The 72,089-nt window shown below is 40.7% G+C and overlaps 1 protein-coding gene across 3 annotated transcripts; it reads right to left on the bottom strand.

The window, feature by feature from the left end:
• Positions 1–1,064: 1,064 nt before the first annotated feature.
• Positions 1,065–56,958, bottom strand: LOC132821937 (protein IWS1 homolog). Of its 3 annotated transcripts, none has more exons than XM_060834929.1 (16): positions 56,798–56,958; positions 42,061–42,176; positions 39,794–40,157; positions 38,333–38,392; positions 37,248–37,869; positions 33,035–33,101; positions 27,113–27,225; positions 26,406–26,556; positions 23,866–23,948; positions 21,040–21,169; positions 17,833–17,950; positions 16,952–17,063; positions 13,478–13,549; positions 7,424–7,480; positions 7,047–7,158; positions 1,065–1,870 (listed from the first exon to the last, which is right to left on the bottom strand). In XM_060834929.1, the coding sequence occupies exons 1-16, from the start codon at positions 56,832–56,834 to the stop codon at positions 1,745–1,747; spliced, it is 2,340 nt and encodes a 779-aa protein (XP_060690912.1). In that variant the 5' UTR covers positions 56,835–56,958; the 3' UTR covers positions 1,065–1,744. The 3 variants fall into 3 exon arrangements, with proteins under 3 accessions (XP_060690912.1, XP_060690911.1, XP_060690913.1); XM_060834928.1 differs by having other exon boundaries at positions 37,248–37,872; XM_060834930.1 differs by lacking the exon at positions 13,478–13,549 and having other exon boundaries at positions 37,248–37,872.
• Between the last annotated feature and the right edge of the window lie 15,131 nt (positions 56,959–72,089).

Raw genomic sequence — 72,089 nt, forward strand, 5'->3', positions numbered from 1 at the left:
ATGGCAGGAAAGTGAACATGAGTGATGTTCAATCAGTCACAATCTTGTTGAATGGCTTACTCTTGATCCTATTTCTTATGATCTTATTCTGACTTTATGAGATAAATCTTGAACCAGTTTTAATGAAGCATCTGATCCATTATTCCCTTCCAATTGCTAGTGCAAATACAATCTCCATTATCTAGATTCCAAGCTTCAGGATTTCTTTAATCTCAGATGCCAGTTGCATGAGAATTCTGGATGTTTGGAATCTGGATAACAGGAACTTTACTATATTTGTTTTATTTGCATTTTGAAGGCTGAGAGCTCAGATTCTTTCTGTTCATCACACTGAGTGACCAAAGTATCTCTCAAAACTATCCTTCCAATTTGGAAATGATTTCTACCTCAAGCAAGCATTTCTTAAAAATGCATACACTGTATAAATGTAACATTGAATACAATTCTAATTCTTAGTGGTGCAGCAGTAGTAACCCTTTAGGGGGAAGATGATGGAGGAGTGCTGCTGGGAACACTGAAATCAGACACGTTATGCAACTAAGGAAAAATCAGAAGTGTAAAGAAAGCATGAATGCAGAATGTTACAATCAGATCACTATGGAAACACGTAATGAATCTTTGAGTAACAAACTATCTGTGGAAATAATGTTCAGTGTGGCTCAGTCAGCAGAGATTTACAGTCTTAGTACCTTGTTATATCCCTCCCTCCAGGGTCTCTGTCCACACAGTGAATCCAAACAAATGTCCCACATGCGGAACGCCTTGCTTTTTCTTCCTTTCTCATGCCAATCTGTGCAAATACAGAGAGACCCCAGCTTTGATTTCCTCATATTGGATAGTAGCTTGCCTTGATGATCCCAACTTTGTCTCTGGTTGCTTTATCATCACATTAAATTTATTTTCCACATTTGGTTTTCTTTTGGTGAACTCCTTAATATTAGCTCACATACAGCTATGAGACCACAAACTAATTGAGAACCTCTGGACTACGCAACGACTTTCCTTGAAAGTTGCTTACTCAAAATCTGAAATGAGCAGGAAGTGCATGACTAAGGACAAGTACAAACCTTCACAAAGAGGGGTTTATTTGTTTTAAAAAATGTGGCAGGTGCCTACAATCACATTGCATTTCATCACAATTTGGCTGACCAAGGTGATCAGCTCAATCTTTAGCCAAGATATTAACCTACAGACTCATCCAGTTAATGAGAGTTTACTGAAAGACTTAACAACCATAACGATGTGATAGGTGTGCTAGTCAGGTAGAGACCAGAGACATTTCAAACAATACAACCAAACAGAGCACATGTCTATATTTAATGCAAGTCATTTTCTTCTGCGCCTCCCCCAACCTACTCCACTTAATTGGGCAGCAACTTGGTTCCATGCCAGATGGCCATCTTCCTCCAACACTGGACACCAGTTTGCTTAGAAATAAAATGTCTATCCAACCTCTATACATGCAGTGTGCAGATAAGTAAAACTCATCTGATGTGTAGAGAGGGCTCACCAAATGTACTGTAGTCAGGACAGGTAATGTTATCCAGGGCTCGGATGCTACAGCTAGCTGTAGTTCAACATTCCAAGACTTCCAACAAACCACTGTCAAAAATGCCTGAATACAGAAGAAAACAGAGGAGGTATATTGATTCCACTGAGCCGGATGGATAGAAGTACACAATCTTGTATGTACATGGTTGCACTACATTCACCAGCTCCAAGTAGAGTTATTGATAAATAATGATCACAGTGGCATGCGATTGCCTTCAATGCTGATCTTTACTGCCCTCGACGACTTGGTCATTTTCTTGATATCTTGAAATCGACGCATTTGTTTGTCAAGACGATTCAATGTCTTCTTAACTGATCCCTGGCACAAAAGGAATGAGAACACAAAAGTCAATAATAGCTGTCATCATTGGATGAGCACATGAATAATAATTGAGTATTTTTTTACATGTACAAACATACAGCCGTTCAAATTCTGTCCTGTATTCCTAGCTGACTTGCAGAATTATTATATAATCTAATTTCAATGATTTATTCTGTTGATATGTGCATGCCTCATTGATTTTGAATGAGGGTCATGTTTTCAAAATCATGAATAGGATAAGGAGAAACTATTCCCACTCGTAAAAGGAAGAACAACAAGAGGAAATAGGTTTAAAGCGATCTGCAAAATGAGCAAAGCTGAAGAGGAAAAAACTTTTTCATTCAATGAATAGTTAGGTATGGACTGCATTGCCTGGGAGTTTGGTGGAAGGCTTAATTGAAGCATTAAAGAGGGCATTGCATTATTATTTGGACAAAACTAATGTGCAAGTTTATGTGGAGAAAGCAGGAGATTGGCACTAGGTAATGATATTCATTTAACAAGTGTGGGCACAGTGGGCTGAATGGCCTCCTTTTGCACCATAATATTTCTGAGCAGGTTAAAACTTTCCTTCTCCAGTGATGCAACTGATGTTCTTGGGCCAAAAGATGCTCGGACAATACTTCATCATGCTTACAAAATGAGTTGATGTTTGAGGATTTTCCAAAATGTCAACATGACGCAGAAATAATGACTCATTTCAAAATGACTGAATCGGGACATTAAAAACAGATTCGCCAAAACAGAACTCTGATCAGCCCATTATACACAATCGTAAACCTTTGCCTATCACAATATACGGTCTCTCCACCTCATCCCAATAAAATTAACATCTCCTAGAAGAGGTGAAGAAAAAATGTAAAATCCCAGAACAATTTGGGAGAATAAAATCTGGGTAATGTCTCACTGATGACTCTTCAGACACAACGAAAGCCAGTCCAGAAGCTCAATCTGATTTTTTCAAAGATGTGATTTTTGCCACACTTAGAAAAATGGTCTAGTTGCCATTCACAAGAATTCAGTGAATGATCATCCAGTGCTCAAGGCGGCAACTTACTCCATAATCCTGCCATTCTCAGATATGATGATGTTAGAATCATCTTTTTTCAAACAACATCTAACATAAATCAGAACACATACATCTAAGAATTGAGCTCTTTCATCTTCCAAAATCCAAATGGAAAGATCATGTGGGGGAACTGTGGATTGCTCATGAGGCAGAGTGTGCTATGAATAGCAGCTTAGAGAGGTGTTCACTGGGATGGCATGGTGGCTCAGTGGTTAGCACTGCTGCCTCATAACAACACAGATCCAGGTTCAATTCCAGCCTTGGGCACTGTCTGTATGGAGTTTTCACATTCTCCCCTTGTCTGCATAAGTTTCCTCTGGGTGTTCCAGTTTCCTCCCACAATCCAAAGCTTAGGTAATGCTAAATTGCCCATAGTGTTCAGGAATGTTTAGGTTAGGTGAATTAATCAGGGATAAATATAGGATCATAGAATAGGAGAATGGGTTTGGGTGGATACTCTTAGGAGGGATGGTGTGGACTTGTTGGGCCGAAGGGCCTGCTTCCACACTTGTGGGGATGCTATGATTCTATTCTATAAATGGCAATTAAAACAACGTGTTTCTTTTAACTTTTGAAAACAAATTTTGTTCAGATGACGCTGAAGCCTACGTTGCTCTAAAGCATAGTACATCAAATTTTTAAAATGTATCTTGATGACTCAGATGTTTTAAACTGACAGTTAGAGCTCAAGTAGTTCCACTGCTGTATCAAGGACTAAATGCATCATCTACTGTGTAGCTGAAGAGAACAGGAAATATCTCAGATCAAACTGTGAGCTGCACGAGTTGACAAATCTCAGCTTGGGGCAGCAATACAATTGTCTTTAGTGCTCCTTGACAGGCAAAGAGATGGGACCTCAGTCAAAGCTCCTGGTAGTTAGGTAGTGATTCCTGCAATAAACTGCATACTAGCACCCGATCAGGAGAAGATTCATTTGGTTGTGATTTTCCCACCTCACAAAGTTCAATAGCTTTCCAGTATTCTGAAAGTAACAAGATGATTGATGCTTGAAGAATCCAATGACAGCCTAAGTGATCGTCCTTAAGAAAAATAGTCAAGTGAGTCAAATGGAGAAGAAAGTTGTGAAGAAATAATAAAAAATAATAAAGCTGAACTCAACAGAAGACTGCGATGCAAAGTTTGTGTTAAATAAAATTGAACTTAACAGGAGGTGGGGGAGAAAAGTCCACTGCTGGATGTATAACTAATAGAAACGGAGGTTGTTGGGAAGCCAATCAGGTTAGTCCCTGGATATCACTCCTCGATGTAAATATTTTCTAATCAACCTATTCAGAGATGTTATTTGGGACTCTTGGTCCAGAGGTAGATACACTATCACTGCACCACAAGAAACTGTTACTTCACAGAGTGGGTATTTAACCTGGATTTCTTAGCTCAGCTATAGGTACATTATCACCATGTTACAAGAGCCCTTTACTCTGCAGGGTATTGAACCAGGCCTAAACATTTACAGCTGCTTCAATGATGGGTGGAAATGTTTGGACAATGTTCAGAACCATTCACAACTTCTCAGATATTGAAGTAATCCATGTCGATGTGCAGCAAGATTCATGTCACCTAAGTGCCAGTCAATTTTCATATCTCACAAGAGAGGATCTTAGCAGCTGCTGACTCCCACTTGACATTTAATGGCATTCCATCACTGAATCCCATACCATCAATACCTGGGGGCTCATCCGTATCAGAAATTGAACTGAATCAACCACATAAATATGTTGCATACAGAAGGTCAGAACTTGGTCCTCTGCAGTGAGTATCTCAACTTCTGACCCTCCATAGTCCGCTATCTATAATTCTCAAGTCAAGAGTGTGAATACCTTTCACTTTCCTGGATTACTTTCACACCAACAACACTCAAGAAAGCTCAATATAATCCAAGGAAAAGCACCTTGTTTGACACCTCATCAACCAGCTTGAATATTCAGGTCCTCCACCAATGATACATCCAGGCTACTGTGTGCATACAGGATAGTATTGGAAGATGTCAAGGCTTTGTGTGTTCAAAATTGGTCCTCAGAGAACAGTTTACACCCAATAATTTTATTCAGCTTGACAACTAAATGCTCAATCTTTCGACAGGACGTGTATCATCTTACTGGTCAGCAAGTCCAAGTGATTTCAATTCCTGACTTGGTGATGCATCTGTTTACGTTTACCCAATTCCTACATAACAAAATTAAAAGTGGAACGGATTTTCCTCACATTCAGCATCTAATTCAACTTGATTATTGGTCAAACTGGGATATGACTGTGTGTAGGCAGGTGGGATTATTTTGGAATGGAATCACTACTAGTGCAGACATGGTGGGCGGAAGGACCTCCTCCTGTGCTGTACTGCTCTACGTTCTACAATGGGGAGATCATAAGAAGCAGCCCCATTTGTATTCAGGCACAGCAGAAGCCTTCTTGCAACCTTATTACACTGTGTAGATTTTTGAAAAATTCATTTGTGGGATGTTAGTATTACTGGCTGGCCCAACATTTCGAGAAGGCAAAAGGGAGCTGTTTTTTCGAATTGCTGCAGTCCACTGATGCAAGAATGCCCACAATGCCTTTAGGGAAAAAGTTCAAGGTTTTTGACCCAGTGACACTGTAGGAATGAACGATTTACTTCCAAGTCAGGATGGAGCGTGGCTTGGAGGGGAACATGCAGGTATTGATGTTCCAAGGATGAAAGGGATAAAATATTGCTTGTGACTAAAGCAGAGATCGAAAATATTAAAAGAAAAGGTTTCACATTTCCCACTACGTCATTAGTACTTACAATCAGCAATGTCACTAAATGACCAAAGGAAAGAGTATGAATATACCTTGCATAGTACACACTTAAAAAGCCACATCAAATCCATTAGTTATGCACAGACATAAAGTCTACCCACTTAAGTTTTAGCAGTAAAAGGGATAAAAACAAGTCAGAACAGATCATGAAGCGAGAAGCAAATGTGCTGCCATTCAGGGCCCAATGTTAGTGACATCATGCAAGAGCAGCATGTGCCAAAAAAAGAGATATCAAGCCACACATCCCTAACAGATACCATACAGTCAAAACTTCCATGATGACCATCTACAGTGGCATCCTATTCCCCTCAATGCTGAATTTGACAGCCCTTTGCATCTTGTTTAGCCTCCTCCTTTCTTCAAACAACCTCTTGTGTTTTTCCAAGCGGCTTAACTCTTTCCTTGATGGCTAATAGGAAAGAAAGGGTGGTAACATTCAAATGTGGATAAATCGTCACTCTTACTTTGAAACACATTTGCAACAGGGTCTGATGGGTATGTCTAGGACATGGTTATGGTAGGAGATCAGAGGTTATTAGGAATATAAGAACCGGAGCAAGCCATTCAGCCACTTCAATCTATTCCATCATTCAATGAGACCTTGCTGAATTTGTGGACTAAATCTTTGGCCTATAGCCCTTAATGCCTTTGCATTTCAAAAAAAGTATCTTAGATTTAGAATGAACAACTCAACCTGCATCCAGTGCCTTTTGTAAAGCACTTTCTGTGTAGAGGGGGAGGGGCAGGGTGGTGTGGCTGGGTGGGATGCTTTTCAGAGGCTCAGTGTGGACACAATGGGCCAAATAGCCTGCTTTCACAGGGATTTATGAAACATTTATGTTCCTTTTCCTTGCTCAATCCCAGTTGAGAAGAGTCAAATAAAAATGTTAGCCCATTTCCCGCTTCCTCTTTTGGCCCAGACAACCCAACTCTAGACTATCCAGTAGTAAAATCGGTTTCCTCAAGCTCCCATCTCTAGTTTGAACATGGTGAAACACCGAACAGAGCTTAGCATCCCCTCACTCAATATGGGTGAGATGGGGGAAAATCAAATTTAGATGAATCCACACTAGTCATAGGAAATAAAAGCAGAATTAGATTGACCCATCACCACCATTAAATTCAATCATGGATGAACTTATGCATGATGTCATTTTCTCACATTATTCCCACAATCCTTTGATATTTTTACTACTTAGGCAGTAGAGTAACTGTGATTCACTGTATTGCTTGAAAGTTTATTCCTTTCAGAATTGACATTTTCTGGAAGACAGTTCACCAAACTTCAAACCATTTATCACTCACCCTGCTTGCTTCAATCTCTACATTCCACTTTGGTCTAACAACATAATCACGGTTTGATGGTAATGGCACTCTGGCTCGTGCACAGAATCCTGGGTCACCAGGCCTTAGTGCTCTGAAATGCAAAGAAAAAAATGCACTCTATGCTCGAAGATCAGACCCAATATATGCAGATTGAGCCACAATTATCTGTGTGTCTGAAGACTGCAAAATAAACTAACTCCCACCGCCTTCTCCTTTCCCATTGTTTAAAAAGGAACATTTGCAAAGGAGTGATGAATATACAGTCTCAAAGTCCTGGTTTTATATCCAATTATTTAAATTGTCAGTGATTATAATTTCTCCAGTTTTCTCCTTCACTCAATCTGCCTATCACTTACTTTTCCTCTCCTGTTAACACCTTCTCCAGGTCTCTGCGAGGAGTCTGCCCACCAGAACTAAGGAAAAACAAAACCAGTGTTATTTCATTCCTCCAACAACTTATAGACACTTAGAGACACATTTAGATAAAGGCACTGACAGGAGATTGCTTATCAAGGGAAAACAACACAAAATAGCAGCTCCCTTTTCCTCTTTTCTAAATGTGTAGGAATTCAAGCTTTGTTACTTAACTAAACAGTGCACTTAGCCATCTTCTGCAGAAGGACCAGTCAGGAGTAACATACAAGAATGCATTACTTTTCAGGTAAAATTACAAATTCTGGATAAATGATAACTGCCCAAGGAAAAAATGTATGCTTCTATTTTCTGATCTCTGAATTGATGTTTTCTTCACCAAAAAATATTTTGCTTATTCAAAATTAGCGATTCTATTCCAATTGCTTGACCTCCTACACATAGAACTTCCTACTTGATGTATTTGATTACAAACTGCAGCTACCCTATAGAAAGGATACACAAGTTATTTTTCAGCTAACTGGGAGTTGACATTTGTGCGTCACTTAACTAGCATGGAGAGGAAGAGAGAATAAACATGTATCTGTACAGCACATGTGACATCGGCAGGATGTTGCAAAGTGCATTATGGCCAAGTTAATACTTTAGAAGCACAATGCAATAAGTGCACAGCTATGTGCATCATAAATTAGCAGATGACTAGTTAACTTGTTCATGGTGGTATTGGCTGAAGGAGCAACGTTGGCTAAGAAAACAGCTCCTATTGCTCCACGGAATGCTTTGTAACAACCTGAAAAACCTGAAATGGAGTCTATGTCACAGAATAAAGGGTTGGCCAATGAGAACTGAGATGAGAAATGCCTTCATCCCAAGGTTGTGAATTGTTGCAATTCTCTCCTCAAAGAGTTGTGGATGACCAGTTGTTGAATACATCCAGCACAGAAGTTTACAGATTCTTGAAAGATAAAGGATAAGGGGATAGTACAGGAAGACAGAGAGTTGAGGTAGAAGATCAGCCAAGATGAATGTCCAGAAAGCTTGAAGCATCAAGTAGTTTGCACCAACACCTTTTCAAGTTCGTTTTAAGTAAGCACATTGAAAATGCAGAAACTCCTTCTTACTATAGAGTACTGAAGTAGCATTCTAGATGATAAGGCTTGAAAAGATGACTCTACAATTCAGGGTTAAAGAGGGTTACCTACAGACGCGAAACACGAGAAAGTCGCTCAATCTTCATTCATTTAATTTTTATACTTAGATTAGATTCCCTACAATATGGAAACAGGCCCTTCAGCCCAACAAGTCCACACCAACCATCCGAAGAGTAAACCACCCAGACAAATTCCACTACCCTATATTTACTCCTGACTAATGCACCTAACACAATGAGCAATTTAGCATGTCCAATTCACCTTACCTGCATATCTTTGGATTGTAGGAGGAAATTGGAGCACCCGGAGGAAACCCAAGCAGACACGGGGAGAATGTGCAAACTCCACACAGTCACCCGAGGTGGGAATTGAACCCTAGTCCCTGGTGCTGTGAGGCAGCAGTGCTAACCACTGAGCCACGTGCCACCCTATGTTATTGGCAGCCACGTCAGAAAACTGACTACCTATCCACCTGGTAGCCAATGGTACATGATGAATGTGAAGAAATGGGGAGAAATGTCTTCTATATAGCTGGAGTGGAGATTTCAAACAACCAAATGCGCTCTCCACCCACAGCTATGCAGTAATTGATACAGATGTCCCCTGTCCTATTCTTAGATTAATTAGTCTTAATAGAGAATTCATATTGACCTCTTAGATTTTCTAATTAAAAGCCATTAGATGATGTTGAACAGTAAAGAACATAGATGTACTGTTTCACAGTCAAACAAAGTCATTTGTGATTCCTTTTTAAATTACAATCTTGCTCCCCAAATCAACAGCATTTCTTTCCAAAATAGGGTTTTATCAAGTCACAGAGTCATAGAGACATACGGCACAAAAACAAACCCTTTTGTCCAATTAGTCCATGCCGACCAGATATCCTAACCTTGTCTAGTCCCACTTGCCAGCATGTGGCCAAGATCCCTCTTAACTCTTCTTATTCATCCAGCAACCTTTTAAATATTGTAATTGTCTCAGCCTCCATCACTTCCTCTGGTAGCTCATTCCACACGCATTACCCTCTGCATGAAAAAGCTGCCCCTTAAGTCCCTTTTAAACCTTTCCCCTCTCACCCTAAACCTATGCCCTCTAGTTCTGGATTCCCACACTCCAAGGAAAACGTCTTGACTATTTATCCTATCCATGCCCTTCATGATTTTATAAAACTCTATAAGTCACGCCTCAGCCTCCGACACTCCAGGGAAAACTGCCCCAGCCTATTCAGCCTCTCCCTTTAGCTCAGATCCTCTAACCCTGGCAACATCCTTGTAAATCTTTTCGGAACCCTTTCAAGTTTCACAACATCCTGCCAATAGGAAGGAGACCAGAACTGCACGCAATATTCCAAAATTGGTCAACCAATGTCCTGTACAGCTGCAACATGAATCCCCAACTTCTATACTCAATGCTCTGTGCAATGAAGGAAGGCATACTAAACGCCTTCTTCACTATCCTATCTACCTGCAACTCCACTTTCAAGAAACTATAAACCTGCACTCCCAGGTCCCTTTGTTCAGCAACACTCCCCAGGACCTTACCATTAAGTGTTTCGTCCTGCTCTGATTTGCTTTTCCAAAATTTAGCCCCTCACATTTATCGAAATTAAAGCCTTCTACCACTCCTTAGCCGACTGGCCCATATGTTCAAGATCAAATTGTATTCTGAGGTAACCTTCTTCACTGGGAGAAAGTGAGGACTACAGACTGTGGGGCAGTGGACAGGAAAGTGACATCACCATTCACCACGACGGTGGTGGCTGGAGCAGCCGCATAGCTATTGGCATCTGAGCAGTTGCAGAGGCCAAGAGAAGCTTCTGGAATGGGTGAGAAATGCTGAATATTGAACTAAGTATGTGAAAGTTTGTTTAACTTATGTTCTTTTATGTCCAATATGGTGGAGAAAAAGTGTTTGTTGAGTGTATGAATTCTTCTGAGGATGTAAAACAGCAGAGGTCCTTTGCAGGTCTGGGAGACTGGCCCTGAGCTGTGACAGGGCTAATTACAAGGAGAGTAGGTGGTGGCACACGGCTGCAAGTGTGCAGTGCAGGATCCGGAAGGAGAACCATTTCTGCAGGTTTTGGATTTTGGTAGATACTGGTTGTCCTGTTCAGGCCCGAATTGTGATGGTCTGAATGTAGTCCGGAGTCCATGTGTGATCAGTCGGTCCCATATGGCAGTCACTGAGGAAGGAGATGTGACTGAGATAGCAAGTCTGCTTCAGGACGTGGCTGAAGAACTTCAGGGCAGAGGGGATGACCTGAGGGAGTGCAGTGAGAAAGACTTACAGAGATCCTTGTAGTGAGACAAAGAGAACTTCTTCAAGATAGGCATCCTTGGAAGAGGCTTCGTGTTAAGGTTAAAATCAACTAGGAGTAAGTGAGATCTTCTTCGCTGTCCACCACACCTCCAATTTTGATGTCATCTGCAAACTTACTAACTATACCTCTGATATTCACATCCAAATCATTTATATATATGAGAAGTAGTGGACCCAGCATCAATCCTTGTGGAACACCACTGGTCACTGGCCTCCATGTCTGAAAAGCAACCCTCCATCACCACCTTCTGTTTATTACCTTTGAGCCAGGTCTGTATCCAAATAGTTTGTTCTCCCTGTATTCCATGAGATCTAAACTTGCTAACCAGTCTTCCATGGGGAACCTTGTTGAACGCCTTACTGAAGTCCATTTTGATCACCGCTCTGCCCTCAACAATTCTCTGTTACTTTTTCAAAAAACTCAATCAAGTTTGTGAGACATAACTGCCCATGCACAAAGCCATGCTGACTATCCATAATCAGGCCTTGCCTTTCCAAGTACATGTAAATCACGTCCCTCAGGATTTCCTCCAACTACTTGCCTACCACCAATGTCAGGCTCACCAGTCTTTAGTTCCTTGGCTTTTCCTTACCACATTTCTTAAACAGTGGCATCACGTTAGCCAACTTCCAGTCTTCTGACACTTCATCTGTGACTATCAATGATATAAATATCTCAATAAGGGGCCCAGTAATCACTTCCCTACCTACCCAGAGTTTTAGGGTACACTTGATCAGGTTCTGGGGACTTATCCATTTTTATGCTTTTCAAGACCTCCAGCACCCCCTCCTCTGTAATATGGACATTTTTCAAGATGTCACCATCTATTTCCCCACATTCTATATCTTCCATGTCTTTCTCCACAGTGGACACTAATGCAAAATACTTGTTGAGTATCTCTCCCATCTCCTGCAGCTCCCAAATATCGGCTGCCTTGCTGATTTTTGAGGGGACCTATTCCCTTTTGTCCTTAGTGTATTTATAAAATCCCTTTGGATTCACCTTAACCCTATTTGCCGAAGTTATCTCATGTCCTCTTTTTGCCCTCCTTACTTCCCTCTTAAGTATACTCCTACTGCCTTTATACTCTAAGGATTCACTCGATCTATCCTGTCTATACCTTACATATGCTTCCATCTTTTTCTTAACCAAACTCTCAATTTCTCTAGTCATCCAGCATTCCCTATACCTATCAGCTTTTCCTTTCACCCTAACAGGAATATACTGTCTCTGGACTCTTGTTATCTCATTTCTGAAGGCTTGCCATTTTACAGTTGTCCCTTTTACCTGTGAACATCTACCCCCAATCAGCTTTTGAAAGGTCTTGCCTAATACTATCAAAATTGACCTTCTTTAAATTTAGAACTTCAACTTTTAGATCCAGTGTATCATTTTTAACCACTGCTCCCCCACTGACATCTCAGTCACCTGCACGGTGTTATTTCCCAAGAGTAGGTCAAGTTTTGCACCTTCTCTGATAGGTATAGCCACATACTGAATCAGAAAAGTTTCTTGTACACATTTAAATTCCTCTCCATCTAAACCCTTAATACTATGGTAGTCCCAGTCTATATTTGTAATATTTAAATTCCCTACCACAATCACTCCATTATTCTTACAGATAACTGAAATCTCCTTACAAAGTTTCTCAACTTCCCGATTACTATTAAGGGGGTCTATAATACAATCCCAATAAGTTGATCATTCCTTTCTTATTTCTCAATTCCACCCAAATAACTCCCCTGAATGCATTCCCAGGAATATCCTAAGTACAGCAAAAAATGCTTATCAAAAACGCCACTCCACCTCCTCTCTTGCATCCCTTTCTATCCTTCCTATAGCATTTATATCCTGGAGCATTAAGCTGTCAGTATTGCCTATTCCTGAGTCACGTTTCTGTAATTGCTTTGATATCCCAGTCCCATGTTCCTCACCATCCTGGAGTTCATTTGCCTTCCCTGTTGAACGTCTTGCATTGAAATAAATGCAGGTTAATTTATCAGACCTACTTTGTTCTCTGCTTTGCTCCTGCCTGTTTGACCCGCTCCTTTCCCCAAATGTATCAGTCTCAGATTGATCTCTTTCCCCATTATTTCCCTGGGTCCCACTCCCACCCAACCCTCACCTTACCAGTTTAACTCCTCCCAAGCAGCTCTGGCAAATTTCCCTGCCAGTATATTAGTCCCCTTCCAATTCAGGTGCTTGGCTTTAGGGAATTGATAAGATATCCCCAAACAAGCAACTTGCTTTCAATCCACAATCAAGGAAGTATTTTTTCTGGCCAGGCAGAGTTCACCATTTCATCAGTTTCAAAGTAATTTACGCAGCTTGATTTCACAGTGACCTGAAGCAAGACCAAGGTCAATGAAAGAATTTAGACTGAGCATTCACGTAAGACCAGTGAAGCTGGAACCCATGGCTGCCTAGTGAGGCTTCCTCCCCCAATGGTTCAAACATAGTCAGAAGGGAACAGTTGTACAGGAAACTTTGATCAATCTTTACTGCTAAGCACTGAAATAAATGATAAAATTAAATTAAAAAAAGAACAAAATCATTGAATCGAAAACCTGTAGTCGCGTCCTTGATCTGAAGAGACGACATCAGCTGCATTATCATCGCTGTCTTCATCCCTAGGGTCTCTTTATAAATGAATGAAGCAAAGTTTAAGGCAGCTGTTGTGGACAGCCATGTTGCGAATTGACAAATAGATTGTAGGTGTTATGGGAACTCCGCAACATGATCGTTTATACAGAATAATAAAGACAATGTAAAGCCCGGTGGAGAAAATAAATTAATCTAAAACAGAAACTCAAGTGACAGAAACAGAGTGCACAAAGTGACAAACTCAATAAAACTAGGAGAGCCATGGTTGATTAAAAGGAAAAGGGTGGAAATGATGTGTGTATATTTTGAAGTCTGGACTTGTCCCATCGAATACTCCTGTGGGACTAATGGGCTCTTCAGATCTCTTTTAAATGCTTGTGAATGGGAACTTCCAACCCATTTTAACAAACAAATTGGTGGGGTTATGCTCTCAGGAAACAAATTGGCAAAAACTTTTAGACGTTTAAAATGTAATGCTATCAACAAGAGAAAAATGATCACACATTTTCCAATGATATAGATAGATTACTGTGCTCCCCATTCACATGTGCCCAACACCAGTACCCCTGTGCAACATGCTTCCCTTAACTTGTGAAGAAACGTTTAGAGTTAACAGTGTATATTTAATAGAGGCAGGCCTGACAATAAATTCAAAAAAGCTGTTTACGACTAGGCATGTGAATATTTGTAACAAAATAAATATGATAATCAGACTAATCACCGATATCTCAGCATTTCAACTGAAACCATAACCAAGACAGTGGTTTTTACCTACCAAGGTAAAATCTGGCAAAATGCTGCATTGTCCTGCAGTCGAACCTTCTCGATTCTTGGAAAGACATTCAACTTCCATATATTAATAAAATTGCTGACATGGAGGAGGCAGGGAAATACCAGGCAATATGTCTCCACTGGGGAGTGGGAAGGATCATGAAAGGATATGTCCCTTATTGGAGGGATCACTGGCAGCTGACACGCAGCCTTTATGAAATTGCCAGATTAAAAAATTCGGGTGATTTTTTTTTTCCCCAGTATGAAAACTTTATTCCAACTTCTGTCTGCAATTTATAGTGTTATTATTGGAACATCCTAAAGGAAAACTGAATCAATGTGGCAGGTTTCAAGCCAACCCACTCGAACGAGAGGAAGGTCAAGCAAACACCCATCTTCTGATATGAACTGATATTAAGCCAGGTTCTGAATAATCTGATTCATTTAATTGTAACATCATATTAGAACTTACCAGATCTCAATTATAATCTTTCAATATTTGTTCAAGGCAATATACAGAGGGGGACTGAGACAGTGGGATGAGTTTCAGACTGTTCTAGCAATTAGCTAGCACCAAATGACCTGCTTCAGCTTCTATGGCTGCAATACGTTTTAGCATTCATGAAACAGCTGATAAAGCTTTATAGATGGCCATGTTTCTGCCATCTAAACTTTCAATGATTGAAGGCAGGGACTTACAGTGACTAACTCAGATGGCCAATGAAATGTGTCTCCGTTGTGAGAGAAATGCAGCCGATGAGTAGTAAACAACAGTTGTTGCAGAATGGGAAAGGCAATTCAACCAACTGTTGAGGATAATCTTTCCTCAAGGTGGTTGTAGTATTTCCCCATTTATATGTTAATCCTGAACAAGTGAGAAACAGATTATATAATAAGCCAACAATTAAAGGCAATTCACCATAGTGTGAACCCCACTCAGTCTGAGCCATGGCCACCGTGCAAACCCAGCATAAGTCTGAGGTGGCTCTCCATCTGTTATTCAATGATTTGTAAATTTTTTAAGCTTTGAATACTGATAACCATTCAGCAATGTTACAGCAAATGTTTGCAATACAGCTTGAAAAAGTCTCTCTTGTAATATTCGCTACCAGACCACTGAACATTGTACTGGTTTTGTCAATGTAGTCCCCAGCCTGCAGTTAGGTGCATTATAAATTTAATGGGAAAGTTGAGTTTAATTACTATGTGAGGGAAGTAGATGTGAAATATATCAGTATTCAATACAATTCAATAATCAGGCATGAACTGATCTTTGACAATAGCAAAAATATGATCCTTGAAAATTCTCTTATTAGTATGTTTTAAGAACCAAGTTTAGATCCCTTTACACTGATTACATCCAATAAAACATCAGTTTGCATGATGTGCCTTAACAGACCATGCACTCTTGCTGCAATGGAATCAGTGCATCAAAATGTAGATCACACAAGTGAATTGAAGTCACTCACTGATGTGCAATACACACACTATTTTAAAGGTGCGCCACCTGAATACAGTAATACCCGCTAGAATGTGGATGACCTTTAGCTTGAATAACACACACCAACAAGAAAAACTGGAAACTGGAAAACCAACATCATGAACTGTAGGCCATAACACTATCAACTGTCCTATTATCTGTACTTCAAATGATGCTTCATCCCTTTGAATCTGCTGAATTCACCAATCACTTTATGCATTTGTTGAGACTGAAATCAGTTTTGCAAAGTAGTGGAAGACGTTTAATCTCCAGGCAAGACTTCCGAGACTGAACTTTATGACCACAAATTGGGCGTTCCCCAGACTAACTAAGCATGATGATATCGTGTTGACAACCTCACGGCATCACGCGATTCTCCAATATTAAAGACGACCAATGGGCATGGAAATTGCAGGCCTGGTGGTCATTTTGAAATAGCTTGCTCAATCAGTTATTGGGCTTTGCTGGAGAGTCAACTGTATGCAATTTCTTTTCTATATATTCCATTTTCTGGTGTCAGATGAGAAAAAAATTTGGAATGCTTTACAACAGGTACAAGAAAGCAGCACAAGAGCCAAAGTTAATGTGATGATTAACTTGCAATGTGGTCATGGCTGCATATAACAGTAGTCAGCTGGTAAAGCCCACATGTTTTGACTTCATTTATTCACTGTTTTGTGCCTGCCTCAAGAACTAAGGAAAGATTGAGGGGCTATTGAACTGTTACACAATAGCTATAACCTACTTCCTGTTCACAGAACAACTGCTCTTCCACCTGTTGTTCTGGCCAGATGCCCAATTGAAGCCTCCTTAGCCCAGGGCTAAATGATGACACCGTACTAACACGATAATGGTGGGAGTGGGTGCACACTTACTTCAGCCCTGCTTCTCTCAACCTGTCAAAACCGTGAAATCTAATCCTTCCTCCCTCTCTCCCAAGAAACTTCCCCAAAAGTGAATTTGTTAAATTTTCAATTTAACAAGGACAGTCTCAAAAACAATTATTTTGGTTGAATTCAGTATTTTCCAAGATAGGACTGAAGACAGAATGAGGAATTCTCAAATTCATTTGATCTTTAAATTGTCGATAAGAAATTACAAGATTAGAGTTGATAGAGGTATGGTCCACTCTTTGAGCCGATTTCTAGTACTACACCTTTAACACTGTGCTTCTGTTGTCAAGTACCTGCTCAGGCGCCGCCGCATTGGCATCTGGTCAAGGTCTCTTTGCTCTCGTTCCTCCCGGGTCATACCTTTGTAATTTGATGTCAGGCCAAAGATTGGTCTTGACCACTCATCTGAATTAAAAACAAAGTACAATACTATGAGAATCAAAACAGCCTGCAACACTTAATTCCATCTTTCAGTAGGCTTCTACTGTTCCTACTATATTTAGGCAAAACTATCATCCTCACCAATCTCCCCCAATCTACTCAAACAACTTAAGTTGTTTAACTTTGTCACTGCAAGCCCAAGCTGCCATCCTGGATGAAGAAATTAGCCAGGACTTTGCTCTTGATTCTTTTTCTGTGTTGCCTGCTGACCAATATACATGGCCACAATGAGGAGAATTGCAGGCTCTGCTGTGATACTCTACATGATCAGATAGCCTGCTTGCACTCAGCCTCTACTAGGGATAGAAGATTGGAAACCAACCACGGGAGTACATGTCAGCAACCTCTGCAAGCTACTTCAGAATGATCTTTCCTTTATGTGATACATGGGTTCCAATGCTGGTGTCAGCATTCAAAGTAACAGAATTATAGCATCCCTTCAGTTTCAGCAACTAGACAATCCCAATACATCTGTTCCACTCAGAAAATCCAAAATGGCAATTCCATCACTTCAATATATGTGTAGAAAATGTACACATGCACAGTGTTTTCTGAATTATCTCTATATAGTGCATGAATTTCTCATGGGAACAGGATCTGCTGGAATGATTCCCTAATCGCATAATCGTCCAGAGTATTGGGATCAAGGGCACGAGTGGAAACCAGCAAGAGTTAAAATTCAAAGGAAAAGAAACTCAAGAGGAAAGTACAGATTCAGTAAAAGTGAACATACTGATAAGCTTTCCAGCCAGTTCCTTGTTGCTCCGGTTCTCTTTTGGATGTTTATACAAGTACATCACACAACGTCCAATCCCACTATGCTTCAGAGTCTCCTGACTCACACTGGGCAACTGTAAAATTAATCAGTGACATTTTAAGGTTCCAAGGAAAGGCAGCATAGCAACACAGCGAATAACTTGGCAAGAATGAACAGTAAAGCCACCAGGGGGCTTTGGTGTACTGACTGGGAGGTTTGAGAACAAAATGGTATAGAGTAGTGTTGTGGTTAGTAGAGTCACAGGTAGACAGGGCGGTGAAGAAGGCTTTTGGCACACTGGCCTTCATCAGCCAAGGTATTGAGTATAGAAGTTGGGAAGTTATGTTGCAGTGGGGTATTGAGTACAAGAGCTGGCAGGTCACATTAAAATTGTACAGGACTTGGTTCAGCCACATTTAGAATACTGTGTACTGTTCTGGTTGCCACATTACCAAAAGGATGTGTACACTTTGGAGAGGGTGCAGAGAAGGTTCATGAGGATATTGCCTGGTATGGAAGGTGCTAGCTATGAAGAGAGGTTGAGTAGGTTAGGATTGTTTTCATTAGAAAAAAGGAGATTGAGGGGAGACCTGATTGAGGTCTACAAATTCATGAAGAGTATAGACAGGGTTGATAGAAGCAAGCTTTTTCCCAGGGTGAGGGATTCAATAACGAGAGGTCATGCGTTCAAGATGAGAGGAGAAAAGTTTAAAGGGGATACACATGGAAAATACTTTATACAAAGGGTGGTAGGTGCCTGGACTGTGTTGCCAGCAGAAGTAGAAGAGGCAGGCACGGTAGATTCATTTAAGGTGCGTCTGGACAGATGCATGAGCAGATGGGATGCAAGTGTTACAGATCCTTAGGAATTGGACAACAGATTTAGACAGTGGATTTGGATTGGCACAGGCTTGGAGGGCTGAAGGCCCTGTTCTTGGGCTGTAAACTTTCTTTGCTCTCTTAGTTGTACAGGATGTTGGTGAGGTCACACATGGAGTATTATGTTCAGATTTGGTCACCTTGCTAAAGGAAAAATGTTATTAAACTAGGTAGGATGTTATTAAACTGGAAAGAGTGCAGTTGCCAGGACTCAACGATCTGAGTTACAGGGAGAAGTTGGACAAGCTAGAATTTCTTTTCTTTATAGCGTTGGAGATTGAGGGGGGATCTTACAGAAATGTACAAAATCATGGAGACAGGGATAGGGTGAATGCACTCAGTCTTTTTCTCAGGTTTGAGGAATCACAGAGGAGTGGGCATCAGTTTAAGGTTAGAGGGAGAGAGTAAAAGGGAACGTGAGGGGTAACCTTTTTACACAGAGGGTGGTATGCAAATGGAATGAGCTGCCAGCAGACTGAAGTGGCTGTTGACTCAGGTACTTTCACAACATTTAAAAGGCATTTGGACAAATACATGGATAGCAAAGGATTGGAAGGCTATGGGCCAAGTGCAAGGAAATGAGATTAGCATGGATGGACATTTTGGTCGACATGGACCAGTCCGGTCCAAAAGGCCTGTCTCTGCTCTAGGACTCGATGATTTGTAATCCAGATGTCTGGACTACTGACCTGAGACATCAGCTTAAATCCAACCGTGGCTTCTGGAACATTTAAATGCAAGTATTTATATAACACACGGAATAAAAAACAACTTCATCAATAGTCATGACCATGGAATTTTTGGATAGACACAAAAACTCATCTGATTCTCCAATTCTCTTCAGGAAGGGAATTCTTACTGGTGTATATTAACTCTGAACCCACAGCAGTCTGGATAACTTTTAACTACTCTCTGAAACAGTCTAGCAAGGCTCTGTAACTATTTAAGAGTAATTAGGGATAATGACTTACTAGCATTAACATCTCTATTATTGCCTGTGTTTCTCTCAAGTTCCTTAAACTTAATTGGTCTAATTCATAAACACTGACTACAACAGCAGGCCACAAAATGGATGAGCTTCTCTCCCTTAAGGCCTTTCCATATCAGGGAGGCACAAATTAAGAATATGATGAAACACTTCCCACTTGCCATCACTTGAGAAGCTGGCACCTATCTATCATTATTTTGGATTAGTGGTGCTGGAAGAGCACAGCAGTACAGGCAACATCTGTGGAACAGCAAAATCGACGTTTCGGGCAAAAGCCCTTCATCAGGAATAAAGGCAGAGAGCCTGAAGAATGGAGAGATAAGCTAGAGGAGGGTGGGGGTGGGGAAAAAGTAGCATGGAGTATGATAGGTGAGTGGGGGAGGGGATGAAGGTGATAGGTCAGGGAGGAGGGTGGAGTGGATAGGTGGAAAAGAAGATAGGCAGGTAGGACAAGTCATGGGGACAGTGCTGAGCTGGAAGTCTGGAACTAGGCTGAGGTGGGGGGGGGGGAAGGGGAAATGAGGAAACTGTTGAAGTCCACATTGATGCCCTGGGGTTGAACTGTTCCCAGGCGGAAGATGAAGCGTTCTTCTTCCAGGCGTCTGGTGGTGAGGGAGCGGTGGTGAAGGAGGCCCAGGACCTCCGTGTCCTCGGCAGAGTGGGAGGGGGAGTTGAAATGTTGGGCCACTGGGCAGTGTGGTTGATTGGTGAGGGTGTCCCGGAGATGTTCCCTAAAGCGCTCTGCTGGACAACATAGCAGCTGGTTAAGTGTTCAATAGCACCTCCCAAATCTATGAACTCCATCATCCAGAAAAGTAAGGACAGCAGACCCATGAAAACCCTACCTGGAAATTCCCCTTAAGCCAGACTGGAAAAGTATGGCTGTTTCTTTATTCTCAGGGGGTCAAATTCTCAACCACCTTTCCTAACAGTACCAGAACATACCTAGAAAATATGAATTGACGTCTTCAAGGCTCACCACAATATTGCCAAAGGATAGGCAACACATGTTGGCCTTGCTACTGTGCTAAACAGTCATGATCAAATTTAACAGCACAAATTAAATATCAAAGCTTGTCTGAAGTAATTCTGGAGAAGTCATCCTACATTATTTGTGAGGAATGCTCTCATGCCAAGACACCAACAGACAACTGTCATTCTTGCCAAATATAAGTGGGAAGAAATCCAGACTAAGAGGAGGGGTGTGAGCAGGGGGTAGAAAGGTTACTTAAAAATAAAAACAGGGATTTGAAGCTGACAAGCAGATAATGACAAAGTTATGCTATTCAGGTACACAGCTATGAACCCTCACTCACCTCCTGCAGAATCTTCAGCAGTTCCTCACGAATCTTCAGATGTGGCAGACTCTTGTCAGGTAATGGAGTGAGCCATTCCTTGATAGCAGACATGACTCCACTGTCAATAAATGTTTCCTTTAAATCCTGTCTGCAGAAGTGCATTACCAAGAGGAAACAGAAATAAGCCACTTAATTGCAATATTCCTCAAAGATTTCTATTCAAGGAGATGTATTATGACAGATTCTTGTCAATATGAAGATTACTAAATCTATTTCAGGTGTTCTGATGACCTAAGTAATTGTTTGAGTGTTTTCTTTCGCACATGTGACATTAAACCTGTTACTGTTTTAACAATTCACATAAAACAGTTAGCTTTTTTAGTCACACGCCATCTTGGATATTGTTGCCTTTTTGATCTTATTTTTCCATAGCCTAATAAGTGCCAGTATTTAAAATAATAGGAAAATAGTCACTGTCTGGAATTCCTTCACATTGCAGCAGCAACCAATAGTCTTGGGGTAAGGCCTACCTTCAGCTCTGCATAGCAACCAAAGTTGGGCAATAAGTCCATCTCATCAGCATCATGCACATAGATTGTGTTTTGCACCAAAATCTCAAGTTAGAATGTGTGCACACAAAATATAGATTGTTGCAGTACTTGAGAGGCATCTAAAAGGTCTTGCTAAAAAAAAATCTGCAGGTTGGGTTTTACAATCTTTCATTATTACCAAAAATTATTTGCTTAGATGTTATTATTTCACATTGGAATGCAGGTGTTAGAGAGCTTGTCTCTATGTAAGATAACCAGCAGTGCACATAGCATTAGGACTGAAAATATTAATTCCAATCTGCAATGATTGGAACCATTTATACTTTGAATTATTTTGTCAGACAGCCTCAACATCTTGCATTAGTAAATAATCCACTAATGAAAAGTCACTAAAACAAAAACTGAAATTACAGGAAAAACTCAGCAAGTCTGGCAGCATCTGTGGAGAGAAAGCACGGTGGCACAGTGGTTAGCACTGCTGCCTCACAGCGCCAGAGACCCGGGTTCAATTCCCGCCTCAGGTGACTGTGTGTGTGGAGTTTACACATTCTCGCCGTGTCTGCATGGGTTTCCTCCGGGTGTTCCGGTTTCCTCCCACAATCCAAAAACGTGCAGGTCAGGTGAATTGCCATGCTAAATAGCTCGTAGTGTTAGGTGAAGGGGTAAATGTAGGGGAATGGGTCTGGGTGGGTTGCGCTTCGGCGGGTCGGTTGGGCTTGTTGGGCCGAAGGGCCTGTTTCCACACTGTAAGTAATCTAAACTAATCTAATCTAATGTTGCGAGTCCAGTGACCTTTCTGGTAAGACTGATTGTGGCTAGGAAAAGGCAGCATTTATGCTGATGAAGGGGGTGCAGGGATAAGGAGTGAGTGGATAGGTGGAGACTGAGCCTGGAGAGAAACAAAGAAAGTTAGGCAGACAAAGGAATGGATCATAAGCTGCTATTTCCACAAACTCCAATGGGACATCACCACTCTCTTCCCAGCATTTTGCAGGGGTTGTTTCCTGCAGGACACTCAGGTCTATTCCTCCTCCATGCCACCTACTATGTAATTGTAGAAGGTGCAACATCTTCCCATTTACCTCTCCTATCCTCACTATCTTAAGGCGCCAGAAACATACCTGCACTTCACTCAATCTAGTCTACTGTATTCATGCTCACAACATGGTCTCCTCTACACTTGGAATGCAAATCTTGGTGAGCACTTTGATAGGCACCTATAATCTGTCCATAAAAGTGACCCGGAGCTTCTAGTTGTCAACCACTTCAACATAGCACTCTTTCCCTGGCCAACATTTTTGTCTTGGGCTGGCTGCAGTGCTGCAGCGAAATTCAACACAAGCTGGAAGAACAGCATTTTATTTCCTGCTTGTGGACTGTGCAGCCTTCATGACTCAATATCGAATTCAATAATTTTAGAACCTGAACACCACCTTCCATATTCATTACTCATGCCCAGCCCCTAGGAACAAAGGCTGCTTTCAGAATAGCAACCTGTTTCCACATTTTCATCTTTCCTAGCTTACTAACACCCATGTCTTTTCTGCCTAACTTTATTTTGCTCTCTCGCAGTGGATGGTAGAAATATGAAACATGCTGCCTGAGAGTGTGGAGGAAGCAAGTACTCTCACAAAATCTGCATGGGCACTTAGAATAGTGAGCCATTGCCGGCTATGGACCAAGCGCAGGTAAATGGTATTCGTGCAATTCAGTGTTTGGCCAGCATGTACATGATGCGCCAAAGACCATGCTTCTGTGCCATACGACTCTGGACTCCGTCTCCAAATATCTGCTCACTCCTTTTCCCCACTTCCATCATCAGCATACTACTTTTTCCTATCTATGACCAGTTGTGAAGAGGAGTGACTAGACTCGAAACATTGGCTCCGCCTTCTCTCCACAGATGCTGCCAGAGCTGCTGAGCTTCTCTGACAATTTCTGCTTTTGTTTCAGATCTTCAGCATCTGCTTTGCTTTATTGAAAGTTACTGGTTTCAAGTTGTCATCTTGTAAGACTACTTTCTGCTTGAAGCGCTAGCTCTTGATCGTGCTGATCTTCATGGACTACAGAGGCCTTCTGATCTCCAAACCAAGTGACCTTTTCAGATGTGCGAGGTCAGTGAACTTATGTGGTCAATTCAACTGCACAGGATATCAAAGCCGAAGATCGATATTCCTTACGTATGGTACAATTCTGTTAGCAATGGATGTCCTACTCACAGGATTATAAATGGAAACTTAGCTCTATATGATACTAAACACTAAAGCAGGAGTAGGAGTAAATCATGCCTTACTTTTTCAAATGCATCACAACGGTGGGGAGAAGCGTAAGCTTCTTCAAGGCGGGCTTCTTCTGTCCATTGAGCTGTCTGTCTTCCTGCAGAAAGTAAATTATCAAAAGGTACTTAATACTAATGAGTCGATTTTCTACTGACATCACCAAGACACCCAGAAGATGGAGGCTGTCAAAACCAAAACTAGGTGTCCATCCACATTAAATAAATACATATTTTCTGGGTAACTTGACCCCTCACTTAAGGCATCTCTCCTTTTCAATCAACTATTCGCACATTCTTTCCACCCTGTTATACATTCATATACTCTGATCTTCTCCTCATGCTATTTCTTCAGTGTGTATTCTCTTGCTTTTCTGACCCTTTCTCCTTCTGTATGCTTTTTATTATCCTTGCATTCTGTCACTCTTTCAGATGAAATCTTACCCCAGCTTTATTTAACCTATCGCGCTAATTGCGCTTTCTTCGTTAAATTTTGAATGCCTTTGAAAGAGTTTCCCACATCCCTGAAAATTTTAACAATGAATCAAGCATCTGAATGACTCCCACTTAAACCATCTACTCAGTCATGCATTGAATTACCCAGTTCATTTCTCTCTAAAAGGTCAAGTACATGGCAGAAATTATTTTGACATTATTATCACTAATTCCTACCAAGTGATGACCTAGTGAGTGGCATTATCATTAGACTTTTAATTCAAAGACCTCAGGAGTGTTCTGGGTTTGAATCTCATCTAACACGCAGAATGGGAGAATGATGAACTGATTGGCTCGATATTGTAAAAAAATTGTGTTTGGCCAAAATAGCTCAGTTGGGAGAATGTTAGACTGAAGATCTAAAGGTCCTGGCTCAATCACTGGTTTAAAGGCCTTTTGTTTTGCAGTAATTGTGTCTCCACCTCTGGACCAGGAAGCTTGGGTGAGTCCCACCTGCTCCAGAGGTACGTAATCACAACAGGTCAATTGCAAACCACACACAAAAAAAAGACCACGTGAGTCTGTCAGAAAATCCCCTTCAAATTCAGCTGGGAAATTTTAGGCACTCCCGGCTAAAAGCACTATTACAGCTTGTCAAATGTTGCAGGTATTAAGATCCCCTGGTGGAAAAGAATCCCTAAACAATAACAAATGGAGAATTCCAATAAACAGAAAATAGAATACACTCCAAACATGGCAGGTGGGTCTCTAGGTTTCAGCACAACTCAAGTTGATGGTAAAAGCAGAGGCAATAGCTTGAGCCAAACTTTGGGTTCTTCCATTATAGTGCACAAGTACAGACCAGTTTTTAAAGACCTATGGAAAAAGGACGGATGATGCAATTGTGACTGAGAAGTAAGCAATAAGATTTCTGCATGGCTATTGGATTAGAACCATTGCTTTATTTGTGTCATTACTAAGTAAACACAATTAAATTTGAAGTTTTAAATTATACAAACTTGCCAATTTAATAAAAAGTGGGATAATAACAGACTTCAGAAGGATATCAAGGGACTGGTGAAGTAAGCAGCCATTTTCCAGAAGCAATTTAATGCAGAAAGAATGAAATGATGCTTGTTAAGTGGAAAAATATGAAGATGCAGAATAGTTTACATATTAGTTTTGTGAGAGATGTAGAAGAGCAGAGGGACTTGTGCATTCACAACTCTTTGCAGGTGGCAAGGCAAATTGAGATGATTAAAAAAGCATAGGGACTATTTGGTTTTATAAATTATGCGATCGACTATCATGCACACACATGAGTTACTACTTAAGCCTCAGCTACAGTATTGTGCACAATTCTGGATAACATATTTCAGGAATGGTGTCAGAGGCAGTTTACTTGAATAATACAGGAATGAGAGAGTTCAATTACATGAAGAAAATTGAGAAGCAAAAGTAGGTGAACAGCAGGTTGAATAAAGATGTTCAAAGTTATGAGGAACTCTGAGAAAGTAAGTTGGAAGTAACTGATTCCTCTTGAAATTAAGTTGATAATCAGAGACCTTAGATTTAAAATCTGTAAAAGAACTAGACAGAAAGTAAGGAAAAGTACATTCAAATGGACAATTATGATCTAGAATTCACGACTTAAAAAGTCGAAGAAAATGCCATATAAATTGTTAACGATATCTGGATATATATTTGAAGGGGACTAATTTGCAAGCTTATAGGGAAAAGATGAAACATGGGACCAAACTGCAAATTCTGTGAAAGAACATGCACAGAAATATTTACTGAAGGACCCTCTTTTGTGCTGTAAGATTCTACAATTTTAAGTGTGTTAGGTGCCTCCAATTTATAGGTTTCACTGCATGTTCATCTGTTGACTTAACTATTCCCAGTCCCAATTCCTTTACTTCCCTTTACTCAGCCAAAACCTTCAGAGTAGAATTATTGTCAGATCACAGTCAGTGCCCAACCATTTTGGACTTACCTCCACTGTTTTGCCTCATTACTGCAGCGTCAGGCTGAATGCGCTTCCCAAAATCCCTTTGACTGACACCCAAAGTCTCTGTGGTCCCACTCTCAGTAAAGTCTGAAGAAGCACTGTTGTTACTCACCTCTGCAGCTTCATTCATTTTGGTGATCATGGCGCTAACTACATCATCTGCATCACTAATGAAAGTGCCGCCATCCCGATTTCGCCGTCGCTTCCGATTTTGATCTTTCTTCTTCTGCAGCATCATCTCAAAATCAGACACAAAATCAGAGCTGCAATAGATAGAAACTCATGAATATGCTCAGGATTTTATTCCAGTCAGTGCTGGGAAAACAAAGTGACATTCCTACATTTGTCAACTTTTATTTTGAAGACATACATGACTGGTCTAGTAATACACAAAGGGGCCTAAATCCTTCCTGACTGTGTCGACCTTCTCAAGACAGTGGACTGCAATACTACTGCTTTACATCATATTTCCATGATAAAATGATTAAGCCATTGAAGCTGTGGCTCTTTCTCAGGCAAGGCATAGTCATTGCTGCATGTGCAATAGTGCAAATTACAGACTGGGCTTCTCCATTGAAGTTACTGTCAATTCACCACTTTCTGAAGGGCTGTGCTCTGAACTCCCCCTGGGATTTCTGAAGCTAAGTTTCATTTCTGGGACACCTTCTACCAGCAGAAAGATTTAAAAATAAAAAAAAGATAACTTGAAAATGCTAGAACACTAATGCTCCTTCACACAGGGCTCCAGAATTACAGCCCAGCATCCACAGCACGAGATGCAGATCATATTTATGCTGTACTAATTTAATTTTTACTTACTCTCGTCCTTTCCCTCGAACTTCATTGTCAGAGTCAGACTCTTCAGCAACCATTTTCTTTCTCTCTGTCTCAAGAGCAGCCTTTTCACCATCAAGGTCCTCTTGGTTAAAGCCCTAAGGAAAGAAGATATTGTTTAGGGATACAGACCACACTCTGACAGCACAGCCTGAAAGACAATAGCTGGAAAGAGCATGCTTTAATCAAAGTACCCTTCCAATAAATGCATTTTACACTAAAGGCCTTGTACAGCCAAGAGAGTTACTGCGAGGCATTATGAAGTTTATAGAGCAGTGAAGTTATCACTTTGCAGTCCTCTGGCAATAGGTTGAAAGCTGCCAAGGATAAAGATAGAATTCATAACCTGGCTCTTGAAAATCCATTAGAGAAATCCGTTGTAGTACACTGCAACATGCACAGTCACTAAACCAACATCTGATTTTCTCAGAACTGCAAGTCTCATTAGTTGGATACTGAATAAAATATTTGGCGGCAGATAGAAAGAAAACTACTGGAAGCGAAAAAAAGGAATGAAGTACACTTCAGCACAAAGTAAGGCAGGATAGTCCGAGGGGTTCAGTTTTTGGATTATTTTGATTTGTTTTAATTGCTGATAGTTCACTTACCCATAGAATGGTTTATGCTTAATTTCATAATATTTACATAATGATAATATCAAAACTCCCTGGTCAATGCTTTATTGCTGAGTAAAAGCTCCCTCTACACCACCCAGTAGGCATTTCCAAGTCAGATAAAGCATGGGCTACATTCAGTAAAGTTATCTTTACGCGGTTTCATTAAACATCTCCATGTAGGGTTTACAACATAACATTTCATTTAGCCCACTGTACTGATGCTAAACTTACAAAAGGAGCCAGTAAATGGTTTCATTATATTTATTTTTTCATCTTTATGACATAGGTCACAAGACCTGTCAAATCCGGTGCCAAGATTTAGTTACAAGGCTTTCTTGTGTAAAAACCATTTGGATGGCACTTTAACAATTGCCTTCTGGAATTCCAGAACACAACATCTACCAGTTCTCCAGGATTAATCCTGCATTTTATAACCTCAAAGAATGCTGGCAAAGTTGTCAAAAATGATTTCCTTTCCAAAAACAATATTGACAGTGTTTGCTTATGTTAAAGCTTTTCTGAAAAAGCGGTCCTGCTATTTCTTCCTTAATAACGGACTCTAGCAGTTTCCCTGTGACAGATGTCAGGCTAACTGGTCAATAGTTTCTTGTTTTCTATCTCCTTCCCTTCCTGAACAGAGGTGTCACATTAGCAGGTTCCAATCTCCAAAACCCTTTCGGAATCCAGGGAGTTCCAGAAAATTTAGATCAATAATGCCTCCACTGTCTTTGCAGCTACTTCCTTTAAAATCCTTGGATACAGGCCTTAAGTCTCACTAGTGTATCAAATGCTTTGTCCCACGTGGTGGAGACTGTTTCAAGATGTGCCCTCCAATTAGCACCTTCAGTTTCTATTTCCTTTGGGATGTTTGTAGTGCCCTCCACCTTAATGACTCTTGCAAATTGTTGGCTTAATTGTCTACCATTTCCCTATTCCCTTTATTAATTCGTCCAGTTGCACCCTCCATGAATCTAATACTGACTTTAGCGATTCGCTTTATATTTATCCAAAGCAGCTTATAAAGTTCCTGTATTTGTTGCTAATTTACTTTCATTATCAATTTTCTTCCTCTTTATTAGCTTTTTAGTAATCCACTGCTAGTTTCTAAAAAAAACCCCACCATCTTTCTGGCCCACCATTAATTTTCACCACTTTGTATGTGTTAATTTTTACCTAATAATCTTCACAACTACCTATGTTAAGCAGAGGTGGTTCATCCTCCTCATTAATTCCTTTTTGACCAGAATAATTTGTTGCTGAGCATTATCAAATATACGCTTTAATATATGCCATTGTTCATCCACTGACTTTACCTTTAGTCTATTTTCCCAGCCTGTTTTAGCCAATTCTTTCTTCGTTCTTCTGTAATCGACCCTATTTAAGTTTGAGACCCAAGTGGCTCACCCTCAAACTGAAATTCAAATCCTATGTTATGATCACTATTTCTGCAAGGATCCTTAACGTCGAGATCATTTATTAATCATACCTTATTACTCATTACTAGATCCAAAATAGCCGGATCCATTAGGTTCTTCAATGTATTGCTCTAAGAAATAATGTTTTGATTTAAATAATCATCCAAATGTCTCTGGAATGCCTAAATTTACTTTGCCTCCATCTTAGTTCCAGGCAGCACAATGCAAATTTTAACCACTTACGAATATAAAAGTCTTTTCTCATATTTGCTTCTTTTGCAAAGCACTTTAAAACTAGGCCACGTAGTTCTCAATCTGTTCATGAGCAGGAACAGTTTCTCCCTAAATACTCTGTCCTGAACTCTCATGACTTTGAAAACTACTATCAAATCTCCTTGGAGCCTTTTCATCTCCCAGGACAACAACCGTAAATTATCCTCATACTGAAGTGTCTCATTCCTGCAACCATTCCCACAAATCCACTCTGCACTTTTTCCAGTGCATTCCAATACTTCGCAAAGTGTGGCATCCTTACCTGTACACAATATTCCAGTTGAAATCCAGTCAATGTCCTCTAAAACTTTATCAGAACCTCCCTGTTCTTGTACTCTGTACCCGTTTTGATGAAACCTAGAAAACTGATGCTTTATAATCAGCTCTCTCTATTTGTTCTGCTGAGCTTCATGACTTATGTACATGCCTTCTAATCTGCAATCACTACTTCTCTCCTCAACAAAATCAATGCTTAACCCTTTTATCTTTGCAATCTACTTTCCATTCCAAAATACCAAACAAGTTGCAAACTCTGAAATGCATGCTCATCTTTCCTTGAATTTCCTGTTTGAATCTTTCCAACAGCTTTCCACACTTCACAGAAACAAAACAGTTTTTTTAGATTAGATTAGATTACTTACAGTGTGGAAACAGGCCCTTCGGCCCAACAAGTCCACACCGACCCGCCGAAGCGTAACCCACCCATACCCCTACATTTACCCCTTGCCTAATACTACAGACAATTTAGCATGGCCAATTCACCTGACCCGCACATCTTTGGAATGTGGGAGGAAACCGGAGCACCCGGAGGAAACCCACGCAGACACGGGGAGAATGTGCAAACTCCACACAGTCAGTCGCCTGAGGCGGGAATTGAACCCGGATCTCTGGCGCTGTGAGGCAGCAGTGCTAACCACTGTGCCACCGTGCCGCCCAAACTTTTTATTAAAAGTTGACTGTGTGTCCATGGCAAAGGTAAACCATCTCACTTCATGCTTAACTGTCTGCAGTTCCTCTTCCAGCTATTCTCCAGACCAAACTGTATGGTTCCATTTTGATCCATTCAACTGTAACTAATGAATCACATGTAATGGTTTCTTTTCCCTCAAAAGCTTAATTACCCACATTATCCCACAAAATCTATACAGCATTCTCAGAGCTTTTTTAATCCCAAGACTGGATTATTTCAATCCAATACTGGGTGGGTTTCCATGTTTTACTCTCAGTAACATAGATTATTCAAATTTCTTCTGCCTGCAGCTTTACTTGCATACATCATATGGCTTGCACGTTCTGGCATCACACAAATCAGTTCTGTAATTTTTACATTACATCAGTGCCTCCACTTTAATACTACTTAATTGGCTTCAAAGTTCTTTGGAATACTCTGAGGTTGTGAAAGGCACCATATAAATTCAAATCTTTCCTTTCTTTTACTGAACAAAATGAATAAACCGAGATTGTGCACAAATACGTTTGCCACTGTTTCAGAAGTCACAAGCATGGCACTCAGTCATGTAAGCATCCATCAGGGAGTACAGGACAGGGTATAATATTGTTTGGATTAACCCGATAATACAGGACCTTTTTACCTTAGTAAACACCTCAATTATTTTGGCATCAAATCTATAATCTCAATTCTCTCTGGCTTCACTTTTAACCAATTATAAAATGGTATAAAATACTGGAACCTTGGCAAATGCAGCAGGAATAAACCAGTTACCAAGTCTGTTAGCACTACTCTGAAGCAGTTACTTGCAGCTTCCCAAAGGCAGGCAAATACTCAGTCCTTGCCTCCAAATCCCAGCTTTACACAGGTATGATTCCAAGTGTACTAGCTGAAGCTGGGGAATTGCAGAATGGGGATAATGACAAGGTCAGCACGTACATGGAAACTATTGTCATATTTAACTCAGGCTGTAAAGGAACAAAGACTCACTTACTGGAATGGTATTTGGTGTTTAAATCTAGATTTGACACTTTACTGCAAAACTGAGATGGTTTTTGTAAGGTTTGTGAAGGTTTGTAGCTCAGGTTGAGGTTTAGGGTGTAGGTTTGCTCGCTGAGCTGTAGGTTTGATATCCAGACGTTTCATTACCTGGCTAGGTAACATCATCAGTGGCGACCTCCAAGTGAAGCAAAGCTGTTGTCTCCTGCTTTCTATTTATATCTTTCTCCTGGATGGGGTTTGTGGTGATGACATTTCCTGTTCATTTTCTGAGGGGTTGATAGGTGGCATCTAGATCTATGTGTTTGTTTATGGCGTTGTGGTTGGAGTGCCAGGCCTCTCGGAATTCTCTGGCATGTCTTTGCTCAGCCTGTCCCAGGATAGATGTGTTGTCCCAGTCGAAATGGTGGTTTTTCTCACCCATGTGTTGAGGGAGAGAGGGTCGTGTCTTTTTGTGGCTAGCTGGTTTTCGTGTATCCTGGTGGCTAACTTTCTTCCTGTTTGTCCTACGTAGTGTTTGTAGCAGTCCTTGCATGGAATTTTGTAGATGACGTTGGTTTTGTCCATGGGTTGTATTGGGTCTTTTAAGTTTGTTAGTTTTTGTTTCAGAGTGTTAGTGGGTTTGTGTGCTACTAGGATTCCGAGGGGTCTCAGTAGTCTGGCTGTCATTTCTGAAACTTCTTTGATATATGGTTCTACATCATTACAAAAGGTGCTGTCTTTCTGTCAAGACTTGAACCTCATAGATTCTCCTAATATACTAGCAATTATCTGTTCCTCAATCAACTCCACTAAAACATGTTACTAGATGTTAGGTTATTCCTGACCCTTTTCTGTTGTGAGTGCTTACTCTGTACAAACGTCATGACCACAGTTTAATAGATAGGGTTGAGATTATAGATTCACTGGCTCAGAATATAAAGATGCCAAAACAATTGAGAAGTTTATTCAAGTATAAAGGGTTCTGGGATTCACAGATTTAAAAGGCCAGGTTTTTTTTTCTGAGTTGTAAGGATCCAATGGAACTGAATTAAGTCTCATTTAGACAGACATGAAGGTGGTTGGATCCTGAGATAATAGTAACTAATAATAGGAAAAGGACTCAATACAAAACAATGACAGGTTGAAAGCATGACCACCAATGCCTCCCAATTTCACAGTAGGCCCTAAATTCCTGACAAACTATGCCAGCAGTGCCTAATCATGGACACTGCACAGGCATTCAGCTACCAGTACTGTCCAAGTTCCCTGCTGTCCTTCGTCAAGGGCAAATTGTGCAGCAATACCTGGCTGCTGGAACTGGCAAAAGAATACAACAACCTAACCACTAGTATCTGGAAGATGTTTAATCTTCCTGATGTAAATTAGGGGCAATTTGGGTTACAAGGACAGACAATATATCAGATTGAAAATATCATAAAAAACTATGGAGCTGATAACTTTGCAAATAAAAGAATGACAGGATTAATTTGTATAGGAAGTCTTCCTAAAGCCTTTTGCCTATCAACTTTCTAAGTTTTCACATTCAGAACAACAATAACTTTATTGAAGAACCAAACAAACATTTTTTGGGAGGGCTGATTATTCCAACAGCAAGTTTTTGCTTGCAAGAATAAATCAGGTGAATCACAGTATAGAAATCAACTATACGTACTGTAAACTCTTCCCCTTCATCATCCGATTCACCAAAAATGTCAGCTATCAAGTTTCCAACACCAGTCCTGTTTAGAGGAAGCAGAGGAAAAGGTTACCAGGTTACTCAGACATTAGTCCCACCAAAAGGAAGTGCTATCTATATTGAGGGACATTTCTCACAGACCATCTCCAATGCTTCTCAATGAGCTGTCAGATCACTGCACATTTGGAAGCTATTCGCCACTGAAAGTAATTACTGGAGTATGGATGCCATGGAATTAAGCTGCACAGGAGAATCTAGAACAGCTGATATGGCCATATATTTGCACCACTGGATGGAAACATTTTAATGCCTGCACATATCAAATTATACATTATACAGGAAAATCAGAACCAAGAATTTAGGAAAGACAGACGCAGGACAACAGATTGGCTGTCCATCATACTGCCACCAGAAACAAAGATCCATAAAGTGATCTTGGTAACAGCTTCACTCAGCATTTTCATTCCCTTGAACCATATGGTTTCAAGCCTTTCACCCCAGTAGAAGCACAGAATCTAAGCTGATAGCTCTCACTCCGTACTTATTGAATTTAGCTGCTGCTTTTGGATGAAATTTTAAACTGACGCATGGTATGACATCTCAAGCAAACATTAAATATCTTATGGCACAATTTGAAGAGGGATAAATCCTGGTGAATCTGTCACCATTTATCCATTTACCAGAGATTAACTGATGATCTGCAGATGTCTCAGGAACTGTGTTGTGTGTCTAAATTGGTTGTCCACAAAACAATGACTGCATTACAGAATAATCTATTTCTGAATGTTATAAAAACCGACGTTCATTATTTTTAGGTAGGTTTCCGCTTCCATATTAATACTCAAGCAAATAATAGTGTTGGAAACATTGCAAAAAGTAATTTTGAGTCAATAATATATGCTGTGGAAATGCAGGAACATTGAACCTACTCGAGCAGTACATAAAGCAACAACCAAGTGAACAGCATTACTGACTGACACCAACAGATTTACTTTCGTTCATCTTCAATCAACTTGTAGTAATTGAACTTACAGTTCATGTAGATGAAGCCAATCTCAAACAGCATTTTACAATTCAGTAAAAACTTAAAATCTGTGGAAATATGTATGGGATCACCAGCTATAACTTTGAAGTACTTCTGAGATATCCCGAGTACCTAAATAATACTATTTAAATACAAAATTATTTATATTACTCAAACACTTATTCAGTCATCTTGTAAATGTTTCCACATTAAATATGATTATCTTCCTGTCCATTTCATTGCTTAGAAATTAGATCCAGCTAGGTTTCTTTTACAGGTGTACAATGGACGTCTGAAAGTTCGTATAGGGCAGCACATGCGTACTCATCCACAATGAAAGTGCACCATTCAGGCTTGGATTCGTCTGTTGGTATCAGGAATATTGAGCATGAAACTTCAATTAGGCCCTTTGCATTTGCCAATCACGTTTAGTCCATCTAGTTTGCATCCCCATAATTTATTTCTTTGCTCTTTTTGACTTCAGCCCATCTGTCCAGATTTCTTGTGTTTGTTTCAACTGTCCCTCATTTTTTGGGCCACTTCTGAGTTTATATCATCCAGTTCTAAATCATCTATGGGCACTGTGAACAATACTGACTGTATCATTGGCCTGTAAATTGGCCTATGAGTGAGTTTGTCAGTATGACTCAATTCACAATTATCCTTAGCTTTCTCTGGTTTAGTTCATTTCCAACTTGTCTGAGCACTTGCCTCCACTTTAACACCTCCCAATCTTGGGGCTTAATCACAGTATGATATCAAATGGTTTGAAGACCTCTATTTTAGCAGCAAGTTGCATCATTTTCAGAAAGAACTCCAGTAAATTTGTTGCTCAAAGTTCCCTGCCCATAAATTACAGAACCACAAACAATTACATTACAGAAACAACCTATTTGGCCCATTAATTTATCACCAGTATTTATCTGCATGAACCACCTAGACTGATCTCATTCTGTGAGCTTTTCCACACTTTTTCATTTTCCTTTTCTTTTAGATACTGATTCATACGTAATAACAATCAAATTTTTGCTCTCTATTCCAACAGTCCATTGCAAATGACTACACCTTAGGCTTTCCTCTATAATCAAAGCAATTTAGTCCTCTTTTGTCTAACGCACAGTGAAGGGATCTAACTTTCATGACTAGTACATCTGCATAAAGAACATATCAAATGCTCATAACTCTAATTTACCATTATTAGTGAGTTAACTTTCCCATCTGGTGATACTTGACCAGTCCCACAAATAGAGCAAGCAATATTTTAAGTAGCATTTTATTAAGCTAACAAATTTACCTAATGCCTAGACATAAACTAATTAAAATTTTAAAAATGCTGAATAAAAACATAATTTCGAGAAGACCAGCCAAATGTTTGCGAAAATTTAACAGATCAGAGACAAGTACACTTCCTCTGGACAAATACAGTTTAATTGTGCACTTCTGGTTAAGGTAGGAATATTCATCATATGGTCTTTGACCATAATTCAACTGCCATAAATAACTGAGCAGCCAACAATGAGGAATAGAGCAACTAACATTTCAAAGTTCAGCAATGGACAGGTTACTGACTAATGAAAGCTAAACTACAGTGAATGAAAGCCAAGAATTGTGATCAGAAATAGAAAAGAAGTGAAGCAATGAAAACTAGAGGAACATCTAAAAGACGGAATTAAAAATCTGCAAATGACAGCAAGGTATAACATATTTCTTCAAGGCAGAAGTCCAAAAAATGTTCTTGGAATGCAGAAATCAACAAACATAGCTACCGACATCAAGCCCAACTGGACAGATATACAGTATAGAGCCAAAAAACATGATTAGAGGTACAAGATAATTGCAAAAGAAATGATCTGCCAGCTTTCCTGTTTGGATGAGGGCTTGGTTTCAAAAATGCACAGTAAAAGAACTAACTTGCAATACTAACAGATAGCTAAGGAGTGAGCTACACTTCCAAATCTATGTAATGGTTAAGATGGCTTATAAATAGAATAACAGGCACCTAGAAGTTTGTCACAGCTAATTGGTATTTAGCGAAAATTGGAACTATAAAAGATCTGCACCGCATGCCCAAAGCAGAGGGTTTCAAATCATGCAATACTTCCGTTTAGAGGTCAATAGTTTTCTTCAATTAAAAAATGCTATAAATTGAACACTCAAATGTGATTCTTTTCCTTGCTGTTTGGTTCTAACAGAATAAAATTAGCACATCATAGTGAGATACTAAGCGTAGAAGAGTGGAAATTTTGGAGTGCATGTCCATAAGATCCTTGAACATAGCAAGGTTGAGAAAGTGGTTAACAGACCACATTGGACATTTTTCTTTGTTAGCTGAGGAAGAAAGTACGGAGGACAGGGGTCACTAAGACAAGTATTCCATGTAGCTCTGGTTACTACATTTCAGAAAATATATGTTTGCGCCCAGGTACTATGTAAAGATGCTGCCAAGAATGGGGAATTCCAGCTTTGGTGAAAAATTGAATAGGCTGGGGCTGTTTGGAATAGAAGAGATACAAAATTATGAGGAACCTTAATTGAGTGGATAGGAAGAACTTATTTCCTTGAGCAAAGAAAGGTGACAGATTTCAATTACCTTGTATTGGAGAAATTGAGGAGAAATCTTTCTGTGTGGGAAGTTAAGGGTGTGGAGAACACAATCTGAAATGGTGGCAGTGGTAGGATCACTGGTCACAGTTAAATAAGCGCTGTAGGATCACAGATTAAGAGCTTGAAGTGGGACCAATTGGACATTATTTGTTTTGGCTAGCACAGACATGAACCAAATGTTCTCCTTCTAAGTTGTAACCTTTTTACTTTACTAAATTTCTCAAATACCCAGTGCCAGGTCTGTAATAACTCAGGAAATTAGCCCAGATTATAAAGTGACAGCTCTACTACCATACCCTGGTGGCATACAGGGATTGATCTGTAACGTGATGATGCTTATCACCACTTCAGCCTAGTGTTATATAGTCTATGTTCTGGAGGACTGAAGACAGAATTGCACTGCTGGGTATTCTCTATCATTTAACTGAACATATTATGAAACTTCCATTTGTCCACTTGGTTTTAATGAGATTATGAAATAACTGGGGTGAATCAGCAGGGAAATGTAGCCTTGAATCTACAATACTCAGATCATTGTCTTTAGAAGCATTTTTCACTTACTCATCCTCAGAGTCGCTGTCACTGCCAAAGAGACCAGATTCAGCTTTTTGAGAGGGTTCCTTATTCTCCTCATCTTCCTCACTGTCAGTTAAAACGCCATTAGATTCTCGTTTTTCTGGTTCTGCATCACTGTCAGAATCTTCGCCAGCAGAAAGAATATGCTTTTTCTTAGCAGGGGCATCACTGCCCGAGTTGGAGTCCTCATCCTCTGATACAACACGTTTTTTCTTAAGTATAGTGTCGCTCTCTGAATCGTCATCATTGGAGAAGGTCTGATTTTTCCTAATATTTGTGTTATTATCAGAATCCTCAGCATCAGAAACAATCTGCTTTTTTGCACGGGTGTTGGAGTCACTGTCTGAGTCATCAACATCAGAGACTACTCGTTTGGTTCTCGACACATCGGCATCATCGTCCGATTCATCGTCTGAAACAATGCGCTTTGCTATAGCAACGTCAGGTTCATTGTCTGAATCTTCGCCACCCGAGGTAGCTCGTTTTCTCTTTAAATCACTAGCATCGCTGTCCGATTCCTCCCCACCCGAAACACCGAGCTTTTTCTTAGTGGGAGAAAAGTCACTGTCTGAGTCCTCACTGTCTGACATCAAGCGACTTTTCTTAGCTGCTGCGACAAAGAAAGGGAACACATTTAACCTGTGTGCTGAATCAGGTTCATTGATTGCAGGATATGGAAATAACACAATCACATAACTGCTCCCACTACTATTCTAAAAATACAGCATCTCAAGAATGGAAGGGCAGCTTATTCACCCTCAGATGTAGATATCACTGGTTCCAATTGCACCTTCTGATACAAACTAAAAATGAAAGTTGGATGCCAATTAGTATCACTTTCAGGAATAATGATTTCTCAGCTGAAAACTGGCACATCTGAACAGGGCAATGAACACAGATCAAAGCAAGGGTTTGGATGAATCCAGTGGACAATGTATTCATTAGCAGAGATCTCCATTTGAAAGGCAAATATTTTTGGGACAATGGGAGCCAGCCTATAATTCCTGCATTACCAACCTTGCATCACACAAACTCATTGAAGCTAATTTGATTCACTGTTGAATACTCACATTTATTCTGTTCTTCTTTTTCATCTTCACTATCAGACAGAACTGGTTTCTTCCTCTTCACTGAAATAGAGTACCTAGGTGTTAGGAACTTCACAAAAGGACATTAAATGTCATTCATGAAATCTGACAGTATAGAAGGAGACCATCCATCAGTCCATCATGTCTATGGATATTCTCTGAAAGATGCATCCACACAGACCCTCCCCCAATATCTTATTCCCATATCAATTCTTTCAGCTGAAGCTTCAATGATGCCTATGTAATTAGAGACATAACTTGGTCAGCAGCTGCCTAGATCCATCAGTTGTTCACTGGTGGTTTGTGCTTGGTTAGTGAATCTTGACTGGGGAGATAGTTGGCCATTGCAATCAGTCTGAGAGGGGATGAAAAAGTTCTGCAAGGTTTCTCAATCCACATCTCCATTCTGTGATCTTTGCTGGAAATTATAAATCAAGCAATAACAGAATTATATCCTGCAAAAATGGCTTCTCAATATGATTGTCATAAGTTCTGGAGGGCAGAAAATGTCTGAGATACCTGAAGGATAACGGATCTTTGATTTTATCATGGTTTTTAACATTGTTGAATGTTTACTAAGAGCTATTCCCCATTGTAATCTTAAATATTTATTCCCCCAGCATTCATCACAGATACAAAACCACAGTGGGCTCATCAACTACTCACGAATAGTTCCTTGATGCTGAAAACTGAGTCATTTAATTATTAAAACATGGCCACTGTTAATTCGATAGAGGTGTAAGTTTAAATCTGAACTTGGCAATCAAACAAGTTTAAAATAAAACAATTTCTAATGTCAAGTAAAAAGCCAAAGAACTGAGGATGCTGGAAATCAGAAACAAAAACATAAACAGAATTGTTGGAATAGCACAGGTCTGATAGCATCTGTGGAGAGAAAACAGAATTAATGTTTGGGGTCCAGTGACCCTTCTTCTGAGCTGTTGAGTTGTTCTAGTAATTTCTGTAGTGATGTAAAGTCCCTGGCAGGTTTTACTCACTAACTGTGGATTTTAGTGTCAATAAGTATCACACTGATTGTTGCATTCATAATTGCACTAATATTGTGAGTTTGAACAAGGCCAATCAATGTCAATGTCATCAACCTGAGATGTTAACTTTGATTCTCTAGCCACAGATCCTGCCTGATCTATTGAGCCATTCAGCCTTTTCTGGTATCATTTCAGATTTCCATCATCCACAGCATTTCACCTTTATAATTGGTTAGAATATGAAATGGACATATGGAACAGGACTGACCTGGTCAAGAGAGTTGGATTAGTGTGCAGAGGAAACTGCATTGGGGAACACATGAAAGTAACCGTGGAATGTGATATTCATTTGACACTTGAACCAGAACACATGGAATACAGAAGTCATTTTCTAATCCTCTTTATTTCTAAGAACTCTTGAAAGCAGGCAGATTTCCTTTAAATCAGTACATACCAGTTTCCTCCGCTTCTTCCTCATCCTGCTCATCATCGCTGTTAGATGCCCTGTGAGGCGCAGGGCCATCATCATCACTGACTCCTCGGCTCTCATTATGCTCCGGTGATACTCTCACATCCTTTTCACTGTCCGTGTCATTCATTCTTTCGTGGCTCCCTTCTAACTCTCCACCACTGTCTTCGTTTATGGAGTGATTCTCCTTATCACTACCTGCTTCATCATCTGATTGCTCAATGCTGTGAGCTTTCTTGGGTTCTTCTCCCTCTGAATCACTGCTAACATGGTTGTCCTCCCTGCTTTGTGGCCGGCTGAGGCGGTCAACGTCTTCCGCGTCACTCTGATCTTCTTTATGGCTTTCATCCTGAGACAGAAGCAATATGAAAAGTTTCAGAGACTGAGCTTTGAAAATTTACTTTTTTTTTCAAAACAAACTTCTTTTAAACAGTGAAGTTATATCCAGTAAGAGAAATTGAGAAACAAAACCATAAGTCAGTAAAGGTGAATAATAAAGAATAGCTTGAAAATTAGTAGAAGTATTTGAATGATGGGAACGTAGTGAAGAATGATTCACATTTAGGGATGAAATTCCAGATATTTGGACTGAAGTGATTAAATTCTATCAGTGACCATGTGATACAACCTGGGTTAAAAAACATTACAAATACAGGAATTACAAGTGGAAATGGCAAAACATTGGGCAGGCTGCAGAGGTAGCCACAATGAGATGGAAAATAACATAAGGATAAATCTTCTTTATGCCTCAATATTATATCAGCTGGAGCCTTGTCCAGAATGTCATCAAGATATCTTTACCTTCCAACGTAAGTGATTGTTTTCATGCCGGCACATATAGTTTGCCATTTCAACCTCCTAGGTTGCAGGACTTAACACGAGCTGAAGTTAATAGCTGTAGTTTCAGGAACAAAGTAAATGCATTCCAGGTTCTAGGTGAACAGCAATGTCCACAAAAATGTGCCTTTTAAACAACAAAATATCTCAAATACTTCAACAGGGTAGAATTAGGCAAAAAACAGAGAGAGATTCAGAAATAGGGGTATTTGGAAGGTTGAACAAAAGTTTAGCATGGGAGGAAAAGGACGGAGAAGGCCTTCGGGAGAAACTTTCAGAGTATGGCACCTGGGCAGCTGAAGGTGAAACAGCCAGTTGTAGGTTGAAACTGGGTAGGACAGGGATAAACAGCAGTCCCAGAATCAGTGAACAAAAACTGGTCATGGACAGAAAGGGAGTTGACTATGATGTTTTAAAATTTTGGATGAGAATCTTAAATTAGCAGTATTGTGGCCCACAAACCAAAGTAGGTCAACAAGCAGAACAGAAACAAAAACTTGGTCTAGGATCAGATATAGGCAGCTTTTTATTGGAAAACTCCTGAGCTTACAGACAATGGAGTAGTACACAGATTGAGGTAAGATTATGGAGGTGAAAATAGGTGACCCTTGTGATGAAGGAGGGTTAGGTTGAAATCTCAGCTCAAAATTGTGCAGAAAACAATTCATGAACACCTTGTTACTAAAAGGTAAATGCAGGGAAATGAAACCGAGGCTATTGTTGCTGTCCAGTAGAATCCACGATGGTTGCATTCTGCTGCAACCCCACCTTACAGAAAAATCAAGCTTTAAAAACAGCACTTAAAGTATTGGAAAGGTAACTGCATTACAGTCAACATGTTCAAAACTTCATGCTTTAGAAACAGTGTCCCCAATTTGGCAATCGCATTATAGCGAATTTGCGTTAACAAAACTGGCACGGTGGCACAGTGGTCAGCACTGCTGCCTCACAGCACCAGAGACCCGGGTTCAATTCCCGCCTCAGGCGATTGACTGTGTGGAGTTTGCACATTCTCCCTGTGTCTGCGTGGGTTTCCTCTGGGTTCTCCGGTTTCCTCCCACTCCAAAGATGTGCAGGCCATGGTGAATTGGCCATGCTAAATTGCCCGTAGTGTTAGGTGAAGGGGTAAATGTAGGGTGGGTTGCACTTCGGCGGGTCAGTGTGGACTTGTTTAGTCAAATAGCCTGTTTCCACACTGTAAGTAATCTAATCTAATCTAAAACACTTGTTATAGCTGAAGGATTTGTAGTTCATTATGTCTAGAGAACAGAGACACACAAGTCCAACCATATTTCATGACATATATAAAATCATGTGTTTTGGACACATTGAAGTCTATAGCTATTCGGCTTGACTGGCTGACTACAGGGTCAATTCTATGGAAGGAGGACCAAGATGATAAATGAGTCACTTACCTCAGAGTGATGATCCACACTGCTGGCTTCAGATGCAGCACGATGTTCAGTCAAGTCTTCCTGATCATCTGAGTCTGAATTATGTTCATCCTGTACCGGCGTTGCTCCACCATCATCTATTTGAAGTAAATCAACACTCAGTGCCATGTCACTACTGCAAATGCATGCCACCATCACAGTATTTTGGCAGGTGACTACACACAAAAATATATTTTGCTGGTTGTGATGTAATTTAAAATATCTTAATCTAAAAGTTTGTTTGTTCTTTTACTACATTCTATTAGACTTACAAAGGGTAAATTAGAGCTTTAGAATGGAAAGGAATTACAGCTTCTGAAAATAAAGAGTGATAGCTTTTGGCTGTTTTAGTTTGAAGTCGACAGGAAGGAGAGAGAAAAACAAGATGTTTAACGGAAGAAGGCAAGTTGGTTATTTAAAATAGAATTTCAATTATAGTTAGCTGTTCTGCAATCCAGAAAATTCCAAAACCCAGAAATGTACGCTCCTTAAGCACACTGGACTGGGATTGAAGAGATTTACTACATATATTAATAAGGTCACAAGTCCATAAGATATAGCAGCAGAATTAGGCTATTTGGCCCATCGAGTCTGCTCTGCCATTTGATCATGGCTTATATGCTCCTCACTTCCCTACTTCTCTCTATATCCCTTCGACACATTTCCAATTAAAAATCTGTCTAACTCCTCCGCAAATTTACTCACTATCTCAGCATCCACCACACGTTGGGGTAGCTTATTCCACAGATTCACAACCCTTTGGAAGAAGCAGTTTCTCTTTAACTCTGTTTTAAATTTGTTACCCTTATTCTAAGATTATAACCCCTCATCCTAGAATGCCCCACAAGAGGAAGCATCCAGTCCATGTCTATTTTATCCATATCTTTTTCATATTGAATATCTCAATTTGATCTCCCCTCATTCTTCTAGATTCCAGATAGCATAAGTCTAAACTGTTCAATCTCTCTTCATACGACAAACCCCTCATCTTGGGATCAATATTCATGGCTTGGCTGAAAATACTGAGCAATTGTAGACAAATTTCCTGAGGTACAAAGATGAGGAATGAAAGCTCTGAGGAAGACACAAAAAGTCTTCAAAAGACATGTGGCTAAGTTAACTGAAGCGAGTAAAGTTTGGCAGTTGGAGCATGATGTGGAAAATGTGAGGTTACCCACTTTGGCAGGAAAAATACAGAAGTACTTAAATGGAAAAAGACATCACAATATTGGAGGGCAGGGGAATCACGGTGTCTTCATGCATGCATCACAACAAGTTAGCATGCAGAAACAACAAATGAGGAGGAAAGCAAATAGAATGTTGGCCTTTACTGCAAGGGTTTGGAAAACATAAAAGTCTTGATACAACGTCAAGAGCAGGCTCATAAGACACACCTGCAGTTACCTGAAGGAGCAGCACTCCAAAAACTAGTACTTCCAAATAAACCTGTTGGTCTATAACCTGGTGTTGTGTGATTTTTAACTTTGTCCACCTCAGTCCAACACTGGCACCTCCACATCACAATTATATAGGGCATTGCTGAGACCACACTGGAAGTAATGCATACTGTTTCAATTTCATCATAGGAGAGCTATACTTATTACTGGCAATTCAGAGTAACTTGATATCCAGGACATTTGTGATGATTTAAGTGCATATATTGAGGTAAATGGATGTGATTTAAATACCATTACAAAGATGTGCTTACAAGGTGGAAGATATTGAGAACTAAATGTCAAAACGTTATTCTGCATTTAGGAGGGATAGACAAGAAGAAAGTAGGTGGGGTAGCATTCCTAATATTGGGATGACATTATAGATTAGAAAGAAAAGATTTTCAATTGGCAGATCAAAATGTAGAATTAGTTTGAGTGGATCTCCAAAACAGTAAAGGGAAACAAACATTGGTTAGAGATTTTTGCAGCACACCAAAGTGTAGTAGAAACGTTCGACATGCTACAAATCATAAAATGAGAGGTGCATGTTTTTGAATTAATTTGATTTGTTATTGTCACGTGTACTGAGATACAATGAAAATAAATTGTTTTGTATGCAATCCAGACAAATATGGGTCATGCAGTAATTATGAGCAACTTGTATGTTGACTGGATTAACCAAGTCAGCACCACATGCTGTGTAGGATGAATTTCTGAAGTGTCTATGAGTTGGCTTTCTATAATAGCAAGTTGAGGAGCCAACTAGAAATTGGGCTACCTTGAATGAGGTGTAATGTAATGAAAAAAAGTGAATTAATAACTGCTGTAAAGGAGCCTTTGAGAAATAGTAATCATATGATGTCAGAATTTTACAAAGTTGAATACAATGCAGTTCATTTTGAAACTCGGATCTGAAATTTGAGCAAAAAAAGCAAAAGGGCAATTTAAGTATGGTCAGTTGGGAAAATCCACAAAAAGATTTAATGATTACATACTTGCGATTGCCTGTTTTAAGAAATACTATAAGTATACTACAACAGATAAACATTTCTATAAGACACAAACACTCAAAAGAGTGAGGTAACTTAACTATGGTCAATGAAACAAGTTAACGATTGCATTGCGTCAGAAGAAGTGGCTTATAAGAATGCCAGAAACAGTGGCAAGTCTAAGCATTGGGAGCAATGTAGGACTCAACAAAAAGGGCCAAGAAGCTGATAAGGGAAGGAGAAAGACAATATGAATGCAAGTTAGTGAGAAACATTAAGAGGGATTATAAAAACCTTTATTGTTTGGGCAAAGATAATTGTGGGGCAAGTTAAACAATACTGGAAACCAAGGGAAATGGCAGAGAAACTAAAACAGTTACTCTGCACTTGTCTTTATGGAATAAGGTAGAGAATATCTCCCAGAAATATTGGGTAACCAAGGAACTTCCGTAACTGAAGGATTATAGGAATTAATATTAGTAAGAGGTAGCACATCTCTTGGACCAGATTAGCTTAACCTCAGTATTGAACTATGTAGCAATAAAGACAGCGAATGCATTGTGATTATTTTGTTTGATTCTACAGATTCTGGAAAGGTTCCTGCTGTCTAGAAGGTAGCTAACGTAACCTCACAATTTAAGAAAAGAGGAAGAGGAAGAACAGCGATTGAAAGACTTGGCTTGGCATACACAGTAGGAAAAATGCTAGAATCCATTATAAAGGTGTGACAACTGAACATGTCTAAATGAATGGCAATGTTAGGCACTGTTGAGGTGGGTTACAAAAGGAAAATAATGTTTGACAAACTCAGTCTTTTCAGGCTGTTAATCATAAAGTTAAACCAGTGAATATGATTTATTTGAATTGGTTAATAAGATAGCAGACAATAAGAATAAACTGATCATTCTCAACTGGCTAGCCAGGGTATAACCTCAGGATAGTGGCAAGTCAGTTTAATGCTGAGGGCAGCACAATGGCTCAGTGGTTAGTACTGTTGCGTCACGGTGCCAGGCACCTGGGTTCGATTCCAGTTTTGGGTAACTGTCTTTGCGACGTTTGCATATTCGCCTCATATCTGCGTGGTTTTCCTCCGGGTACTCCAGCTTCCTCCCAGTCCAAAGACGTTCAAATTAAGTGGCTTGGCCATGCTAAATTACCTATAGTGCCCAAAATGTGCAAGCTAAGTGGAGTAGCCGTGTGAAATATAGGGTTACTGGGAGTGGATGGGATGGGGTGGTATGTCCTTCAGAAGGGCAGTGTGGACTCAATTTGCCAAATGGCTTGTTTCCATACACCACGGATTCCACAATGATTCTATGAGGATTTTCCTATTCAGAGGGTAGTGAATCTTTGAAATTCCCTACCCCAGGACGCTATGGAAAGAAAATGCAGCCAACTGGCCAAAACAGAATCTGGGTTGCTTTTTAATGCATATACTTTCAAATGCGTATTGAAGCCTAAAGCTCTGGGTAGTCAGGGTAAATCTCCAATTTATTTTCTGTCACACAGCTGGCCACGTTCCTGATCTTAACATCTACCATCAGCATATGGAGGAATGATTTGCCAGTTCATATTAAACCCGTTTGGCCACATTATCAATACAGCATTTAAAAGGCATCTGGATGGGTTTAGAAGGAAAGAAAGTGAAACGTACACTGTAGGTGAAGCAAGTTATAGAAGCAAGGGCTGTATTTTCTTTGCAAATATACAGCATCTCCTCAGCCAATTATTCAAAAGCCTCTGACTAAACTCATTTGCACATCTGGTGTACACACATCTTCCTGAGCTACCCACAGATCTAATGATCACATATAAGCAAATGCGATTAGGAACAGGAGGATCAATTGCAAGTAAATATAAAGTGAAATATGACATTCAGAGCTGCACTAAGAAAGGCAGGAGACATTGTTTGTAAAATGTGATGATCATGTTGGAAAGCAAACTCATTATGACATTCGACCATTTTAGTAGGTCCAATATAAAGGAATCAAAGATCACTGTTAAGTGTGATTCACCAATCACATGGAAACATGTCGTTCTTCAAAGCACTGAAAACTCCGGTCAGAAGCATTAAATTTGATATTCACAGTAACATATCAGATGAATAATATGAGTTAGATGAGACCACTCCTTATGTTAGACGATATCCCAATCATGAAAGGAGACCTCCACTATACTTAAGTGACTATGTGACAAGGGGAAGGATTTTCACTTGACGAATAAATATTTTACATCAATGTATACAATTGAGCACATTGATAATAAATTGAATAACCAAGTCATGCCAAATTTACTGTTGAGACTATATCTTTAAATCGTGCTGTCTCTTGCTTATTAAATCATGAGCAGTGGTGATGCAGAATCTTAAAATACAAATTGAATTTTACAATGGAAAATACTGCGTTCAGCTGAGTTTCCAATGAATACCACCTCTATACAGTGCAGTGCAAAAAGAAGCCTCCCTCTTTCTCATCCCATTTTCCGTGCAGCCTCCCAATTCCGGTCTTCCCATCACTCTAAGACAAAAAGAAAGTCGGCTCCTAGTGCTACCCTAACCAGATGTTTAACAATAAGAAAAGATGAACTGAAAAGCTAATAGAGACAGAGCAGAGTATAAGTTAGTAATACAACAGACAGTGAGAATTCATGCAAGTAAGCAAACAGGAAAAGAGCAATTAAAGCTAGGCCTTCTAGAGCACAAGTTTGGAAAATGAAATTAGAAAACAAGGCTCCAGGTAAAGCAGCAATTTATCTGTACTTTGCACTTCTGTACTGTATTTGCTGTTCACAGTGTGGTCTCCTCCAAATTGGGGGAGATGAAACATAGCATGGACGATTGCAGAACACTTACGTTCTGTCTGTAAAAATGACCCAGAGCCTCCAGTCACCTGTTACTTCAACACACACATCTTTTACCCCAACATTTCTGTGGCAGGTCTGCAACATCTCAAGTTCCACTTGGGATTCAACACTGAGTTCAATAACTTTAGAGCCTGATTCCATCCTTCTATGCTATTTATCCATCACTCTCAGTCCCTTTATGACATGTTTTTTTTAAGCACAACCAACCATTTTTTCCCACTCTCAGGCCTGTTGACACATTACATGACCTGCTTTCAGCACAAACTACCTATTCTCTGCTACTCTCAACTGTGGTTATCATTTATTCAGCTTCTCTTCTGTCCTGGCATGCCATTCATAATCCAATTGCTTACCTATCTCTTCCATATTTCTCTCTCTCGGCTCTGTCTCAACCTATCTGCTCACCTCTGCCTCCATCATCCCTCCCTCCAACCTCGTCTTCACCATAAAATACCAGCTTTTACTAGCTGCTATCAGTTCTGAAGAGGAGTCATTGGATTCAAAGCATGAACTCTGTCTTCTTCCCACAAAAGTTGTCTGACCTATTGAATTTTGCCAACAATTTCTGTTCTTGAAGGAAATGGTGGTGACGTTCAACAGGTATTTTGATTTGCCTTCATCGTAGAGGATGCAGAAATTTCTCCAAGAGAGACAAAATCAGAGATGAAAAAGAAGGAGAAAGTTAAAATGATCACAAGCAACAGGGAAAAATAAATTCCAAAAACCATCATACCTAAAAGCTGAGAAGTCCCCATGACAAGATGGCCTGCATCCTAACGTCTTAAAACAAAATGGCTGCTGAGCTAATACATGCATTGGTCATAACCTACCAAAATTCCTTAGATTTTGAAAGCAAGACATTGGATGTTTTCACCCCTTGTCCAATCCCTTTCCACTTACATCTGTGATTCTTCTGATGTTCCAGATCAGTTGCAGGATTTCCAGTTTGTGGGCTCCAGCCGCCTCTTCACTATGGACACGCAATCCCCTCACACACCTATCTCTCATCAGGATGGTCTCTGGGCTCTCCACTTCTTCCTGGTAAAGGTCTGAAACATTCCCATCCACCACCTGGCTGAGCTCGTCCTCACTTTGAACAATTTCTCCTTTAACTCCTTTTACTTTCTTCAGGACAAAGCAGTGGCCATTGGTACCAAGAAGAGCCTCGTTATGCCTCTTTGTGGAATATTCCTTTTTCCAATCCAACGCGTCCCTCACTATAAATCTTTCTTTGATACATTAACGATATCATCGGTGCTGCTTTCCTCTCTCGCGTCCAAATTTGGAAAATTTTCATCAATTTTGCTTCCAATTTTTACCCTGCTCTCACTTGCACATGGTCCATCTTGGACTCCTTCCTTCCATTCCTCAGCGTCTCTGCTTCCATTTCTGGGAATAGGCTGGCCACCAATATCCACTACAAACCCACCAACTCCCACATTCACTTTGACTAAACATCCTCACATCCAGCTTCTTGTAAAGATTCTATTCCATTCTCCCAGTTTCTCAGTCCATCATATCTGCTCCAATGATGCCAGTTTTGACAATGGGGCCTCTAAAATATTCATCTTCTTCAACCAAGGATTCCCCACCATCGTGGTTGACAGGGCCCTCAGTCATGTCTAACCCATCTCCTGCACTTCAGCCCTCACCCCTTCTCTTTCACGACAGCGATAAGGTTCTCACTTACTATTCCACCAATATCTACATCCAAAGGATCCCATCACCTCCAATCGGATGACAGCATTCGACCTATATCCCCCTTCATCCCCTGTCAGCCTTCCACAGGGACCGCCCCTTCAAAACATCTTGGCCCATTTATTACCCATTCACAGCATCTCCCCCCAGCCCCACGACACCTTCCCACATAATTGCAAAAGGTACAATGTCTGCCTGATAGCATCCTCACTATCCAAGGCACCAGACATCTTCCAGGTGAAGCAGTGATTCACCTGCACTTCACTCGATCGTATTCGCTGCTCACAATTTGCTCTTCTCCACATTGGGAAACAAAACACAGACTGGGTGACCATTTCTCAGAACACCTACATTCGATCTGCTAAAATGACTCTAAACTTCCTGTTGCCTGCCACTTCAACCTTTCACCATGTTTGCTGGCCAATATCTCGTCTCAGGCTTGCTAAGCTCAGTGCAAGCTGGAAAAACAACATTTCATTTTCCGTTTGGGAACCCTGCAGCCTTCAGCAGTCAATAGAGTTCAACAATTTTAGGGCCTTGGTACCTTCCCTAATGTCCTTACCCCAACTCCCACACAGCAGACCACAAGTAGTAGCAGCTATTGATTTCCTGAGGCTAACCTTATCCATTCCTTTGTCAACCCAAGTGTTTTTCTCTCTCTCTGGGCTCCATCTCCATTTAGAATTTACTTCTCCCCCTTCCCATCCCATCTTCAGCATATATACCAACCTTCTCCAAGCCACGATCAATGCTGAAAAAGGGTCACGGGACCTGAAACATTCATCCTGCTTTCTCTCCACAGATGCTGCCAAGCATTTTGAGGTTTTCTAGCAATTTCAGTTTTCTTTACTGATTTTTAGCCTTCACAGTTCTTTGTTTTTTTTTTGTCCATAAAGGAATAATTTAGTGGAGAATAATGATGATCCTGAGCATCTGATAATACACCAGTATAAAATCATACCATACAATATCAAACCTACTCCTCCAGCTCAAAATGGATCTGATTCTTAAGCAGCAACAACATCATTCTCTCAAAACAGACAAATGCAAAAGACTGTCAAAGAAACACTCTAGCTTAAAATGGAAAGATGAAGTTTAAGAAATGATGTGAGATGCTGCGAGAGAAATAATAAGAGTGCAAGAATAATTTGAGCAGAATTCACAAGTGTGTTTTCACAGGAATACAGAGGAAACACAAGTGGAGGATGTGATCACCACAAGGAAAAACAAGTGTTGAATTAAGTTATTAAAAAGGGGTTTACAGACTAGGAAACTAGGAACAATGAATTACCTATTCATAGCTGCACACAAGCAAATGAGCTGCAACCACTCAGTGTGAGGCTTACATTATTGCTTATTACAGCCAACCAAATTGATCGTTGTCACAAAGATCACCAGCTACATAAAATTGGCCTCATGCCACCAAAACATGATTATAGCATAGAGTATCATTTTCTGAATGCCTACACAAAGCTCCATGTAAACAAATCGTCATGAAATATTATGAACCTTTTCAGTTTCTTTCATACCACACAATGTGGTACATTAAGGCTTCAATGTCTGCTTTAGGTGAGGCTTAAACTCTTGATAATCAGTTGTATAATCTCCACTTTCTAAATTCTCCACCTTCAAAAGCCTTCTTAAATACCTGATCAATAACACCTCGGGCCTCTATTATTTCTACTCAGGTCAGACCCGCAGTTATAAAATGCCCTTCCTTGGCATGTGAAAAAAATTTCTGACTTAACTAAAAGGTAGCTTTAATTTCATTAACTAGAAATTGTTGCATTTTATAAAAGTTTTATCTTGTGATCTGGTTGCCTTCACTGTTTATTTATTCAAGTCTGTGTAGTTATCCTCAATGAACAGCCTGGCGCTATTAGCCAACTGAGAGCTACTCCTTCCATTAAAAACTATGCACTAATTACAAGCATGTAAAAAATGCCAGGTTAGCTGAATCAAATTTCATTTCAGACTATTTAATAAACCATTGATTACATACTAGAAGTCTGCTTTTTCTCCCTTGTAAATCCTTCAGACAATTTTCATATCTTGATGAAAGCAACTTTAATCAACACTTGGCCTATAAGTTCTGGGAATCCAATAATGACAACGCTCAGATCTGGAGATTCCATAACGCAAATGTCTTCCGGACTGGAACAATCTATTAGATAGTCAGGAATGACATTACATTACCCGGCTGGAAAATGGGAAGCCTTCAGAAATGAGATAACAAGAATTCAGAGAAAGTATATTCCTGTCAGGGTGAAAGGGAAGGCTGGTAGGTATAGGGAACGCTGGGTGACTAAAGAAATTGAGGGTTTAGTTAAGAAAAAGAAGGAAGCATATAGACAGGATAGATCGAGTGAATCCTTAGAAGAGTATAAAGAAAGTAGGGGTATACTTAAGAGGGAAATCGGAGGGCAAAACAGGGACATGAGACAGCTTTGGCAAATAGAATTAAAGAGAATCCAAAGTGTTTTTACAAATATATTAAGGACAAAAGGGTAACTATGGAGAGAATAGGGTCCCTCAAAGATCACCAAGGCGGCCTTTGTGTGGAGCCACAGAAAATGGGGGAGATAATAAATGAATATTTTGCATCAGTATTTACTGTGGCAAAGGATATGGAAGATATAGACTGTAGGGAGATAGATAGTGACACCTTGCAAAATGTCCAGATTACAGAGGAGGAACTGCTGGATGTCTTGAAACGGTTAAAGGTGGATAAATCCCCAGGACCTGATCAGGTGTATCCGAGAACTCTGTGGGAAGCTAGAGAAGTGATTGCTGGGCCTCTTGCTGAGATATTTGTATCATCGATAGTCACAGGTGAGGTGCCGGAAGACTGGAGTTTGGCAAATGTGGTGCCACTGTTTAAGGGCGATAAAGACAAGCCAGGAAACAACAGACCGCTGAGCCTGACCTCAGTGGTGGGCAAGTTGTTGGAGGGAATCCTGAGGGACAAGATGTACACGTATTTGGAAAGGCAAGGACTGATTCGGGACAGTCAACATGGCTTTGTGCATGGGAAATCATGCCTCACAAACTTGATTGAGTTTTTTGAAGAAGTAACAAAGAAGATTGATGACAGCAGAGCAGTAGATGTGATCTATATGGACTTCAGTAAGGCGTTCGACAAGGTTCCCCATGGGAGACTGATTAGCAAGGCTAGATCTCATGGAATATAGGGAGAACTAACCATTTGGATACAGAACTGGCTCATAGGTAGAAGACAGAGGGTGGTGGTGGAGGGTTGTTTTTTAGACTGGAGGCCTGTGACCAGTGGAGTGCCACAAGGATCGGTGCTGGGCCCTCTACCTTTTGCCATTTACATAAAAGATTTGGATGCGAGCACAAGAGGTACAGTTAGTAAGTTTGCAGATGACATCAAAATTGGAGGTGTAGAGGACAGTGAAGAGAGTTACCTCAGATTACAACAGGATCTGGACCAGATGGGCAAATGGGCTGAGAGGTGGCAGATGGAGTTTAATTCAGATAAATGCGAGGTGCTGCATTTTGGGAAAGCAAATCTTAGCAGGACTTATACACTTAATGGTAAGGTCCTAGGGAGTGTTGCTGAACAAAGAGACCTTGGAGCGCAGGTTCAAAGCTCCTTGAAAGTGGAGTCGCAGGTCGATAGGATAGTGAAGGAGGCATTTTGTATGCTTTCCTTTATTGGTCAGAGTATTGAGTACAGGAGTTGGGAGGTCATGTTGAGGCTGTACAGGACATTGGTTAGCCTACTGCTGAAATATTGCGTGCAAATCTGGTCTCCTTCCTATCGGGAAGATGTTGTGAAACTTGAAAGGGTTCAGAAAAGATTTACAAGGCTGCTGCCAGGGTTGGAGGATCTGAGTTACAGGGAGAGGCTGAACAGGCTGGGGCTGTTTTCCCTGGAGTGTCGGAGGCTGAGGGGTGACCTAATAGAGGTTTACAAAATTATGAGGGGCATGGATAGGTTTAATAGGCAAAGTCTTTTCTCTGGGGTTGGGGAGTCCAGAACTAGAGGGCATAGGTTTAGGGTGAGAGGGGAAAGATATAAAAGAGACCTAAGGGGCAACTTTTTCACGCAGAGGATGGTAGGTGTATGGAATGAGCTGCTAGAGGATGTGGTGGAGGCTGGTACATTTACGACATTTAAGAGGCATTTGGATGGGTATATGAATAGGAAGGGTTTGGAGGGATATGGGCTGGGTGCTGGCAGGTGGGACTATATTGGGTTGGGATATCTGGTCGGCATGGACGGGTTGGACCGAAGGGTCTGTTTCCATGCTGTACATCTCTATGACTCTATGACATGCACTGGAGGGCTTTCCTTGGAGTTGTGATATCACAAAGATTATAATGATGTAGTGTAAGAAGACCATAACTCAATGTTGATAGACAAAGTAATCCTGAACTGGGTATATTTGCAGGACTTTAAAGCAATGCTGATAACAAACCAAGTTCAGTAAAAGAATCAGAAGAGTAGACTTTTTGCTGGAGGAGAAACTATTTTTGCTTAAGTCTGAAAATTAATGGTCAAAGGGTAGGAAAGTCTGCAACAGAACAGAAGCAGGAATCTTAGTTAAAAAGCAATGGTTTATCTATTTGTTTATCACAATCTCAGGACATCCCAAAATATCTTAGATGACAAAAGTGAAATCCATCACAGGTGCAAAGGACCATAGGCTGTTCATTCATTAATGGTAAGTTTAACGCGAGGATCATCACGCCTCATGCAAGGGGTGAGGGTGAGAACAATGAAGTCCTTTTGAAGTGCTGACATACCTCTACGTAGGTGCAACCAATTTGCATTGAGCAAACTCCCATAAACAAGAGAAATGATGGTCAACGGGTTAAATATTGGACAGGAGAAAACTCCACAGTACATCTTTGAATAATGCCACATTATTAATTACTTTTAAATTGGTGTTGACCATTTCTTTTGCAACACTATGGTCCACATCACTAATAATATCATCTATAAACCTATTATATCGAACCCCATATAACACGAGAACTAAATAATATTCATGTAACAAGATCCGGGTACTAAGCATTTCCAAAAAGACAGAATCTAACTAACTATCTCTTCTTGATATTCAATGGCATTAGCATTGCTGAAACCCCCACTCTTAACATCCTGAGGTCACCACTGAGCAAAACTAAATCAGCAATATTAATATTATACTACAAGAGCAGACCTAAGATTGGGAATTCTGCAAGAAGAAACTCCTGAAGAGCTTATCCCTCATCTACAAGGAGCAAACCAGGAATTTGATGGAATGCTCTCCAATTGACTGGATGGATGCACTTCAAACAGCATTCAAGAGGCTCAACACCATCCAAGAAAAAACTCCAAAAAAGTGTGGCACTGGAAAAGTGCACTGGTTGGGTAGCATCCAAACAGTAGGAGTCGACTTTTCAAGTATAAGCTTGAAGCATCAGGCATCAGGAACATTCAAGCATCAGGAACATTCCTGATGAAGAGCTTATGCTCAAAACGTCGACTATCCTGCTCCACGGAAGCTGCCTGACCAGCTGTGCTTTTCCAGCACCACACTTTTTGACTGTTTTATCTCCAGCATCTGCAGTCCTCACTTTCTCCAACATAAAAACAGTCAGCTTGATTGGTGTCCAGCCACCACCTTCAAAATTCACGAACGCCATATCTGCTATTTACAAAATGCACTGCCTTAACTTACCAAAGACTGTTTCGACCACACCTTCCAAATATACAACCCCTATCACCTTGAAGAAGGGTAGCAGATGCGTGGGAGCAGCATCATATGCAAGTTCACCACCAAGGCACAACCACCTTGACTTGTAACCATATCACTGTTACTCAGTTCCATTGTGTCAAAATGCTGGAATTCCCTTCCAAACAGACTTTGAATGTACCAAACTCATTCGTTAGTGGACTACAGCAGTTCACTACCACCTTCTCAAGCACTACAAACACTGGCTTCGCCAACAATATCCAAATACTATGATTGTAGCCACTGTACAGTGCTAGAGACATAATTCTTTGTCTTGTACATATGCTAACTTTGTACGCACTGTGTTGATGTTCATGAAGCAACACAAGGGAATTCCCTTGCAGACTGGATAATCTTTTTGTTTAACAATTCAGTTTGGTGCACAAGCATGACAAAAAGGACCAGTTGCTTCCTACTTGAAATGTTGACAGTTCTGTCCTTAGCTAACATTGTTGGAAATAACTTTGATGCAAGTTTAGATCCACAGTCCATTGATGTACACGCTACCTTGCAGCCTACTCTTAAAATGCATTAATCACATTTTTCTTTGCAGAGACAAGATATTGACAACGGAAGACCAGAGCCACTGAGAATAAAGAAGGTGCAGGGTTGCTGTTTGGAATTAGGGTATAGATTCCCTACATTTGGTATAATGCAATGCACAGCTGAGATTTATCTGCCATTCATCTGTCACACTCCCATTCACACACCACATGCACTTTGGCAGATTTTCATGCTTTCCTGCCCACCATGACTTCTGTTGATGTCTTTTTGTTTTGCACTCCCCTGGCCCATCTCCAAACCTGTCACATGATTATCCATTTCTGTCTTACACCATCATCCCTTTTGTCACTTGATCGTTCCACCGGTCATCCTATCACAGACCTTACATTAGCTTTACAAATGCCAAATAATACTTCAAAGATCTCCCAGTTCTAACGAAAGGTCTAAAATGATCATGTGTTTTTCTCCCTCCAGTAATGCTGCCTGACCTGCTGAGTGTCTCCAGCATCTCATTTTTATATCAGATTTTCTGGAGACATTATTTTATCTTTGTGTTATTGTTGCCCTCCACGTGAGAAGGGAGATAGGGCCATTTAACAAGTCATTCAAAATACATCATTTTTGACAGTTCAAACTTAAGAATCACGCAACACCAGGTTATAGTCCAACAAGTTTACTTGGAAGCACAAGCTTTCAGAGTGCTGCTCCTTCATCAGATGGTTGCCCTGATGAAGGAACAGCACTCTGAAAGCTAGGGCTTCCAAATAAACCTGTTGGACTATAATCTGGTGTTGTGTGACTTTTAACTTTGTACACCCCAGTTCAACACTGGCATCTCCAAATCTTGACAGTTCAAGACTCCTTAACACTACACTGAAATGTCAATCTGGATGGCTCCAGTCTGTGGAGCAGGACCTGAACGCACAAGCATGAGACTTAAAAGAAAGTTGCCTGCTGGAAAGCCGTGTGGGTTTTGGTTAGTTGAGTAGCAGTATTTTTGTTTCCCAAGGAACCAGGGGTGGGTTTTCCAGTTTCAGCAACTGGAAACAGGACTCTGGATCTCTTGAGCCTGATAACTGGCCAACGAGTAGATGATCCTCTGAGTCATCTGTCAGCCTCTGCCATTAACTGCGTGCCTTCAGTCCCTTAATACCAAGTTTTGGAATTTCCCTCCTCAGATTCACCTCAGCCCTACTCCTCTCACTCGCCTTTTAACCCCATTCATCTTCATACGTTGCTGTCGGTTTCACTTTGGTAGCAGCGCCTTGGAGAGTTCTGTTACATTCGAGGCGCTCTATAAACGCAGAGTTTTGTTGATAAATTGAAGTGACTGGTTTAGGGAGCGACGCAGAACTGCCCAGCAGACTGATTCCAAGGCAGGGATCGAAGGGCCTGCCAAGTCGGGGCTCCACGCTCACCAGCCGCCTAGGCCCGAGATCAGGTCCCAGCGGACCAACACACACCACCACCCCATCCTGTTCCTTACCGTCTCCGTCCGGGTAAAAATCATCCTCCAAATCCATGGCCGCGGGCAAACGATCGCCCGCGTCGGCTCAGCCCCGACAGCGTGTACCTTCCGCCCGGCGTCTCTCCCCAAACTAGAAGCGGCGCTCGGGCCTACAGATTCAGCATTACTGCGCATGCCCGCGGCCGGCCGGCCGTGGTCACGGAGCACGTGACCTGCTCGGCGGTTAGAGGAGAGATTCCAAGCAGAGGCCATTCAGCCCATCGATTATGCTCCGCCGTTCAGTCATGGCTGATAGGCATTTTAACCCCATTCTCCCGCTTTCGGGTGGAAATGAATTCCACAGATTAACCACTCTCTGGCTGAAGAAGTTTCTCCTTATCTCCATTCTAGAAGGTGTTCCCTTTACACCAAGTCTTAGTCTCTCCTACCAATGGAAACATCTTCTCAACTTTTACTCTGTCCAGGCCGTTCAGTATTCTGTAAGTTTCAATTAGATTTTCCCTCATCTTTCTAAACTCCATCGAGTATAGATTCAGAGTCCTCAAACATTCCTCATATGTTAAGCTTTTCATTCCTGGGACTATTCTTGTGTACCTCCTATGAACATGCTCCAGGGCAAGTACTCCAAAAGTGATCTGACCAGTGCCTCAGCTGTTCATCCCTGCTTTTATGGCTATTCGGCCATTAGATATAGGAGAAGAAATTAGGCCATCCAGCCCATCGAGTCTGCTCCACCATTCAGTGAGATCATGGCTAGTCTGATAATCCTCAGCGCCACTTTCCCTTTTGTCCTTGATTCCATCCATTAAAAAAATCTGCCAATCCTACTCTTGTGTATAATTAACGACCCAGTCAAAACTGCCCTCAAGGGTAATGAATTCCACAGGTTTACAAGTCTGAGAAAAGAAATTCCTCCATATCTCTGTCTTCATTGTGTTACCTCTTAGTCTGAGATGCTGCCTGCTGCGCGACTCTCCCACATGAGGAAACTACGTTTCCGCAGCTAAATAAAAACCAAAATATGTGCAGATGATATAACTCACAAACAAACACAGAAGTTGCTGGAAAAGCTCAGCGGGTATGGCAGCAACTTTGCAGAGACATCAGAATCAACATTTCGGGTCTGGTGACTCTTCCTCAGAACCCTCAGTGTCTTCCTCAGCACTTGCCTTCCCACTTTTTTGTGTTATCCAGGTGCATGCATGGAGACATCAGGTTCAAAGCTAATCCTGGACAGCAAGAATTTAAAAATATGATCGCCATCAGTAATATCATCACTGGTAATCAGCATAGAATCATAGAGCACAGAAAGAGGCCCTTCAAGCTCTTAAATTCTGAAGAGGTCGTAATAGACTTGTAAAGTTAACTCTATTTCTCTCCGCAAATGCTGCCAGACCTGCTGAATTTCTCTAGAATTCACTGTGTTTGGTACAGACTTCCAGTATACATAGTCTTTTGCTTTTACCCTTCAGTGCATAGTGTCTGCACTGGACATCAAGCATCGATTTATTCCAATCACATTTTCCAGCACCTGGCCTATATACTCCTATAATGTTTCAGTATCCATCTAAATACTTCTTAAGTGTCTTAAGGGTTCCCACTTCCATCACCGTTTTAGCTAATGAGTTCCAGGTACCCACTTGCAAGAGGTGATGTGAATGCAGCCACAGAATTTGAAAGAAGTCAGATGAGCTCTTCTGCCATAATTGTTTTGCAGGCTGATGAAAAAAGCTATTTTGGAAAGAGTTAAGTCTTGCACAAGGGCCACATATGAAGTTGTTCTCTTATGAGTGGTACAGGATGGTCTCTGCTGACACTTTGTTGGCAGGGATAATCTCTTACCCCGTGTTTCTTGGGCATGTGCTTGAACAAGCAAAACTTTCTTTGTTTGGATATTGCTCTCATGATTAGCATGTTTTCATTTGCAACTTTGATTTTCTAGATAAGACAACTGACTTCTCCCTAACTCTAGAGGCTAAAGTTAGTGCCCAACCATCTTCACCATCAATGATATTCTCTCCATCATAAGAGGGAGATTTACTAGACCTCTTCAGGAGGGTTTAAACTAGATTGGCAGTTGGGTGGGCACCTGAATTACAGATCAGATGATGGAGTAGGTAGTGAACAGCCAGATACAGAGTGCAGAGAGTCTGTGAGGAGGGACAGACACTTGATAGGGCAAAGGTGCAGCCAGTGTGATAGCTGAAGTGTGTCCATTTTGATGCAAGAAATATCAGAAATAAGGGTGATGAACTCAGCATGGATCAGTACTTGGAACTATGATGTTGTGGCCATTACAGAAACTTGGATATCACAGGGGCATGAATGGTTATTGGATGTTCCAGGATTTAAATGTTTCAAAAGGAATAGGAGTAGGAGGTGAAAGAGGTGGGGGAGTGACATTGCTAATCAGAGATAGTTTCGTAGCTGTAGAAAGAGAGATCATCAAGGAGAGTTTATTTACAGAGTCAGTATGGGTGAAATTCAGAAACAGGAAAGGAGCAGTCACTTTATTGGGAGTTTTCTCCTGGCCCCCCAATAGCAACAGAGACCTGAGGAGCAGATTTTGGAAATGGATAGAAGTAACAGGGTTGTTGTCATGCATGACTTTAACTTCCCTAATATTGATTGGAACCTAGTTAGTTCAAGTAGTTTGAATGGAGCAGCTTTTGTCAGGTGTGTCCAGGAAGGGTTCCTGACGCAAAATATAGATAGGCTGACTAGAGGGGAGCCATAATGGATTTGATGCTTGACAACGAACCATACCAAGTGTCAGATCTCTCGGTGGGAGAGCATTTTGGTGATAGTGATCATAACTCTATGACCTTTGCTCTACTCATGGACAGGTATAGGAGTAGATGGTATGGGAAAGTATTTAATTGGGGGAGGGGGAATTACAATGCTATTAGGCAGGAAGCGGGGCGCCTAAATTGGGGAACAGATGTTCTTAGGAAAATGCACAACTAAAATGTGAAGGTTGTTTAGGAAGCACCTGCTGATAGTGCTGGATGGGTTTGTCTCACTGAGGCAAGGAGGGATAGTAGACTATAAGAACCTTGGGTGACAAGGGATGTAGAACATCTAGTCAAGAGGAAGAAGGAAATTTAACTAAGGTTGAGAAGGCAAGGAACAGACAGGGCTTTGGAGGGTTACAAGTTGGCTAGGAAGGAACTGAAGAATGGACTTAGGTGATCTAGAAGGGGGCATGAAAAATCATTAACAATGAGGATGAAGGAAAACTGTAAGGCTTTCTACATTTATGTGAGGAATAAGAGGATGGGCAGAGTGAGGGTAGAGACAATCAGGGATAGTGGTAGGAGCTTGCACTGGGGGTCAAAGGAGGTAGGGGAGGTCCTTAATGAATAATTTGCTTCAGTATTCACTACTGAGAGGGATCTTGACATTTCTGAGGACAACGTGAAACAGACTGATATGCTAGAACAGGTTGATGTTAGAAAGAAAGGTGTGCTAAAACTTTTGAGAAACATAAGGATAGACCAATCCCCTGGGCGAGATGGGATACACCCAAGGTTACTACAGGAAGCAAGGGAAGATATTGCTGTGCCTTTGCGATGATCTTTGTGTCCTCACTATCTACTGCAGTAGTGCCAGATGATTAGAGGTTGGCAAATGTTATTCTCTTGTTCAATAAAGGGAATAAGGATAATCCTGGGAATGACAGACCAGTTGGTCTTACTTCAGTAGTGGGCAAAGTATTGGAGAGGATTCTGAGAGACAGGATGGCTTTGTGAGGGCTGATATATTGACGAAGGTGGGGTAGTGGATGTGGTGTATATGAATTTTAGCAAGGCATTTGGTAAGGTTCCCCGTGGTAGGCTCATTCAGAAAATAAAGAGACATGGGATATAGGGAAATGTGTCTGTCTGGATACAGAATTGGCTGGCCCATAGAAGACAGGGGGTGGTGGTAGATGGAAAATATTCAGCCTGGAGCTAGGTGACCAATGGTGTTCTGGAGGGATTGATTCTGGGAACTCTGCACTTTGTGATTTTTATAAATGACTTGGATGAAAAAGTGGAAGGTTGGTTTTGTAAGTTTGCCAATGACATAAAAGTTGGTGGAATTGTGGATAGTGTGGAGGGCTGTTGCAGGTTGCAATGAGATATTGACAGAATGCAGAACTGAGCTGATGAGTGATCAAATTTGAATGCAGAATACAGTATTAAAGGCAGGATTCTTGACAGTGTGATGGAACAGAGGCATCTTGGGGTCCATGTGCATAGATCCTTCAAAGTTGCCACCCACGTTGATAGTGTTGTTAAGAAAGCATATGGTGTGTTGGCTTTCATTAGCCAGGGCATTGAGTTTATGAGCTGCGAGGCTAAGTTGCAGTTCTTTCGAGTCCTGGTTCGACCATACTTGGAATATTGTGTTCAGTTCTGGTCACCTCATTATAGCAAAGATGTGGAAGCTTTAGAGGGGGTGCAGAGAAAATTTACCAGGGTGCTGACTGGACTGGAGGACATGACTTATGAAGAAAGGTTGAGGGAGCTAGATATTTTCTCATTGGAGCGAAGAAAAGTGAGAGGTGACTTGATAGAGGTGTACAAGATGTTAAGAGGCATAGATATAGTGGATAGGCCGAGACTTATTCACATAGCGGAAATGTCCATCATGAGGGGGCACAATGTTTAAGGTAATTAGAGGAAGGTTTAGGGAAGATGTCAGAAATAGGTTCTTTACTCAGAGAGTAGTGGGTGAGTGGAATGCACTGTCAGCAGTGGTCATAGACTCAAATCCATTAGGGACATTTACGTGAATCTTGGATAAGCGTATAGAAGTTAGTGCAATGAAGGTTATGCAGGTTAATCTGATCTTAGAGTAGCTAAAAGGCCAGCACAACATCGATGGCCAAAGGGCCTGTACTATGCTGTACCGTTGTATGTTATAAGGTCAAGAGTAGTGTGTTGCATTGACCATCTCTAATAGGAGGAAATCTAAGCATTGCCTCTTGTCATTTAATGTCATTCACATCTCTGAATCCTTCACTATCAATGTCATAGATGGTCACGTTGATCAGAAACTGAATTGGAGAATCATACCTACTGTGACTACAAAAACAAGTCGAAGTCCAGGAATTCTATGGAGAATAACTCATCTTCTGTCTCTCTAATGCATTTCCATCTATGAGGCACAAGTCAGGAGTGTGGTGAAATACTCTCCATTTTCCTGGATTGATGCAGCTTCAATAACACTTAAGAAACTTGACACCATCAGCTCAAGATTCCCAAAGGAGAATCACACTGGACTCAACTTGTTAACTCTGTTTATCTCTCCACAGACTTGCTGAGTTTCTTGAGCATTCTCTGTGTTTGTTTCTGAGTTCCAGCATCCGCTATACGGTAACTTGCTTTGGTTAAAGCAGCCCATTGATTAGCACATCATCTCACTTCTTGAATATTCAACCCCTTTACCATCAATGGAAAGTGGCAGCAATGTGTAATCTAGACAACACAAAAACTCAACAAGATTCCTTCAAAAGAACCAGCTAAACCTGTGAATTTTAACACCTTGATGGACAAGAGCAGCAGATATGCTGGAATACCATCACCTGAAATTTTCCTGTCCAAGCTTCACAACATCCTAACTTGCTGCTCCATCACTGTTGCTGTGTGAAATCCTCCCTCCCTAATATCATTTGAATATTCCTCCACTCCAAAGACTGCAGTGGTTCAAGAAGGCAGCTCACTACCAACTCCTCCAGGGCAATTATAATGTTAGCCAAACCACTTCAGTTAAAGAAATCAAAGAAGCCATTTAGCACATCAACCTTTCTGCACCATTGAAGAAGCTCATAGTTAATTTGCTTATGGCCTTAATTCCATTTTCTGCCTGTTTCTCACAACCTTTGACTTGTTGTAAATGAAAAAATCTAACTCAGCATTGATAATCTTAAAGGGCCCAGCCTCCAAGGCTCTCTGTGGAAGAAATTTCCAAAGACTAAGGGTTCAATGAAAAAAGAAATTCATCTTCATCTCTGTCTTAAATTGAAGATGTCTTATTTTTAAACTTATGCTTCCCAGTCCAAATTTCCCCGAAGGAGAAATATTCAAGCCCATAAAATATGTTGTATATTACAATATGATCACCTGCCATTCTTACAAACTCCAATGAACATAGACCCAAGTTGCTCAATGTTTTTTCATTAGACAACTGTTTTATCTCAGGAATCAATTTAGTGAACGTTGCTCTGAACTGCTTCTAATGCAAGTTTATTCCATCTTAAGTGAGGATACCATAACTGTACACAGTATTTTCAGTGCAGTCTCAGCCACACGTTCCTCCAATCTTGCCAGTTGTATGGAGATTTCCCGATTAGAACACATAACTCCCTGCATTAAAGGCCAACATTCCATTTCCCTTCTTTATCACTTGCTGTAACTGCATAATAACCTTTTGTGAACACTGTACAAAGACACTATGATCCTTTCAGTGACACCATCCTGCAATCTCTCCATTTATATAATCCACATTTCTAAAAGTCACATTTTTCAACATTACACTTCATTTTCCTAAATCAATCACCCTGCTATATCACTTTGCAGAGTCTTTGTAACCTAGTCACAACTTGTCCTTCCATTTATATTTGTCTCATCAGTAAATCTGCAATGCATTTGGACCGTTCATCTGTCACAAATCTAGATTGTGAATAAGGCTTCATTGCTGTATTAGCGTCTTGGTCCTGAGGGTCAATTTGTATGTCACTTTTGTTTGTCAATAGTTGCATTTAAATGTGTGTGCCGAGCTCTTCAACTAGACAATCATGTCTCTCACCATAAATCCAAGGTACCAGAATGTTCTGGCTCCTCCCAATGGTGTGTTGTTAATTCTGATCTCAGGTGGACCCCGTGCACATAACTACAGTTTTCTTTACACTGTTGGTGAGGAAGAGCACTGCAATCATCAATCAACATTGTAATCATCAATAAAATCACCACTGCCAAACAAACCAGTAAAATCATCACTGTAATCATTAGAAACATCACAATATAAATCAGCAATATCACAAAAGTATCACTGCTATGATCAGCGACACTGTCATTCCAAATTTCAGTAAAATCACCTGTAAAATCATCAGAAACCTCACAGTAGTCAGAATGCAATCAGCTGTTTCAATCATCTTTGCAATAATTAGCAAAACTGAAGTCAATGAGAATCGGGAGAAAGTTCTATCTTGGTTAGAGTCATATCAAGCACAAAGGATGATGGTGATGGTTGTTGTTGTCAACTCAGCCTTCAAGACATCACTGTTGAAGTTCTTCAAAGTATTTTCCAAGCCTAACTGGAAGAACATCTTTTTGTTTTTTAGATGGTATCCGGAAAGTAAGGAAAAGATGATAACTGCTTTAAAAAGAGGAGAATGTATTCGGAGTTGAAGCTCACCGCTGCACATGGTGGGCGGCACGGTGGCACAGTGGCTACAAGTGTTGAGCCACTGCTGTCTCACAGTGCCTGAGACTCGGGTTCAATTCCCAACTCAGGCGACTGACTGTGTGGAGTTTGCACGTTCTCCCTGTGTCTGCGTGGGTTTCCTCCGGGTGCTCCGGTTTCCTCCCACAGTCCAAAGATGTGCGGGTCAGGTGAATTGGCCATACTAAATTGCCCGTAGTGTCAGGTAAGAGGTAAATGTAGGGGTATGGGTGGGTTGCGCTTCGGCGGGTCGGTGTGGACTTGTTGGGCCGAAGGGCCTGTTTCCACACTGTAAGTAATCTAATCTAATCTAATGAGAAAATGCTACTTTTTGAGGGCATGGAATCAAGAAATATGCATGCCAATCACCATCTGAGAACCCTTGGAGTTTAGAGGGAACATTGTTTGCTATGTATTAATTTAGTGCGCATTGATATAATGGTCATAATGTAAACTTGATGGCAGGAGGATTGCACCTTCTTCCTAAATTAATCCTGCCCTCACTAGCTATATATTCTATCACTCGCCTTGTCCAGCCTTTGGCTCATATCACCAAACCACCCCTTGGTTTGTGCCATTACTCCTCTACACTTTCTTCTCCTTTGAACACCTCACTTTATTCCATTCTTTTCACCATTCAGATCAAATCCTTGTTCTTTCCCACGCACCAAGAGTCATAAAGCTTTTCTCACTAATGCATATTCCCTACTTTCTTCGTTGAACAACTTTTTATCTTGATGAATTCAACTTTCATTGCAATTCATTACATAATCACTCCTCTGTGCTCACTGCCTCCTTGTCCACCCTCAATCCCTTTTGTCCCATAGGCTCTCAAACCCATACATAGACCACCCCCTTGTCATTACCATCTCATGTGATCTCCCTAATGTCATCATGTCAATCTCAGCCAGTGCCATCTCTGATCACATTCTAGTCCAGGCCTCCAACCACATCCCATGTCCTCTCTCAAATTCATTTCTGTTTTTGCCTATCCCTGGAAAAAGCTCTTTCACAGTTCACTTACAATTGCACTTTTAAAATCCCAACCTTTTTGCTGCCACCTATGAGCCCAAACACAACAAACTCTACTGAAGACCTTGTCAGCATCAAAATGATTATTCGATCTCTCTCTCTCTCTTTCTCTCTCAGTCTGGTGATTACCCCATAACAGATCTCATCATGGCTCCCTGAAGTTCAAGCCAAGAGCCAAAAGTGAACCAAAAACCTAAGATTGTAAACTACTCAGAAAACTAATTTTTAAAAGATGTGAAATTAATTTATAATAAACCAATCTGTTATTTTTCCTTTCCCCTTTATTTCAATGGAAAAACACTTGCAGCCAGAGAATAGATACCTTCAGTTGACATTAAGTAGGTTCTCCAAGTCTCAGTTGCTCTGGGCAAAACTAATCATGGCCGCCAATCACAAACAAATAACCAAAATATACTTATGTATATATGACAAATGTAATACAAAGTACAAGGCAAAAATGTTGTCAATGAGAATAATTCTTGCTGAGTTATTGGAACTTTCTCCCTAACAGCCTGTCAAAGCGACCTTTCAACACAATATAATCTCCTCTTCATCACGTGTGACAAAAAAAAATTACTTGTTCAGAAAGCCATTCTTTGTTGATTCAAATCTATGCAAGGATCTCAATCAACTTCTTCTCTCTTCTCCTCCCCTACATCACACATGGAGAAAGTGAGGGTTGCAGATGCTGGAGATCAAAGTCGGGAGTGTGATACTGGAAAAGCACAGCAGGTCAGGCAGCATCCGGGCAGCAGGAGAATCAACGTTTCAAGCATATTCCCTTCATCATGCTTCCACGATTCCTGATGTGAACATATGGCATATGAGGGCATATGCCCAAAACATCGATTCCCCTGCTCCTCGGATGCTGCCTGACCTGCTGTGCTTTTCCAGCGCCACACACTCAACCCTACATCATCAGAACAACTGCAGCAACTGGTATGGATATAGTGTCTCAAGACTTCCACACATAAGCATAAAGATAATAGATACTGTACCAAAATGAGTTCAGCCAGCTGGACCTCAGAGAATATGAGTTGCCTGAATGGGGCTATAAATCTGGTTCAATCAGGGAGCCCTGGCTGACAGATAAAAAGGATATGGGCGGCACGATGGTCAGTGGTTAGCACTGCTGCCTCAAAAAGGCAGGGATCGGGGTGACTGTCTGTGTGGAGTTTGCACATTCTCTCCTTGTCTGCTTGGGTTTCCTCCAGGTACTTCGGTTTCTTCCCACAATCCAAAGATATGCAGGTCAGGTGAATTGGCCATGCTAAATTGCCCATAGTGTTAGGTGCATTAGTCAAGGGGTAATTACAGGTTAGGGGAATGAGTCTGGATGGGTTACTCTTTGGAGGGGTGGTGTGGACTTGTTGGGCCGAAGGGCTTGTTTTCATACTGTAGGGAATCTAATCTAACCTAAAGATACTGACACTCTGTTGTCTGACTCTATATGGGGCAATACTATAGTCGAGGACGATTCATATGTAAACAATAGGTGACTTGATGATGGGATACTGGCCTCTGTGGAGCTAGTTCAGATACTGAGCCAGAAAGGGAGAGATTAAGAAGGATTAATTGAAAAAGCTTGTTTTTATGGAAGATAGAACAGCAATGATTTTTGGAAAGGTTGTCACCTATGTCATCAATGTTGAGGAAAGAGAGGAGAAGGCAGCCTTACCTCAAGTTACAATCCATTATATATGCTTCCAAACGTTACAATTTGCACAAAGTCTTACTTTATCCATTTGTTCTCATCGTCTACTACATTTGCTCCACCTGTCCCACCTTCAGAATCTTCATGTCTGACTAACGCTGGCTGCCGCTATTCAAATTTAAATTGGATGTATACCTATCTCTGGAAACATCTTTAACTCTAAACGTTTTCCCATGCACTTACATTAGATCCACCCTCAAGGATCCATTACCCTTTTGTTCACTAGAGCCTTGGGCCACATTGGTCCTACTCTCTTTAGGTACTTCTTCTCTTCACTCTCTATTTTTAAAATGCCTTGAAACCCACTACTTTCACATCACAGGTATTAGTTACCTCTCCCACCTAGACCAGGGTAATAGGATGGTTCATGTAGTGCCTGGAGGTTGGATGCTCGGTTCAACAGTATATGATCATGAAATTCACCCTGCTGTGTCTGTCCTTTGCTTTCACTGTGAAGTTCCATGGGATATTTTGTTACTCTGATGTTAACAACATCAATAGGATGAAAACAAGTATTCTGTACTATTTTTCTTGTAATAATGGATTAAGACACTGAGCAAAGAGGAGCAGATAACAATGTGTTGTAGCAAACAATCATGACATGACTCTCAGCAACATCTGCTTGTTCTCAAGATGCTGTTGACCAAGTAACTGAAAGCTTAAAGTCAAAAATAATATCAGCTACATATGCTGTACATAATTCAATCCAAAGCAGCTTCCTTTCGAATGGTTATGTGCAGGATAGAAAATGATGCAAAATAAAATACAATCCTTGAGCTTGTCATTGAACATCAGTTGCATTTTCCCAACAGCAAAATAAAGTTCTGTTCGCTCCTCTTCAGTACAGGTGTAGCTATATCAGAAAGGAAATAGTAGAAATTAGAACATGACTTTCCAATTTACAATCAGAATAAGAGGTAAGAATGATCAAATGGACTTTGTGAAACTATTGATATGTCAGACCCAGTGCTCTCACACTTTGGGACTGGGTGAGACATTAGGTCAAACATTGTCCTTTCAACTCTCGCCCGCAATCATTAGATTAAATTATCTGTCTTTGGCTGTAAGGGTTTTCTGTGAAATCAATTTGATGTCTCAGTTTTGAATCTCACACACCAAAGTAGTTGACAATGTAACATCACACCAATTCATCCAAGGTTACTCAGCAAACATTTCCAATTCTCCTGTCAGCCTGAATCTGGAAATTCTATGGGCCCAGATTTCGCAATCTGTGATTCATCAACCACAGCACATCCCTGATCTAAAACAAAACTGCCCACAAAGCAAAGCAATCCTTACTATGTGAATTTTCCCTTTCCCAATGTTGTTCTGATTTGGATGTCAGGTCAAAAGGATCTGCAGAGTTTTAGCAGCAGTGATGTCATCAAACAGGGTAAGTAACCAATCGTATTAGAATATGCTAATAGACAGAAAACCTGGAAGTGAAGTATCTGTATACTGAATTTTTCAGATATAACTTAAACATTTCCATACAATCAAAGAAATAATTTGGATATCAATGTGGAATTATAATAGAAACTGAAATATCATAAGGAAACTATGAAATTAAACCGACTACTTAAATAGGTAGTTTTCCAGACGTAGCCTATCAATGCTCCCTCATAATTTCTTTAAACACTTGTGCCAACTCCGACTAGACCCCCACCTCCAAGAACATCCTCCCCTCCCAACCCCTCTTGGCAAGGACCGTTCCCTTTAACAGTCATAAGTTGTCCACCAATCCCCCTGAACCCCCAGGTACCTTCCCCTGCAACCGGAAAAGATGCAAAACCTGCCAGTACACCACCCCCTCACTTCCATCCAGGGCCCCAAACTGTTCTTCCTTCTGAGACAGAGGTTCACCTGCCTCTCTTCCAACCTCGTTTACTGCATCAGGCGCTCCTGATGTGGTCTTCTCTAGATTGGAGAGACCGAACGTAAACTTAGGGAACGGTTCACTGAGCATCACAGCATGGGCTGACTGGACCTCCCAGTCAGCACCCATTTCAATTCCCCCAACTACTCCCTTTCCGACATGACCATCCTTGGCCTCCTCCATTGCCAAAACCAACCACAACACAAATTGGAAGAACAACACCTCATCTTCCACCTGGCCAGCCTAAAGCCTGGAGGACTCAACACTAAGAATTTCAAATAATCTCCCCCAACTCCCTTCCCAGCTCCTCCCCATCCCTTCCACTGCTTCCTGCCACTAACCGGATCCATTCCTCCCATTGACCAACATGTCTTTACCTATCCCCACTTCACCACCCAACCCCTGCCACCCCCTTTATCTGCAGCTCCCCCCCCCCCCACCCCCCCAGTCCTATATAGAAGGGTTACACCCGAACTTCAACTTCTCCACTTCCTGATGCTGTCTGGCTCACTGTGTTCTTCCAGCCTCCTGCCCCTCATAACTTTGTACACTTTAATCAAATTCCCCTCAACCTTCACTGTTCTAAGGATAACTGGATTGTCTAGCCTCTCTTCATAGCTGAATAATTTCATGCCAGAGAATATCTTGGTGAAACACCTCTGCACCATCTCCAGTGTAATCACATTCTTCCCATCGTGTGATAACTGGAACTGCACACAGTGCTCCACCTGTGGCCTAATTAACATTATATACGTCTTCATCATAACTTTTCCTCATAAGATTCCTGAACATTCCAGGCACATCTCTGAGCTGTTTCCAATGCTTCCTTAAATAAGGAAACCAATACTGTATAAAGTATTCCAGAGATAGTTTCGCCAGTGCCCTGTATAACAAAGACATAACCTCCCTTCTTTTGTATTCAAGTGCCGTCACAATAAACAGTAACATTTTATTAGCTTTCCTAATTAATTGTTCTACCTGCACTCTTACCTTTTGCAATTCATAAACAGGGCATCCAGCTTTCCCTGCATGTCAGAGCTTTACAATATTTCACCTTTTAGATCATACATCTTTTTTATTTTTCCTGCCAAAAAGGGAAATTTTACATTCCTGCACATATTGTTCATTTGACAGATCTTTGCCCACTGACTTAACTTATCTATATTGCTTTGGAGCTTCCTCACGTCTTCTTCACAGCTTAGTTTACTACATATTTTTGTTTCCTCAGTTAATCTAGCAACCTCGGGATCAGGGTCATCCAAGTCATTTCTATAAATTGTAAAATGTTGAGGCACCAGCACTGACCCCTGTAACATCACTAATCACGTTATGGGCGGTACGGTGGTCTCACAGCGCCAGAGACCCGGGTTCAATTCCTGCCACGGGTAACTGTCTGTGTGGAGTTTGCACAATCTCCCTGTGTGTGCGTGGGCTTCCTCCAGGCACTCTGGTTTCCTCCCACAGTCCAAAAATGTGCAGGTTAGTTGAATTGGCCATGCTAAATTGCCATGCTAAATTGCTAAATGTAGGGGAATAGGTCTGGGTGGGTTGCTCTTTGGAGGGTCGGTGTGGACTTGTTTCCACACAGTAAGTAATCTAATTTTGGCAACCAGAAAATGACCTGTTTATGTGTATTCCCTATCCCTGTTTATTACCTAATCTTCTATCCATGCCATTACATTATTCCCATACCATGAGCTTTTATTTTCTGAAACAAGGTTTGCAATGGCCTCATCTGAAATGTTTTCTGGAAATTTAATTAAAGTCCACCTTTCCTTTTATCCAAGACATGTTAAGTCCTCAAAAAAACCCATAAATTAGTTACACATGATATCCCTTTGCACAAAACTATTTTGTGTAAGCCTTAGTACCTTGAATTTTTCTAAGCGCCCTGCTGTCATATCTTTAGTAATAGCTTCTAACATCTTCCCTGTGACAGATGTCAAGCTAACTGGCCTGTAGATTTTGCATTCTGTCTCTTTCCCTTTTCTCTTTCCCAATGAAAGAAACCTTTTCCAGATCCAGGAATTTTGGAAAATTAAAAGCAATGCATCAAATTTCTCATTAGCCAATTCTTTTAAGTTCATAAGATGAAATCCACAAGGCCCCGTTGACGTGTTAACCACAACTTACTTACTACACTTTCTGGATGATAATAATTTTATTGACCCTTCTTTACATTTGCTGTTTGACAGCTATTTCTGAGATGTTACTTCTATCCTCGACATGAAGATAGGTGCAAAATTTCTATCAAATGTATCTATCACCTCCCTATTTTCATTTATTAAATATCCAGAATCACTTTCTAGAGGGTTCACATTCAGTTTATTCACTCTTTTTAAAATGTCTATAGAAATTCTTACTACCTTTTTTTATAAAATATTTCCAGATAACGTTTTCTCACAGTCTAGTTTTTCTTTCCTCATGAATTTTCTAATCATTTTTTGATTTTATTTTATTTTATGTCCAATTATTTGTGCCTGTCATTTATCTTTAAGCAATTAGATGCCCTTTTTTGAGTTTAATTCTGTCTTTAATTGTTTTTGTTAACCTTGGATAGCACATCCCCCCATTTTTCTCATAGGAATGTAACTATCCTGTGTATTCTGAGATACCCTTAAGTATCTCTACTGATCATATCCTTAACCTAATTTTCAATTTACTTTAGGTAGCTCTGCTTTTGTGTCCTCATGGTTTCCCTCATTTGAGGTTAAAATGCCAGTATTGGATCCATTCTCTCTTCCTCAAACTGAATGTAAAATTCAATCCTGTTATGATCACTGTTACCCAGTGACATGTTCACAATGAATTGTCTTTAGGAAGAAATCAAAATAAGTGGCTATCTTTCCACTATTTGGCCTGACCATCTTTTGCTCCTTCAGGATTAACCTCTTTAGTTGTCTTTGGTGTTCAAGATTTTGGGAGGAGCATACATTGACTTCGAAGAACCTACATCTAGTCACCAGTTGCTGCTTCCCCACTTTAGCCCTAAACCTGCAGGATTTTGCACAGCGCACCTTTCTATTCAGATTAGATCAGCTTCTCCACAGAAGAAGACCTCCATTAATGATTAAGGCCAGGGCTCTCAGACACGGGCCGGGGAATGTTTTGCAAAGCCCACTGCAAGATGCCATCGATCGAGTTCTATGACAAATCAAAGAATAAAGTTAAAAGTATTGATTTATGCTTTGGGTACTTCTGATTACACGATGTTTCCTAGGTCAGGATTGAGGAAAAAAGTCAGGAACTGGGCTGGT

Source organism: Hemiscyllium ocellatum, chromosome 13, assembly GCF_020745735.1.
Source record: "Hemiscyllium ocellatum isolate sHemOce1 chromosome 13, sHemOce1.pat.X.cur, whole genome shotgun sequence".
Classification (NCBI taxonomy): domain Eukaryota; kingdom Metazoa; phylum Chordata; class Chondrichthyes; order Orectolobiformes; family Hemiscylliidae; genus Hemiscyllium; species Hemiscyllium ocellatum.

Bases quoted from the DNA above. Each gene is read 5' to 3' on its own strand.
- LOC132821937 (XM_060834928.1), bottom strand. From the start codon at position 56,834: ATGGATTTGGAGGATGATTTTTACCCGGACGGAGACG. The intron at 17,064-17,832 runs GTATGTTCACTT...TTTTTAATTCAG, and splicing joins ACTGGCTGGAAAGCTTATCA to ATGAGTGGTCAAGACCAATC. The intron at 13,550-16,951 runs GTACTTGACAAC...TCATTTATAAAG, and splicing joins ATGCGGCGGCGCCTGAGCAG to AGACCCTAGGGATGAAGACA.